Source organism: Amblyomma mixtum, chromosome 4 (genome assembly GCF_055824585.1).
Source record: "Amblyomma mixtum isolate Tamu chromosome 4, ASM5582458v1, whole genome shotgun sequence".
Lineage (NCBI taxonomy): Eukaryota > Metazoa > Arthropoda > Arachnida > Ixodida > Ixodidae > Amblyomma > Amblyomma mixtum.
This window is the reverse complement of record NC_143015.1, coordinates 140,034,584-140,106,672: the sequence shown is the minus strand read 5'-3', so window position 1 is coordinate 140,106,672 and position 72,089 is coordinate 140,034,584. Positions and strand designations below refer to the sequence as shown.

General features: G+C 46.8%; 1 long non-coding RNA gene and 2 other non-coding genes across 3 annotated transcripts; 2 read left to right on the top strand and 1 right to left on the bottom strand.

Annotated features, from left to right (window-relative positions):
• Positions 1-252: 252 nt before the first annotated feature.
• On the top strand, positions 253-326 carry TRNAT-GGU (transfer RNA threonine (anticodon GGU)). Its single transcript has one exon. It is a non-coding gene; the product is annotated as a tRNA-Thr (tRNA).
• A 29,485-nt stretch (positions 327-29,811) lies between these two features.
• LOC149348468 (uncharacterized) lies at positions 29,812-67,163 on the bottom strand. The gene is made up of 3 exons (XR_016292256.1): positions 66,954-67,163; positions 56,201-56,287; positions 29,812-29,910 (listed from the first exon to the last, which is right to left on the bottom strand). It is a non-coding gene; the product is annotated as an uncharacterized LOC149348468 (long non-coding RNA).
• Positions 34,264-34,337, top strand: TRNAT-GGU (transfer RNA threonine (anticodon GGU)). Its single transcript has one exon. It is a non-coding gene; the product is annotated as a tRNA-Thr (tRNA).
• Positions 67,164-72,089: the final 4,926 nt, after the last annotated feature.

The window sequence follows — 72,089 nt, the reverse complement described above, 5'->3', positions numbered from 1 at the left end:
ATTGTATTCCGTCATTATTGCTAGCTGTGGTTCCCCCAGATCTTTATTTTCATCTGATTTCCTCCTGTGCTGTCTGCCGGCAAGTAAAAGCATTGTTGGCCAAATATTTTAGGGGAATCCCCCAATTTGGAGTAGATTTGTAATAAGGGAGTAATTACTCATTGACCACCAGGGTTCAGCCGTGACCACCGCTTCATTGTTCCCACTTCTAGTTATTGATCAATTCGCTCTCGCCCTACCATAAGCTTGCCGTCCTGGTTAGCTCAATTGGTAGAGCGACTGCTCCGGTGAAGCGGTGGTCCCGGGTTCGAACCCCGGACCAGGACGAATTTTTCTTTAACTACGAAGTTTCTGAGAAAGCTATATAGCTTTCCTTTCTAGCCGTATGGCTGCGCTCGGGTGGATGTCAATGAGTAATTACGCCCTTATTATAAAAGCATTCTTGGTCACAGTAGACATCTTAATACGTGTACTGCCGTAGTGAAATAACGAGGGAATCAGTGAAATGGGTGATGAATTTCTTGGTCACCTTTTCAAAAATTTCCCTCACAACAATAAATTCCTTTTTTTCTGCATCCATCAACACCCCATTCAATTCTTCTTGTCTTTCTGGAACATCCTTGCTGCCGTTTAAATAAAACCTGTAGCAGTGTTCTTTTGTGTGACGCATCTATATGACCTACTTATTTCTGTAGCACTCAAAATGGTCGCGCTAGTAGTAATATCCCGGTAGTGTGAGTCTTTCTTTTTCAAGACTTCAACCACACAATCTCACTCACGGGAATGCAGATTAGTCGTAATTACGCTCATCATATGTACGAGTACACTGATCAGTGGCGCTGGTGGTTTTCACCGCAGAAATCCGATACTGAATACCTGTGCCTTCATCTTACTGGCGTTCACATTATATGCGCTGAAACAATGTCGCACTTGAGCTTGATCGACTCGAGTTGGTCGTTCTTGAGGCCATTTTTAGCCCATAAAAAAGCTGCGATGGTAACCTTGGAGTCCCCGCAAAGTAAATAAAGCCTATGTTGCATTGCACGTGGTCAGTCAGAAAAGTGGCTGATTAGACATCCGCTTCACCGGAGCACTCGCTCTGCCAACTAAGCTGACTATGACGGCTAACCAGGAGCTAACGGCACTGGTTAGTGCATCGCCGCATATTCCAAGCACCGTCGATACCAGCCATGCTGCCAGAACACTGCTTAAACTACTCAGCCATTCATGCCGCACTGCAGGTTTCAATGTAAAACTTAGTGGTTAGTGTTTATTTTCTCTTTCTTCTCCGGGTTATCTGAGAACTGCTCAAGCTCCTTAAAGATGCTTAAGATGCAGGTGTTTAATTCTAAAGACGTGAAGTATCATGGTAAAGCGTATCCCGCAGCAACCAAGTTAGCTGCGACAATAAAGAAATATAATCAGTAGAGAATAATTGGTGTCCTGAAGCAAATATTGCAGAATGTTTTCGTCATGTGTACATTAAGAGGTGCTACGCTGCAGCAACCGGAAAGTAAAAGTGGTCTTAATGCTGCTGTAGAGATGTGCCTTTCAGTCGCAGTAAACAGCGATCATCTCCTTCGCTATAAATTTCTTTTTTGGAATAGCGCTTAATATACCTGTCGCCTGTTAGGAAGCCACTGTAGCAGTGTCACCGTTGTATGCTACGGATATATTGTCAACACATTACAGGCAGTGCATCACCCCCTTGGCACTGCTGAAAAAACATAGCTGGCGGCTTCGCATTATTAAGCACAAAGCGCGATTAATACCCCTGTCAAGCGGGCAAGTTAAGTGCACTTACGGGGAGTGCGCTTCGGCATCCCGAGTGACACTTTGGGCTACGCAGTGTTAAACGGGAAAGCAAAGTGCACTCATAGTAAAAAAAAAATGGCGACAGAAAATGAGCGGAATTTCTGAATAGGACGATGGAAAAGAAAAAAAGACTCATTATATTTGATTGCTTAACGAGATAGCGCAAATAAAACGAGGTTCAGCAGTCTTTAACGATGAAAACAAATGAAAATAGAAGAAAAGCCAAGACCAGCCAAGACTATCCAGAATTTTGACAACAAACAAGATGGCGGCGGGCAGCGATGTTGCATCTGATCACGTTTACTTGTTTTGTTGCTTCGCTTGTAGCTATAACCAAGGAACTTTTTTTTCTGAAAACAGTGTCATAGCACGTAAAATAAAGTTGTAAGTACTTTTTATGCACTATACATTTTGTACCATTGGAACCGCTGGCGTCGAGGCTACGCACTCGGCCAGCAAAGTGTGGTCCGTGAACGCACTTTCAGCGGAGTGCACTTTTCCGCGAGTGACACTCCACATGCGTCGTTTAGATGCGGCAGAGTGTACTTACAGCGAAGTACACTCTCCGTAAGTGCACTTAACTTGCCCGCTTGACAGGGGTATAAGGTGTCCACTAACCTAGGAGGCCGGTGAACTACCTTCCTCTTCCTAAAAATCGACGGAGTTTAAACCTTCTGCTGATTCTGACAAAAGGAAAGGCGCCTAACTACCTCAATTTGTGTGTTTACGTCACCGTTAACTCGCAGCGCGATTGGTTTGTCCACTGACACATTGAGCCAGTTACTTTGCTACACAGAAACTTCAGAGACAAACCGCTTAAACCCGCGGAGTGCGGTTAGAAGTGTTTGAGAACTGAAAATACTTTATCTCTATTCGGTTATTTACGGTTGGCTGCGACGCTCACCGTCTACCCTGCACAGTGAGTTAACATGTCACTCCACATACGCTACGACTGTGCTGTATAGGTTTATTGGGGTTTAACGACCCAAAGCGACTCAGGCCATGAGGGACACCGTAGTGAAGGGCTCCGGAAATTTCGACCACCTGGGGTTCTTTAACGTGCACTAAGACCGCACAGTATATAGGCGTCTAGAATTTCACACGCATCGAAATTTGACCGCCGCGGCCGGGGTCGAACCCGCATCTTTCGGGTCAGCAACCAAGTGCCATAACCACTGAGCCACCGCTGAGACAGTTACTGCTCCTTTCCTTTCCTCTAAAATCACAACCACAACAGAGACGCAGAATGGATGGATTGGTGGCCAAACTTTATTTAGCAAGAGAATTCGAGGCCCGCAGGCCTGCTGGGCATCCGCACGACCCCACTCACGGTCTAAACGTTCATGTGGTGTTGGTCCATGACGTATACGGCCCGGCTGACGGCAATCTTGTGCTTGTTTAAGTGCCGTGTCTCTGCTTGTTGTACCCATCTTGCAGGTATTGTTGTTTGGATGGATGCGTCGCTGGACGGGATCTCTCGGCTGTGTGTTGGCTGCTGCGCAGATGCTTCGGAGCAGCTGCTATGGCTGCACGGTTGGTATATACAGCCCTCCTTGTGAGCGGAAAATTACCTTGCAGGCTTGCAGAGGTAGTGGCGCCATCTGTCTGTTGCGGCGCTCAACAATCCTTATGGCGCGCAGCTGTGTTGCGTCGGGTTTGTACGTCGAACGCCACGCGGACGCCGGCAGCTACGCGAGCCCTGCGTTTTCTGCTTGCGCTCCTGATTTTTATGCGAAGCATATTAACGTAGGTTTCGGGCCTTCGCGAGACGCCCGGCGGTGGCCACCATTGACCTTGAAGTGAGATCACATGATTTGACGTCACGTGATGACGTCACACCGGCTGCAGATGGGGCCTCATATCGCGCCGTCGTAGGGTGCCTCGATGCCACGCTGCGCCGTACAGGGTGGAGACACGGCCTTAGTGGGCGCCATCTTGGGGCAAGCGCTGAAATGCGGGGCTACGGAGCGTCGGCCGGTATCCTTCTTTAGAACGCGCTTTCGCTAGCAGGCTGAGCTGTACAAGGTTTATGAGGTGTATAAGGTTTCTGCATATATGCTCACAGTTCTGAGCACTTTTTGCTTAGGGATATAAATGAGAAAGGAGCTAGCGTTTGTTTACAAGCGCAGCTTTTAGAGCAAATGACCACTGTGCAGCTAGGACAGCCCTTACTTTTTGGCCGTCTCAGATGCTCAAAGCGGTTATTTTAACTGCAGTGACCGCTTTATAGAGCAATGCCTTTTGTACTGCCAGAACATGACGGAGTTTATACGGTGCATGACATGCAATAGGCTTTAACTGCGTCCGTTGATGCAGATGAACAACTAGTTGACGTTTTATTCAGCCGTGCATATCAAAAATATTTTGCATCGCAGTCGTCTATTGTAGACAGTAAAATAGACACAGCAGAAAAAGATTATCCGTGATGAGTACACCAAACTTTGACTCCTGCCATACGATGATGTATATAGCATTTTATTTCAAAACAATCATCAACCGCTCGAAGCTGCCTCTGGCTGCATGCCTAGGAGGAGACATCTCGTAAACAGTTTATTCAATGTTTGTGCCAGCGACAGTTTTGCTGCCGTACCTATCATCCGATTCTTCTGGCTGGCTTAGCCAACTCAAGTAAATGCGCAGGCGCATCGTCACAAACCGCTCTAACAGTCTGTTCATAAGATTTGGGTGTTCCGCGCAATCAACCGCTGGAATGGGAACGGTTTGTTCGGTAAGGCATTTAATGTAGGGGTGTGCGAATATCAAATTTTTCGAATACGAATCGAATACGAATACTTGATTCCGAATATCGAATCGAATATCGAATAATCAAGGACAGACGCATTTAACCACTACAAAACATTTATTTGAGCACCCAAGAACATCAAAGTTCAACTATGGATGATTAAATGAACACAAAAGGTGTGTGTGGCTGCACAAAAAGTATAAATGTCTCGAACATTATTCTTAGAGGAGTGGAAATATAAGAGAGGATGGCTAGTACACAGCATTGATTAAGGCTAGCTTGCCATCAGCACAAAAGCGCGTTGCTGGGATGAACATAAAAGGTTGTCGTGAAGGAAAATCAGCTGCTCCACATTTTCAGGCAGAAGTAGTTCCCTTCTGGCTTAAACGACTCCTCCAGCCACAGAAAATGCCCTCTCACTTGGCACTGACCTGGCACGTATTGCGAGGTACTTCGTGCACAGCTCTGACTATAGCAGCTTCGCAGGTAAAGCCACAAAAAAGCTCAGCAGCGCAGTTAGCTACGGCATGGCCCTTGGAGGAAGGAAAAATTCGAAGGAAAAATTTTCCTTCATCCATGCGCATTGTTCTGGGCGCCGCCTTGTTGTTATGTCTCGGTCGATAGTGCTTGCGGACTGAAATGAACGCCGGTGCTCACAATGAATATTCGGCTAGATACGAATATTCGCGTCGGGTCGCATATTCGAAAGAACACGAATACTTGGATTTCGAATCGAATACGAATACTAAAAATATAATATTCGAAATATATTCGAAAATTTCGAATATTCGCACACCCCTAATTTAATGGTCTTCATTGGACTCTTCAAACGACAGATGTCTTTTTGTTCCAATAGGTTTTTAAAGAGACTTTCGCACGAAGAAACAAAGTCAAGAACTTGCTCGTTCACATATACATGGTTACGGGCTCCAGCATTATATTCTTTCAACTGCACTAGGGTACGCTCCTCTCGTACCTCTTCAGAAAGAAGCATTCGTGTGCACGGGGCGCAGGAGCTTGCGGAAAGCGCAAGGGGCCTTACCAAGAACCCGGCCAGGTGAGCGACGATGTCGATTTCAGCCCTTGTCAATGACTCTATTGCTTCAATTTCCAGGACGGCTGACTCGTAGGCAGGTTTTTGCAACAAAAACTCCCTGTTCATAGACTGCATTTTCACTTCCTACTCTGGCCACAAAAGTGGGTAGGTAGCACGTGGGAGGTTCACCCGTCAGCCTCTATTATATTCTTTTTTGAAAAGGAGAGAGGGGAATGCTCCTTAATCTGCGTGAACCGGAAGCCTCGCAAGATCGAGTGTAAAGGGCAGCTGTTGAAAGAGTACAATGGCGCATTCCTTGGACAAATATCGGGCTCCACCTGCTTCACGTGTTTTCACCGCGGCTCTGATGAAAAAAAAAATTTGCGATTGCGAGAGAGTAAAGATCAACGCGAGACACGCCGTGAATGATACGGAAGTTGAGTGTAGCTCAATGAAAGTGAAAAGACGCAATGATTCATATATTTAGCTTGTAAGCCTTCACATAACTGGTAATTCAAAATGTTCCGCCTCAAAAACAAAGCGCGCTACTTCCAATGCCCGGCAGTGCGATGCAACACGTGCTGTACTCACGTTTCTAACTAGGCTTCGAGCTGCAGCTTTGAAGGCACACAAAAATTCTTGTTGCGCACAGTGCGAGATTGGTGAACAAGGCAAAAACATATATTCAAACCGCACAAAGTCAGTGCTTACAAGCGGATGGGCGAAGCGGTGAGGTATAATGATATTCCTACTGAAAGCACATAACTGTGAGCGACATTTAGAAAAAGATTTAAAAGCTTTAGCGCAGACAACGACCACGAAAAAGACGGCACACAAAAACAAGCGCTTGTGTGTGTGTGTGTGTGTGTGTGTGTGTGTGTGTGTGTGTGTGTGTGTGTGTGTGTGTGTGTGTGTGTGTGTGTGTGTGTGTGTGTGTGTGTGCGTCTCATCTTCCTCGTGGTCTGTGTCTGTTCGCGCTAAATATTTTTACATTATCTATATGAACAAACTAGCCAAAAAAAGAAGTTTAAATGATGCATAAAAACAGCAGACATTGTGGCATACCTCGTAGATCTTCGCGTTGTCATTCGCCTTCCAGTCTCACGCTTCACTTTCGCCTTCCATATTTTTCTCCGTCCCTCATCCCGTGGAAAACGAAAACATCGCGCTCCTTTCTTCGCCGAGCCGGCACACAATGGAACCCAACACCCTGGCATGCTATTTTTCGTGAATTAAAGTAGTTCATCAGCTCAGAATCCAGCGCAAAACACAGCTTCGTACCCTCCACAGCAGCGGCACGAAAAGTGACTTGCCCCAAGATGGCGAGCGCGGAGAAGACGGCGGCGCGGCACATGCCAAAGCCTGTCACCACCCTGGACGGCGGCGCTGGCATCGAGGCACCCTACGCCGTCGGACTAGTCGGACGTCGCCCGGCGGAGGCCTCCACGCTTCGGTGACGGCGCGCGACGCGGCGGCGGCGCCACCATCGCTGCATCACGTGATATGTGACGTCACGCCAGGGATGAAGCGGCGCGCGCCCGCCGTCGCGTCAGTCTCTGTGCCCGCAACCGCGCCAGCGTCTTTGTGCCGGGCGTGTATGCGGTCAAGATGCCTCCAAACGCTAAGGACGTTAAACGTGCAAACCAAGAGTCATGCATTTACGGACCATAAGAGTGTGTTTGTCGGGCTGCAAAGAATAAAGTACAACGATTAACCTAAAACCACGTCTCCATTACTTAGCCCCATCCACACTGAGGCAGCTGCTTAACATGCTTCGCATCCACTGGGCTTAACCTTGATAAGCCTCCAATTTTTTTCTTCTTCTCGTAGGTTTCGATGACATTAGTCCACTCGGGAGGATTAAAGTCCGTCGCTTTGAGAGCCTCGCCCTCAACTTGCACATGGGCGCAGTTGTTTTGGAATTTCTTTTGATGGCGCTTTTATCTTGATGGTAAGAAAAAGACGTTAGAGTCGTCCTAGAATCTATCACGCACAACTCTAGCATCTTTTTGCTACCACCGAAGTAAAAGTGTGTTTAAGAGAAATGCGATTACCGGAGCGCCTATGCTCCACTCTGTTCGCGTTTCTTTCCATCCTGGTAGTACGTATTGTTGTGTATAAAAGTCTTTCGGACGCGCGGAAACTGCACTAGGCATACAGGCACTGCACGTTTTCCAGCGATCAACCCATTTGACAAATAAATGAAGTCCGACTCTCACCTCTGCAATTATCATCTCGAGCCACGAGCAGATAAAGGAGCTGTCAGCCTTAGCGCTCACACGTTCTGGACGCTTTTGTCCCTGAAAGTGCATTCTTTACGGGACGAGTGGAACGCAGAACTTTTAATCTCTGAGTTTTCACTCCGTTTCCCTTCTTGTATTTTGTAATTGCGGCACATACCGTGAGAAGCCGGCAAGAAATGTATCAGAGTCCGACCTTTCGGGTTTAAAAGAACAAATGCTCACCATAGTTCTCACGAACAGGATGGGGATTTCTTCTGTTAATGTTTTCATCTCCCAAATTTTCCAATTAAGCAGCTGTGTACATGTGAACTACGTGGACGACACGTAGGCGAATAATCTGTTTTTTGTTTTCTTTCATTTTGGTGCGACCCAAAATAAGGACCAATCCGCGAAAGCGCGAAACGAGGCTAGCAACATACGCTTACGGAGAAGCAGGTCAGGAGTCATCATGTGAAATACCACCTATGACGTCATGCCTGCTTCGGAGCAATTCAGAGAGTTGTCTGATACGCGGAAGGTTTGGGGGACGAAAACTGTAGTGCTGCCGCGTTAATAAATATTTTCAATCCATCCTCTATAAAATTCTTCCGCTTTCTTTAGGGAGCTGGATAGAGCACTGCGAGGGGATATTAAACATATCCGCCTTCACTGAAGCATCATCTTCATTCTCAGACCAAAACGGCGAAAGCGTAAAGTGGCGGAAGGACAGCAAATCTGACAGTAGTGGACATTAGCGCTGGTACCAACGCTTTAAGCATAGCATATGCACTGACTGCGGGTGAACGTGGCGTCGTCGATCACTTGTATACACGGTGTAAGCACGTACACTGTTGCTGTTGACAGGCGCCATGAAAATCAAATTTCTTTCTGAATTTTTAGGTGTTATGAATGCCGTTAAGGCCCACTGAGAGAATTTTATCTTTTGGGGTATTCAGAGTCAAACAATGCACCACTATATCTCACTCTCAGCCCGTATAATAACCGAAATGTACGATTTCAGTGCACGTTAAATAACTCCAGGGGCTCGAAATTTCCGAAGCCCTTCACTACGATGTCCCTCATAGCCTGAGTCGCTTTGGGACGTTAAGCACCATAAAACCAAAACCAAACTTACGAAATTAACATCGCTTAGCTTAGGAACGCGCCCCTCAGTACTGTGATGATTGTGGGACAACTTCAGTTCAGTACATTTAATCTTAGTTTCGACATTTCACAACGTTTACGTCAAGTGTTGAAATTGTCAAACTCCAAACCTAAAAGTGCATCGACTGTTGTGCCTTATTTTTCAAAATGTGCAACTGAAACAAGCAAGCTTTTCATTGACTAGATCACTTCGATTATAACTAAATATTCTCACATACGAAGCCACACCTTTCTCGTCGGGACTTCGCAAAGAGCATAACCACAGCTGTGGTTGAGGTACATTCTGGTAATATTTTTGATTTCATGGCCTTCATATACGCAATTCTAAGCATGATACACTAGATGGATCAATTTTGATGACCTACCTTATTTTTTTTTAGCGAAAACAAAAATGTTGAGGCAAATCACTGCTGCAACAATTTCTGTCTTTTCTGACACGCGGATCAGCGACACTGCAACGTGCCCAATTTCCATTCATGAATGCGGTTAACGCGAGCTACCAAACAGTTTCTGTGGTTGCAACTTCAGTGGTTATCACTAACCAGCAGCTATCACCTGCGAACAAATTGCATTTGGTTGCCAAATACTTGTTCAGTCGTTAGGCGACTAAAATCGAGACAGGATAGACGGCGACATGGGAAAGTTACGGCGACGGTCTGTTGCTGCAGATATGAACTAAAATATACAGGAAAGAAAAACTAATACCACGTATGGAATGCCCTTTCAAGTTATAAAGCAAGGCCTACTTAAGCCCCTGAGGAGGAAACTATATAGCAACTGTGCCCTCACGCATCACACATAATAGAGCTGATCTAAAGCGCAATAAAAAGTATTGTGGAGAAGGTTTAAGCAACTGGGTAGAGAAGCCTGTGGAACCGGGCGCGTACACAAGAAAAGGAATTCATACGAACGCCACTGGAGCGTAGTCCGTGTGAATTCATTTTCTTGTGTACCCGTCCTGTTGAGCTGGTTTCTCCAATGGCACCGTGCACCAACTGGCCCAACAAGCTACGCTTCTACAAGGTCTAAGCTAGCCACGAGAAAAAAGGAACGAAGACCTAAAGAAATAAGAATGAAGGGTAAATCACTTTGAAAATGAATGAAAGTTGATAATGCCCTAGATGAAAATATGCCCCCAGCTACAGGTGCAAAGAGAAACGTCTTCAATAGGAAGGACAGTTGGGCCTGAAGTTTCAGTTAGTGTCATGTCTCAAAAGATAGTCACGACAGGACAATGATTTTTGGGAAATCCGCTACATAAGTATACATACCTCCTACCACATCTACCCCGTCACCAGCGATTGCGCCTCACGCCAATGCAGTAACGCTCCTGAAAGTGAAAATAATAGCTAATGGTAGGACCCTCGGCGTATTGCTGGCGTAGACACCGCATTCACTATACAATTGCGTAATCTAGTTTTTAAGGCGAAAGCCTTTAATACCTCATCGTTGTCGACAGAGGGTTGTCAGCAGAGTTGTTAGGCTTCTCAGTTGGTCGAAATGGTTATGACGTCAGAGTGCGCGTATTCGCAGTAATGAGGTCACCCACGGATGCCTAACGCCCCCTTTTGGAGCAGACAACAACTAATAAAATAATTGTCGTCCGCTCCGACAGGGTGCGTAAGGCGTCCGTGGGTGACTACAATACATACCTCATTACTGCGAACGGAGCCATGGATACAACCGAACTCATCGATGTAGAGAGAGAGTCGTGCTAAAGAAGCAGTCAAAGTCGGCAGTCAAAGTGTGTAGTCAAATAAAACTAGTGCAGCACAAACAGTCTCGCAGTCAATGCCAAACAGTACGCCAGGAAAAGCTTTCGCCTTGGAGCAATTTAGAGAGCCAAATTGCATCCTGAATTTCTTTTACGCCCATTTACTCTGCCGCTGTGGCTGAAACGCGGAACTCTTCGAGAAAACCAATGGCTTTCGGTGTCGGAGCTCTGTGTTAAAAGTGTCATCACCCCGACTGAATTCCAGCAACCAGCAAAAGCAAAAAAAAAAAACTTTATAACACCGACTTTGTTCACGTCGCTTTAATAGCTGTGGTGATACACACTTCTTGGAAAAAGAAGTTGCCTTTAAAAAAATGCATGTCTTAGCCAAGCACCAAATCATTCTCTGCTTTCCCAGGGCTTTTTAGTTTGCATCTATTGCTTCTATATTTACTTGTGACCGTTGCTGACATTAAAGACGAAGTCAACAACGCAGACTTTCAATATATATCTCCAAACCGCAACCTTTAACATATCGCACGCAGCTTTCTTGAACGCATTCCTTAAAGAACCTTTAAAGTGCCTTGCCCCCTGAAAAGCATGACGTAGTGCATTTTTTACTGTCGGCAACGGTAGTAGAAACTCCGAGATAGCACAGATGAGTTTGGTCGTAAACGCGGTAGTCATTGTGCTACAAACAAAAACGGACGCATTAATACAAAAGTTGGGATCACTGATCATGAATGTTTAGGAAAACACAGCATTTGTAGACTTTCTCACAGTGATTCAAGCACGAATTCAAGGAGGCATTAAAAACACTTTCAGGTTTTTGTACTTGCAGAATAGTTTACAGTGACGCTAAACATAGTATAAAGCACTCACCGGAGAGAGAACAACAAACACTGCAATAATCGTTTCAAGTGAATGCCGAGTGTACCTTCCTTCTCTGGAGAACCCATTCATTTCCTGGTAAAGACCAAAGAAAAAAGTTTCAGTGGAAAAAGAAACATGCACACTACAGTTTCAAGCCCGGAATTCCGGAACTCTGCCAGCCTTTAAGTAAAGTGACTTAGTGGCAGAGGTCATAGAATATTTATCAAACCCGGATGTGCAGATTAAGCCAAGGAAGCTCACGCAAACATTCCTTTCCAGCTAGCAATGAATGCTATCAAAACCTTTTCTGATGCAGAACTCCCTGCACATAACATTCTGCGTTTTTAAGAAAACAGTTTTTTATGCGCTCGTTGAAAAGCCGCCTTAATCGATCAGGTCAACATAAACCAGTGAAAAGCGTTTGTGTTGGTCCACACACTAGAAATATTGCAACTATAATGGTCTCTGTATTGCGTGTTTCAGCATTTTCTATTAGTCGTAGAACTTCAGCATGATCGTCACCATCAGGCTGACATCTCGTACTGTAACATATCAGCAGTCTTTCTTTCTTAGAACAGCCAACGACTGGAATGGCCTTCTATCCGAGGTGGCGACCGTCATCAATCCAGTCTTTTCAAATCCGCCATCGAAGATCATCTGTGTCCAAAATAATAGAATTTTGTCAGCCCACCCCTCGCGTAATATCCTTCTGGACCTTTGAGGAATAATAAATAAATAAATAAATAAATAAATAAATAAATAAATAAATAAACATATGCCTCTAGCATATCTCCAATTAACCCTTTCCTCTGCTAGTCGCGGTAGGTTAAATTGGAGAATTATAGGACAGTCCTAATAAAGTACCAAGCTGTATTTTATGTCAGATTACGCATCGCAATACCATACTCACCTTTCGTGCGAAACTTCGGCTTGTGCGTGCTGTAAGGAGAAATATTTCCTGCGTGGCTGAGTACTGAAATCGTGCAACAGTACATCTGAATGAAACAAATGATGGAAGAAATGAACAATGATAGACAGGCATTTATATTAGGACGTCTAAAAACTTCTTTAGGTTACTTTCAGCTGTGATATGCGCTGGCAGATTATATCAGGCGACTACAGTATGAGGTATGAATGTTTTCCCAAAAGAAGTGTGCCACGAATTCCGTTTAACTTTTCAAGGGGGATCGCGGTGTGGAAAAAATGTTTGCGGTGATTAGAATAAATCGTCGTGGAGCAAAACATGACGATAAAGTTCATGGAAGAGCGCCAGGTTTGCTAATTTGTGACGATGTGGTATGTTATCAAGTTCGGCGCGCGTTTTTAATGCGGTGACGCTTGTATGATGAGAATAATCTCAAAAGATGACTCAGACAGCATCGTCTGGCAATGCCTCTAATTTATGAATAAACTGTGCTTGATCCAGGTCCAAATTGGAAGATACGTACTCAATTTCAAGACGTATTGAGGTAATGTTTGCAAGTTTGCTGAGGTTACAAAGGGCTGCAATGATCAGCAATTAGGTTTTCTTACTTAACCGGATTCGCTATAGACTCAATGACGTTACGCACTCCTGAAGGACGTGCGCACGACGCCTTGTTCAAGCCGGAATACATTCGCTGAGGGACGCTGATTATCAGTGTTGTGTATGCATATGCCGGCTAATATGTGCATGGACCCGAACTAGCCTGCTAGCTACGGAGCGAAGAAATGTAGTGGAATGAAACCACTGCACGAATAAAATACATGTACAGCCTTTATCTTTGTTGCGCCAAAGTTTAAGAGGGTCGCCATAGCGTTCTTTGTTATATTTTGTCCTTAAATTGCCTGTTCCATTACAGTCGACTTATGAACTTGAGATTCGTTTCGGTGCGAGCCGTTTTCTGCGCATTATTGTTGCTTAGATGCAGTATGAGTGTTCTGCAATGTTTATGATCACATACAGGCGACTGTACGCCGTATGTTTTTTGTTGCTATACTGCCCTATAGACGGTCGGCGAGGCTGCTCTCTTCTTTTATTGAGTCCTAGCTCTGTATTTTGTTTTTGCTGGCCACTTTCTGCGTTTTGTGCATGCCTAAACGAAAAGCAAGTTTTTAGTCTTACGCGAAATTCCTTTTGCCTGAAATTTAGCCTGCATGCCGTCACCTCCACGCTCAAGGTTACGTAATGAATACCATTTTTGGAGGTTTTCACGTAGTCATCGTGCTGTGTTGAAGTATTGCCACAATGAATTGCCGAGACACGGAGCGAAATGTAACGGTGACTTTGGACAAGTAAAAAATTAAAGGCCCTTTATACCTCTCTGAGACGCTGCGAATAAAAATTTCTCCAGAATATCGCTCAGCGCAATCGCCGGTGCTGAATCCATTCAAGTAGGTTCAGCCCCGTACAATGCAATCTCCCGGCAACTGTCTGAACATGTGCTGCCCGAATGGGATTGCAGTCAAAAGGGCTTCGTTTCCCGCCCTTCTGCCGTAAAAGACGATCGCTCATCGTTGTCTGTCTCGTTCTTTGTCCGTGTTGATTCCAGCGCGACCGCAAATGGCGGCGTTACTTTAGATGGCGCTACACTGATTGCACTTTTAGATCTCTAAACAACAGGTGCTGCACCTGAACACGCTTACTAAAAGGGAAAAGATATATAGTTTTATCACCGTCGTTATCTACCTTTCATATATCTGTTTTGTAAAAGCCAATAGTCCTAACTGCTCGGTCACCCTAAAACACGCAATCCCACAAGCATGTATATACACAGTAGTTGCCCCGTTCGTTTTACAGCCCTCACGGTATTAGCCGAGTTCCCTCTGTTTACACTAAGGGTGCAAAGGTGCTTATAGGCATCGGTCCGAACCCCTGTTGCAAGGTAGCCTCCAGCATGACTAAAACATGTAAAACATGTATGCTGTATGCAAAGAGTCGCACAGCACACGGGCCTCTAGAATTTCGGCTACATCGAAATTCGACCGCCGTGGCAGGAATCGAACCCGCGTCTTTCGGGTGAGCAGCCGATCACCACAACCACTGGGCCACCGCGGCGGCTCTCTTAATTAATTCTTTAATTACCTGCTTAATACACCACGCAAATTAATAACGACAAATTTAAATGGTTCCTTAATTACTAAATTTATTCACAATTAATTCATTTCAGTTCACCTCAATTAATAATTAATTTAATCTAAATACCCTTAATCCATCTTAATGTACCAATAATTCATATTTAAATCACCTAATTCACCTTAATTCATACTTAAATCACCTTTATTCACTCTTGAAACTTTCTATATTCAATACTTATTGATGGAATTTCAATTACTGTACATTTCCCCTCGTTTCTTTCTTTCTGGACTTTAAAATTTGGCGCCACGCATTGGCCCCGCCCACACTTCCGATCACGTGATCCCACACTTCCGGCATTTTCAAATTTGTCGCCACTTTTTCTCTGGCCCCGTCAGCTTTCTGAACATTTTTGGCTCTACTTAATTAACTATTCATCCGATTTCAATTTTTTTTGCGCAGCATTCTCCCATCATCCTCTTTCGATTACAAACACTCGTTTGACGCTACCACTTCTACGTTGCTCACAACTGCTGCCGACATATTTAGCGGACACGACCAAGCCGACATAGTCCAGTAATGCTTTCGCATTAAAAATAAACAGAGACAACTATGTGCATGTGTACAAAGCTCCCGGTTCAGGAGTCATGCAGCTAAACCCTGGTCTCCACTCTCTGGCCACTCGAAGCACCCATCATTAATAGGCTATTTAGCCTTTTTAAATTTGTCCTGTTGGAGCTCGGTGCCAATGGCAGTCATGAGTGGCGACATTACTTCGTAGATCATTTATCGAAACCACTAGCGTTGATCACTTTTCGCACATCACGTGATCATAGGTCCCTTCCTTATCGTTATAAAGCCTGGTAGAGCGTTTAATTCCTTCTTTCATCGAACAGTGATGACGGCGACATGTGCAATCCATACGTGCTGAAAAAGCTTTCCTGGAGCCTCAGGTTCTTTTTTTTTTTCGTTTCTAATATCGCAGCGAAGTTTTTTTCCACTCGACTGACGCTGCCGATTCTAGCCTCACACAAGCGGCCCATTATATTTTGAAATGCCGCTAGAAAAAGATGACCTTTGCTCTGCTTGCTATGAGGCGATTCAAAAAGGACAGATCTCTTTGACCTCTGCAGATTGCTGCCACGAATATCATATCACGAAATGCGCAGGAACTGGGGACCGTTGTATAAAAGCAACAAGTGGTTAAGGAAGCAAAATGCATGCGGATGAAAGGCGTCGCGCACGGCGCTCTACGGCACGCACCACTCTGGCGTCATCTGTGAGCGAGCGGTGGTCCTTTCGTTCGCTCGGCACGGCTGGTCTGGAGAGTAGCTCGCTTCCCCCGCTATCCTCGCCTCTGTCCCCTCTCGCATGGTTACGCCTTCAACATCGACGTGGCTCACCCCACGAACAGGCACCCAACACCTTCGCTCTCAAATTTTTTCTTGGTTTATGGCTATGCAACTCGCGCAACATACATGGCACAAATATGGACAAGTGTTTATAGTTTTCCCCGACCCCCGAAATAGGGTGCATAGAGCTCAGCATCATATATTCTGTTGCATGATGCAGCGCTAAGATGGACAAATTTCTCCAAAGGAGAGAGTGTACGAACACGGAAGTCGCTTACTTAAATTTATCATTTTCTCCAAGGGGCAAAGCCCTACTCATCAAAAGAAGGAAACAAAAGAGGATCCATTAATGTCATCGTCTTTTGTATGTGTCTCGTTCTGTTTAGAGCGGCGCAGTTTGGTTCAAATAACCAGAAAGTTTAAGTGACAATAATTTATCCCCCACTCTCCGGTGTTTCTTGTTGCTTTTTAAATAGGGAGCTGGTAAAGCATACAGCAGCTTAGCTCACTGCAGTTGTATACATTATCCTGTATAATCTCCTTATATGTACATCACGAGATTGAATTCTTCATACTCTAGCTCATTGTTTCATGAAGCCGCCGCGGTGGCTCAGTGGCTATGCTGCTCGGCTGCTGGCCCGAAAGACGCGGGTTCGATCCCGGCCGCGGCGGTTGAATTTCTTTGGAGGAGAAATTCGAGGCCCGTGTACTGTGCGATGTCAGTGCACGTTAAAGAACCCCAGGTGGTCGAAATTTCCGGAGCCCTTCACTACGGCGTCTCTCATAGCCTTAGTCGCTTTGGGACGTTAAACCCCAGAAACCAACCAACCAACCAACCAACCAACCATTGTTTCATGAAAGAAAACATTCATATACGCAAGAATAAAATGAAGATCTTTACCCGCATCATAAGAAAGAATGCGCAAAGTCAAACAATTCGTGATATGCTCTACTTGTCTAGAAAGCCCCCGTAGGCAGCTGTCTGTCCATTTCGGCAAACGAGGCCAAATCTTATATTCGGAGTACTCAACCCTTTCAAATTTCTGCCAAACTTCGCAGAATATACGTAGTGTCATTCATGATAGCGGGAGATAAATTCTTTATTGCTATCTTCAGCATGTGGGCGGAAATTTGACGGCAGTGATGCATAGTCGCCCTCATTGAGCTGGTTGAAAAAAACTGCGTACAGCAACGTGCTTTTAAACTCCTTCTGATAGAACGATGACCAGCACGAAATGATTAACGCATGCCAGATAACTTAAAAAGTGACAGAAAAAAAACATTTAACCAGTCTTTCGCGTTGCAAGGGCGATTTTACAAAGTGATATACTCACCGAAGTCGAGGCGCAGTGGCTTGATCGGCCGGCCCGGCTTCGGGAGGTAGGGGGTTCGACTCCTGCCGCCGGATACCCACCGGGCCCCCTGGAACGGGTACAAGCGTCCCGCGTTTGGTGCACAGCGGGATTCAACGCTTGGGAGAACCTCGCTAACTCGCCACCACACCTGACGCTTTACATCAGGTGTATCCAGGGGGCATGCATTTACACCACAGCACCAGCCGGTCAAATTAAAAAAAAATGTTGGTGCGGCCGATGACTGGCGAGGTTACGGTCTAATCACCACCGAGCTTCTTTTGTTAGACTTTATACCGTAACTTTTTTTAGCCTGGTTGTTGCCGGAAGAAGCAGTTATCATACCTCTTACTGCGTACTTTTTTCTTTTATTTTCAGGAACAGGACGGCGGAGGTGCGCCGTGCTTAAACGGCAATGTGTGGCAAGCTCCTTCGAGGGTGTAATAAAATGGTTGTAAGTGAGGAGCGCCCGCGTTTAAGGTAACCTACCGCAGCTGTAGAAGGGCGATGTTACTGACTTTTTGACCTTTCTAAGTGATAGTAATGGTAGGAGCCGTAGGTGCGCAGTATGAGAACATGGCAAATCTAGCTGAGAAGCCTACAGCTTCAATATTCAAACTACAGTGGGTTAACATCGCGAAATCTTCGTAATGCTAAATAATCTAGAAATGCTTGTTGATTTGACCAAGATCTCGAAAATCAGAGCATTCAGCAATCGTGTCCAGGTTAAAATGGCAACTGTTTAGTGAGGGTATTATGAAGCGACTGAGCTGTACTTTTCGTTTTCATATTTCTATATTTGTTTTCAACACAAATTGCTGATGGGTTTCAAGGAAAGTTCTCGGTTATGCTGAAAATCAGTAGTGATGAAGCTCCGTCTCTTGTTTTATGCAAGTACATGGCCCGCACTACTCCTCGTGGGCATCCGTTATTGAAGTGGATAATATATCACGTAACACACGCACAGTTCGACCTGCTAAACTGCTCTGTGCAGCGGCTCTTTCCGTGTGGCGACAAAAGAAACAAGTACAAAACACTTATATAGCAACACTCTCCAATGCGGAACTTGCAAATGCTGCGGTATACCAACTTTTATGGCGCTTTGTTTGTCGCGATGCGGAAAAATACTCATGCGATAAGCAGGAAGTTGCCTGAATGTTAGGTTAAGGGAACACGAAACTAATATGCTTAATTGTATTGACCACATCCTATAGCTTCATTGCTGAGAATTCACAACCCTCACAATCAGAATATCAAAATCCTATAATAGAAAGTCCTGAACTTTCAGAAGAAGCAAGGACTCGACCACGTGGAAGATCGTTAAAGCACAAAGGATCATCACTCTTGGTGACCTCTGCATCATCATGCCTTGCCTTGCATTATCGGGTAAGAAAACTGCGTATTTGGCATGGAGTGCAAAGGACGATGAGCATTTTTGCTTTCTTCCTTCCACATTGTACTTATTTATCCTCTGTCATGCATAAAGCCCTCTATGTATACATATAAATATCAGCAACAGACACCGTCAAATTTCAGCTCCATGTGTCTACCATCGGTCTTTGTCCGCGTCTTTGCGCTGTCTCAAGATTTCAAAACTTACACATTTTTATTTTTGATGAGAAAATAAGAGCAGGATAAAATGAGCAGCAGCAGCAATAACACCCTTGCTCTCGCTTTTGAGCTGCTTTTTAGAGAAATGCCTTCGCGAACGCAGCATGAGCATATTGTACGACACTTCGGGCCCCACTTTAACAACTACTCTATTTTGGATTCTTGAAAACCTAGGAAAATGGAACAGGCTGTATGTAGAATGTACCAAACCTGATTTCCTGGCTGAAGCTTTTATATTTACTCTAGACGCTCTGTTAGATGCTACCACATCGCTTACTGCGTTTTTTATAAATAACTCAGGCGGCGTCCTTACAAAATACCTTGGGAACCGGGCGCCTGCTGAAGCGTGCTTTTTATAATTTCCTATGTTTATTTTTGGACCTAAAAAGGATGCCTGTATTTTTCGGCAAGGTAATGTTTTCCACTCTACGTTCAGATTTCGAAACAACTTGCCTGAAATACAACACCAGGCGCCCGCTGTGCTTTACAGTGCATATACTACATTTCCTTTGCCTTCCCTCCCGAAAAAACCTCTTGACGTCATGTGCATGGCAAAAAGTGAACAAATGAACAGCGCGCAAACTCTACCCCAGTCTCAGAAAGCCCTGTATCGTCCATCACGGTCAAGCAGTGTTAAAAACAAATTGTTGAAAGCATCTTTCGTGCGAAATCTGCGTCTTGTGCGTGCAGTGACGAGAAACAAGACGCCCTTCCCGGCTGAGTAGTGCAGTGCTGCAACACTTCATTGTCCGAAGCGAAGGCATAGGACGACGAAGCATTGCATTCAACCCCCAAAACAAGGGGTGGGTATGGAAATGTATTTCGCTACGATGACTAAGCAGTCAAGTTTTCGCGCTTTATTCTCATCCGCTCAAGACCCCACGATGTTACGCGCTCCCAAAGGACCTGTGCAATACATCCGGTCCAAGCCCGAATGCATACGTTAAGAGACACTCATTCTCACTGCTCAGTATCCATTTCTTCACTAATACATGCATGTGCCCCAGCTCGATTGCGAGCTTCGGAGTGAAACAAAATCGCAATGGTTTGAAACCACAGATCGGCATTTTTATGTTGTCTAAATTTGAGAGGGTTGCGAGAGCGTTCTTAGCTATATTTTGGACTGAAACTGTCTGGTGCATCACCGTCGGCATACGTCCTTATCTTGCATTTGGTTTCCGTGCGCAGAGTTTTCGGCGCTTTATTGTTGCTTAGACCTTATCTAAGTTTTCTGCAAAGTTTATGTTCTCGTACGGGCGACTGTACGCCATAAAGGTGTTTTTTGCGACACAGCCCTCAGGGTGGTCGGCCAGGCCACTCTGTGCTTTTATCGAGTCCATGCTGCGCTATTTTTTTCGGGCCACTTTCTACGTTTTGTGTGCATAATTTCACCTGAACGAAAGGCTAGTTCTGAGTCTTCGCGAGCTTCCCTGTGCCTTGAAGTTTCATCTGCATGCCGTCACCTCCACGCTTAATGTAACAGTGAATACCGTTGTTTTTTTATTTTTTCGCAGTCACGGTAGTGTGTCGAAGTGTTGTCACAATGATTTGTCCAGACAAGGAGTTAAAGGTTGCAGTGAATTTGTGCAAAAAAAAATAGGTGCACTATATCTCACCTTGAGGCACTGAGAAAAATTCCTCCAAAATATCGCTCACCACAGTCGCCGGTGCTGAATCCAATGAACTAGGTTGGGTCCTGTATTATGCTTTTTCCGGCTACTATCGGAGCATGTGCTGCTAAACATGATTTCAGTGAAAAGGGCTTTGTTTCCCACCTCACAGGGGTAAAAGATGAGCACCCACCCTTGTCTGTCTCGTTCAGTGTCGGTGTTGATTGGAGCGCGACTGCAAAATGACGGTATTACTCCAGATCGCGCTACACTGATTGCGCTTATAGTTGCCCTCTGAAAGAACTGGTGCGGCACCCGAACACGTCGATTAAAAGTGAAGAGGTATATACATTTACTACCACCATCATCTATATCTCATACATTTCATTTGCAAAACTGAATGGTGCTGACTGCTCGCTCTCCCTGGAACACACAATCACACAAGCACACGTGCACACAGAAGTTCCCACGTTCGTATTACAACGCTGGGAGTATAAGCCAAGTTCCATGTCATTAATGCCGTCATCATCCGATCTGCATTGCCTCTCTCCTTGTAAAAAGAGAGACAACTACATGCAAGTGTACAAAGCTCCCGGCTCGGGAGTGAAGCAGCTAAACCCTGGTCTCTACCCTCTGGCCAATCGATGGACCCACCATCCGTAGGCTACTTCGTCTCTTTCTATTTGTCCTGTTGGAGCTCGGTGGCAATGGCAGTCATGAGTGGCGTCATTACTGCGCAGATAAATTACTGAAACAGCTGCCACTGATCACTCTTCGCTCATCACGTGAACATAGGTTCCTGCCTTTTCGTTATAAATCCTGGCAGAGCATTGAATTCCTTCAATCATCGAACAGTGATGACGGCGGCATGCGCAGTCCATACACGATGAAAAAGATTTTCTGAAATGTCAGGTTCTTTTTTCTCGTTTCTAATACCGCTGGGAAATTTTATTCTTCTCTACTGACGCTGCCGCTGCTAGCCGCGCACAAGCGACCCATTGTATTTTGAAAAGCCGCTAGAAAATGCTGACCTCTGCTCTGCTTGCTATGAGGCGATTCAAGGACAGATCTCTTTGACCTATGCAAATTGCTGCCACGAATTTCATATCACCAAATGCGCAGGAATTGGGGACCGTTGTATAAAAGGAACAAATGGTTATGGAAGCAAAATGACCAAGTGCTTGACGTACAGTTTTCAGATGCCTCGTAGTAATGGTGGCGGCACTAATAAGCCTTCAACCGAATTTAGTACAAAGCTTCCTGAGATGTGAGCAACTCTGGCAAACGGCAAAGACAAATTCGACAATCCTTCAAACATTAACAAAACTGTGTCCATTATACAGAGCTCCGTCGAAGACATGAGTCAGATCTACGCATAACTTCTTGAAGCATAGCATAATGGCAAATGAGAAATTTAGCTTCTATGAAAAAAAATTGACGACGTCAAGAAACAGTCATGACTGTCTAGAAATTCGAGGACTGCGCCTTGAACCGAAGACATCGGTTAACCCTGAAGGAGTCAAAATATAAAACTTAACAGAGGGCCTGAAAGACACATGGAGAAAAGGTACTAGAAAAATTAAACAATCTTACAATAGAGGCTTTATCTGCCCTTAACTGTAGCAAGCAATGTTGAAGGATTACGTTGCCGTCACTGGGACCCGGAGAAGGTGCATGTAGTTTTCATCCCTTCTGCTAAAATTCATTCCTTCAGATTCCTTCAGAATAAGCAATTTTATGTAAATATCATTAGCTTTTTTTCTGTCCTGTGCAATCATTTTACAGTATAAGTCTCCATTGTGTCCACTGTGGGAATCCAAATATCCTGATAACGCCTGTCTCCTATGTAAATATTGCTGTTGCTTGGTCTGACGTTCCTATCAACATTTTTGGAGCGCACGGGGAGGCGAGAACGACTACGAAGTTGTTGACGGATTGGTCGTAAACAAGTGTTCAAGAGCAAAGCGCCGTCCTTACAGTGGTCACTATATTTATCGCCGGGTGGAGCAGCTTCGGAGAACGCCCAGAACGGTTCTGTTCATGAGCTCCTCTTACGGAGAGGCCCTCTGGTGGTTCTCACCCAAACCAGTTGCTGCATCTGAAGGAAAGATGTGCAAGACGAGGGATGCATGGCAGTGCACTCACCGAAGACTTATCACAGCGGCTTCTCTGCCCGGTTCGACCTTTCAAGGGGAGGCGTTTAAATACTCCAGCCGGTTAACCACCGCAGAAAAAAAAGAGATAAAAGAGCCACCATGGGGAGAATGTGAATGGTCAGGTATGTCGCGATCCGGCGAAAAAAAAATGGAGAGGCCATTGAAGTTTATACGGAAATCATAAGCAAATTACGAGAAACATAATTAGGCGAAAAAATATTGAAGGGGCTTTACCTGAAGACTGGTTTATTTTTAATGTCTCGCACGTTAAGTGGTCGGTGGCGGAACGAATAACTCTGTGGGACAGCCGTTACGCGTGCAAGCATTGAGAACTCATTCATAAGTTTTGCATCGTCATAGTGAGCTTTACAGGACTACTTCTGATGACTACTTCTCATGAAGAGAGATTAGAGCGTAAGTAAAGCTGAAAATGGGCCTAATTCGTTCATATCTATCTTGCGCCAGTCTGTGTTCGTGGTTTTTGCGTCCAGTATTGTTCGTTCCCATGAGTCGCGCACTAATGAAGTTTAGTTAGGAGATTCACATGACAAATCTTTGTGACGTACAAATAAAAAAATTTTAATAACATTTGCGATACTCCCTAATGTGAAATTCGAGCGATACACTGTGCGATTCGGCGGCGCGAACGGCAGCGTCCTCTAGGCGCCGGCGACGAGATTATGCTTCGGTGGCGCAAGCGAGAGAGAGCTATCGTAGGTGCCGCATAGGAGTCTTCTACGTGGGCGCCTCCGGCCCGTACCCCAGGGGATGGTACACGGCCGCGGTCGTCCACGACGGTAAAACGGTAGATGCCCTTACTTTCAAGGTCCAGTCAGCAATTCACGCAGAAGAGGTTGTCATCGCCCTGGCAGCCTCCGATTCCTCCTCCAAATACATATCACCGACTCACGAGGGGCTCGTCGAAACGTCGTGCAAGAGTGGGTTACTCCCCTGGCTTATCGCATCTACCAAAATTGTAGCCGAGACTAGGATCCCGCGTACAGATCTCTTGTTTGGGCTCCAGGTCACCAAGGCCCACGTCACCCGACGCCGACCAGGACTCCGATTTGAAGGAAATATGCGATTATTACAAATCCACGCACCAAACTCCTCCCACCCCGTGCAAAGGCCTGGGGAAGGCCAACGAACGGGTACTCCTGTGCCTGCTTACTAACAGGATGCTGTGCCCGTTAACTATAAAGCATTTTGATCGCCGATTCGTTGGGCGGTGTTCGCACTTTGGGGCGGTGTCTGACACCTACCACATAGTTTGGGCCTGTCAGCAGAATCCATCCCAAACCCCTATCCCAAACCCCACCCGAGAGGACTGGAAGGCGGTGACCCTATCCGGCTGCTGCATCCTCGAAGCCCAAAAGGCCTTAACGTAGCGCGCCCGGGCTGCGGCAACCCCCAACGGTGTGCCTGACTAGGCATCCCAACTAGTGGTTCCCTTCAGGTCACGACCCCCAACACCATTCCCTATGATTACATAAATATTTTCACCACCACCACCTAGCCACTACTTCAGCACAGAGACCTACTGGGTCCATTGGGGGCATACGTCTATACTAGGCCGACGCGTATAACCTATCTCATGCAGCACATTTCACAGCACCGTGCGCCAACGGAGCGGTGCATGGCGCGACTGTGAGATGGCAGCGCGTAGGCGTGGGAAAAAAAATTAGGGGGACACTTTGTTGACCTTAAGTGCTGTGAGGTGAAAGCCTTAAGCGCAGTGTTGCTGCTTGCGTCACTGATCTGTGGTTAAGATGTTAGGCTTCGCCTCTAAGAGCAGAAAGCGACAGCGTCTTGCAACGCTGCCAAGGAGTCTCCAGAACGCCATCGCCCGTTCGGCTCTACGCCTTGCTCGACGGTAAATTGGTTTTTGAGAAAGGAAATGTGCCTGTCTCGCATATGTCGGTGTACACCTGAACCTCGCTGTAACGGAAGAGAGGGAGATGGGAGTGAACGAAGACGCCGTATTAGCTAGACGCGGCTTTGTTCCCTCCGAACTATTGAGCTTGCATGGCGGAGTGGTTAGCGTGCTGGTCTCGCACTCCTGAAACCCTGATTCGAATCCCCTACTCGACCAATTTCCTACTCGGTTTTATTTATTTGTTTGGTCTGACTAGAAATGTTAATTAGGCTAATTGTGGTATTTCCCATTGTTCTAGCGCCATCCATCATGTCATGTCACCCACCTGTCAAGTGATGGAACTCTCTAGAATGTTCGACACAATGTCTATGAAACGTCTAGAAACGTCTAACCAATAATAATGGTAAATGATAGTTAAGCATGACTTGCACATTTAGTGATACTAAATAATGTATGGTTAGTGATAGTTAACGTGGCATTAACTAGTACATTGATTAATTAGTGATAGTTAAGGTACAAGCGCTGTGCACAGTCCCACATGCCACTTCTTAACTACTATTTATTACCAATTAGTCATTAAGTACAATGATATAATCATAAAATCACTTTATATCGTGTTCCGATGTCTTTCGATTGCACCCGATTGAGTATCGATCGGCTATTGATTGCTATAGGCCCATATAAGGCATGCATCCCAAACGCGGACACATTTGCTAACACGTCTTGGTCACGACAGTATGAGGCATTTAAGGCTTTCGCCTCAATATCCCCTCTCCTAACCACCCTACCACCCCTCATACAATGGGGATAAGCGCACGGCGCGCTACGGCACCCACCACTCTGGCGCCATCTGTGAGCGAGCGGCGGTCCTTTTGTTCACTCGGCTGGGCTGTCCTGGAGAGTATCACGCTTCCCTCGCTATCCTCCCCTTTTATGCGAAGCATACTACTTTAGCCACCACTTCAGCCCTTCACCGTGGTTATGCGCCCCCAAATCACGTGATACATGACGTCACACCACGTGACACGATGACGTCACGGCAGTGGAGAAACGGGGGCCCACCTCGCGCCGTCGCTCTGGTTGTGCGCCTCCAAATCACGTGATACATGACGTCACACCACGTGACACGATGACGTATCGACAGTGCAGAAACGGGGGCCCACCTCGCGCCGTCGCTGTGGTTGTGCGCCTCCAAATCATGTGATACATGACGTCACACCACGTGACACGATGACGTCACGACAGTGGAGAAACGGGGGCCCACCTCGCGCCGTCGCTGTGGTTGTGCGCCTCCAAATTACGCGACACGATGATGCTTCGCATTCTCCAGGCTTAACCAAGTTAAGCCTCAGCCATTTTTTCCCCTCGCGCTTAATTACGCCTTCAACGTCGACGCGGCTCAACCTACGAAAAGGCGCCTATGTGCTGCGCTTTAAATTTTTCTCGCTTTATGGCTATATAACTCGCGCAGTATCCAAAGCAGCCTTTATGGACAACTGTTTCTAGTTTGCGCGACCCCCCCCCCCCCCCAGTGTGTTGCAAGGAGTTCAGCATCATATATTGTGTTCCATGGTACAGCGTTCAGATGGACAAATAGGATAAAGTTTACGAACAGGAGAGCCGCTTACATAAGTCTGTTACCTTCTCCAAGGGGCAAAGGCTTGAAAGGGAAAGAGGTAAGGGCACTAACGATTAATTTTTCTGCCAATATTCACCTGGGTAGAGCATTGTGAATGTTTTCTTCGTAGACCAGGCTGATTCGTTTCAGATGGCAGAATTCGTCGGTTATCTGTGCAAAATATGCAGCATTTACGCAGATATATACCTGCCTGCAACAGCATATAGGTGAGAAGAAAACAAAAAAATAACGCAGGCGCTGTATAGGTACAGGCGCCCAAATCGTTAGCTGGCGTGCGCGAGCGGCGACTTTTCTGTACGTCAGCGCCGTATGACGGAGCGAAGTTGGAAATAGGATGAGGCTAACCGCATGCTCACAAAGCACGCTCAGCTGGGGCCGTCGTCTGCTAAGCTGTTCCTTCTTAAGGACGTCACCCCTTATTATCAAGTTTCGACGAGCAGACAGCGTGAGTAGGCCAACGGTTTTGCTCGCATTTTACGCTGCGAAGAACAGCGTTGTAGCAACCAAGCGACGAAATAAAACTGAAAGATATGCCGAACACGCCCAATCATGCGATAAGCCGGAGAACATGGGTCATTATCGTTATGAAAGGGTTATCACTAGCTGAGGCAACAATCTGCAAATCTTCTTTTGTTTTCCTGATGAGGTAGCGAGGAGCATCTTGGATCCGGCTTTCGTCCCAGTAGGCACGTATGATTCTGCCCACTGAAGTCGCGGCCACTCCAGTTGCTTTAGCATCTCCTTCTGCGATGAGCCGCCCAAGGACATCCCTATAATTCGGAGTCTTGTCGCTTGACATACACGGAGTGGAATCTTGATAACTGTTACGAACTGCTGCGAGCACGGCTGCAGAGCAGCTTCACTTCAGTTTCACAGCGGCCTTTTAGTTTCGTCGCCAAGCTGAAGCATAAAGCACGCTGAGTGTTGATAAGCGCCCTTCGTTCAGATGAAAAAGAGCTTTCGCGTCAGCAAGTAACATATGAACGATCCATGTTCTCCCGCTTATCGCATGATTGGGAGTGTTCGGCCTATCTTTCAGTTTTATTTCCTCGCTTGGTTGCTACAACGCTGTTCTTCGGAACGTAAGATGCGAGCAAAACCATTCTTCTACTCACGCTGCTCGTCGAAACGCGATAATAAGGGGTGACGTCCTTAAGAAGGAACAGCCTGGCAGACGACGGGCCCAGCCCAGCGTGCTTTGTGAGCATGCGCTTAGCCTCATCCTGTTTCCAACTGCGCTCCGTCATATGGCGCTGACGTACAGAAAAGTCGCCGCTCGCGCACGCCAGTTAAAGATTTGGGCGCCTGTACACTTGTGGATCAGTGGCATGGAGCGTGTGGCGCGGCACAATGATGTACTCAAGACAAACTCGCTCAAAAAGTGGCTAAACAGCCAGGACGGGGTTGCAGTCTCCTTTTCGAATTACTGGATTCGCTTTCGAAATGATGTGGCATGCCTACAAACACAAATGGAGAAGATAGGACTCCGCGCCGTGTGCCACTGTGTAATAAGTACATATGACGCGGAAGTGGCTGGATTGCCGGCGCCGATACGTTTCGTGACTGTATGTGGATCGCAGTTGAAGTTGAAGTTTATTTTGTCGCTCTTAGTGGTACAAGTATCACTGGAAGAGAGAGGACACAGGGAAAAAAGCTGCTTGAATGCAGCTTGAGAGGCACCCTGCACTTTCAAAGGCTAAATTTAAGCATGCCGCGCTTGTTCCGGAATGTTGAGAACCTGCCTTTTTGAAATACGTTCTTGATAACGGTAAATGTTCGTTTTTGACTTTATTTTACAGATGTTATTGACGGCAGCTGGACGAGTACAAAGACAAGATATCAAGACGAGCTGCGAAGCGTACTTCTTAGATAATCAACCTACACGGGATTGGCGCCCCGAATTCTTCGGGATGCCGATCTGTTTGGAAGTACACGGTCAATGGTCAACACCCGAAAACCACAGCATGCCAAAATTTTGTGATATATAAAATGTAACAGTTTTTCTGCGGTAAACTGTGGCGCCAGACGGTAGTGTTTTTTCGACCAACGACTCAACGGTAACTTTTGCTTTCTCATTCGTTTAATGAAGCCATATGGAGCTATGGATCTCGAATAAGCACATTTTAACGTTTTGCGTAAACTTCAATTTCATATACGTCTGAAGGAACTCTCAGGCTGACCTGAAATTTCATAGAGGTTAATCGATGGCATTCGTTTCTTGCTAGTATTTGTCCCGCATGACTTCTTCTTCGCTGCATCCAACGTGTTCATGATATTTGCAATCATGGCGATTCCGACCCAGGAGCGCAAAAGAAAACGAACCGGTTTGTCCCTAATCCATTAGACGACCTTTAAAATAAGCAGCACAGTGATTCGTGGCCTCAACCTACTGCATTATTAGGCAACCCTTATAATCCTGCACACACCACTGGCTTAGGCAATAGTCAGCGTGTCTGGGTGGTCCTTCTTGGCTGCTGTGAAAGCAGCACTACTGTGCCCTCCCTCTCCCCCCCCCCCCCCCCCCCAACCCCTCGAAAACCTTGTGTCTGCTGAAGTAAAGCATTCGTTGCAAGCAGCAGGTCCCCCGCGCCTATAGCCTCAACAAGCACCAACCACTTGCCCCCGCTGCACCCCAGTAGCGGGCTGCCCATCTACCAACTCCATCGCCCCGCCGCGGTGGCTCAGTAGTTATGGCGCTCAGCTGCTGGCCCGAAAAACGCGGGTTCGATCCCAGCCGCGGCGGCTGAATTTCGATGGAGGCGAAATTCTAGAGGCCCGTGTACTGTCCTATGTCAGTGCACGTTAAAGAACCCCAGGTGTCGAAATTTCCGGAGGCCTTCACTACGGCGTCCATCATATCCTGAGTCACATTGGGACGTTAAACCCCCATAAACCAAACTACCAACCCCATCTTCGATCCGTCGACCCAATCCACGAACCCCTCCTTCACCTCCAGAACTGACACTCACCTGCCAAACTCTACCTTCCTGATGTACCAGTGGGCAAATAACATACGATAAAAGATGGGTGGATGGTTGGATTGGTCGTACCCCTTGTTAAGAGAAAGGCAGTGTATGGATGAGCAGCACATCCACTACCCCTAGGCCATTGCAGCGGATGAGCCCACTTCTTGGTACCCTCGGGGCATCTGTTATATCTACGGGCGATTTGCACGTGAACACCTACGCTGGCTTCTCTAAACGGCCCTCGCCAGGAAAGCGACACAGAAAAGCACCCATAGGCAGCTGTCGTTTCATTTCGGCAAACGAGGCCAGATCTTATATTCGTAGTACTCACCCCTTTCAAATTTTTGCCAATCTTCGCAGAATATATACGCACTGTCATTCATGACAGCGGGAAATAAATTCTTTCTTGCTATCTTCAGCATGTGGGCGGAAATTTGACGGCAGTGATGCATCGTCGCCCTCATTGAGCTGGTTCAAAAAAACTGCGTGCAGCAACGTGCTCTTAACTCCTTCTGATAGAACGGTGACCAGCACGAAATGATTAACGCGTGCCAGATAACTTAAAAAACGACAGAAAAAAAAAACGTTTCACCCGTCTTTCGCGTTGCAAGGGCGATTTTACAAAGTGGTGTACTCACCGCAGTCGAGGCGTAGTGGCTTGATCGGCCGGCCCGGCTTCGGGAGGTAAGGGGTTCGACTCCTTCCGCCGGATACCCACCGGGCCCCCTGGAACGGGTACAAGCGTCCCGCATTTCGTGCACGGCGGGATTCAACGCTTGGGAGAAGCTCGCTAACTCGCCACCACACCTGACGCTTTACATCAGGTGTATCCAGGGGGCATGCATTTACACCACAGCACCAGCCCGTCGAGTAAAAAAAAATGTTGGTGCGGCCGCTGACTGGCGAGGTTACGGTCTAATCACCACCGAGCTTCTTTTGTTAGAATTTATGCCAGAACTTTTTTCTAGTCTGAACGAAAAAACGTAGCGTTGAAACGGGACACAGAAAGATGAGGACAGGACGGGCTACTTTTTTTCTAGCCCGGTTGTTGCAGGATGAAGCAGTTATCATACCTCTTGCTGCGTATTTCTTTCTCTTTTTTTCAGGAACAGGGCGGCGGAGGTGCGCCGTACGAGTGCTTGAACGGCAATGTGTGGCAAGCTGCTTCGAGGGTGCAATAAAGAGGTTGTAAGTGAGGATCTGTCTCGTTTAAGGTAACGTACAACAGCTGTAGAAGGGCGGTGTTAGGGACTTTTGGAACTTTCTAAGTGATAGTAATGGTAGAAGGCATAGGTGCGCAGTATGAAAGCATGGCAAATCTAGCTGCAAAGCGTGCAGCTTCAATATTCAAACTACAGAGAGGTGACGTCAGAAAGTCTTCGGATTGCTAAATAATCTAGAAATGCTTGTTGATTGACCAAGATCTCGAAAATCAGAGCATTCAGCAATCGTGTCCAAGTTAAAATGGCAACCGTTTAGTCAGACACACTCTGAAGCGACTGAGCTGTACTTTTTGTTTTCATATTTCTATATTTGTTTTCAATACAAATTGCTGATGGGTTTCAAGGAAAGTTCTCGGTTATGCTGAAAATCAGTAGTGATGAATGTCCGTCTCTAATTTTATGCTAGTACATGAACCGCTTTACTCCTCATGAACTTCCCTTATTGAAGTGGATAATATATCACGTAACGCCCGGAAATTTAGCGACCTCCGTCTGAATTCAATTAATCTTTCTCATTTACTTTGGTACATTTAATAGAGTGTGCGAGTGCGCATTTGTTCGCACTAAATCAGGTTCCTAAATGTGTCCTGCCGTTTTGGAACCTTCAAGGACATTTACATTGGTGATTAGGAGCAACTCTCGAATTCTGCGCCGGATCAAGATATCGTGCTGGTCCTACCACAACTTTAGATCTTAGTTCAATTCACCCTTTGAAACATGCTTTTCGGTTTCGCGGAACACAAAACCTTCCTCCCAATGGCTGACTCGAATACGCGCGTAGTTAAAAGCTCCCTAAATGTGTACGCCTGGCATGCTATGCGTAACTGGGAAAACTGCGCTATTGTTCTTCTCTCCACGCGGATACCTGCTGTCCGCTGAAGTGAAGCCTCTGATCCCAGCATATTTAAAAAGTTACATAAGGAACAAAAAGGCGCACACGTATCGGTATCTGAAAAATTCTTACAACTTAGTAACATGTTAGTTGATTCGAGACATCCCAAGCACCAATAAACGCAATCACAAGCTCAAAGCACGTCGTGCTTGTCGACAACAAAATCACAAAACTAATGTACAAATACTGAGAACCCATTTGCCGCAACCACAACAGCCATAAGATGAGGGGAAACGAACTGGAGATAGATCGGAAACAAGCTCGTGCCAACAGATTAAGATGGCAACAAGCAAAATGTCAAATTGAAGCACACTACTACTCTCCATACTCTTATGCGCAATAGTTACCAAGACAGCATCACTAAACCTTGAAACATATTTTGTAATCATTTTTCTCTGGAATTTAAAAAGTGAACACATTTACACTGCTATATAAAATAGTAGGCACCAAAAGTACGAAAAATATTACTGTACCACTGACGTGTAAACAAGGCGAAACTCTGAACAACAAATGAAGAGTCGGTCCAAGAAACACCTCGATCAGTATTTGACCGCAAAGCAAATGCACACAGAGATAAGAACATAACATCGCAGATCAGCCTTCGAAACCTACATAACAAACTTAATACACAACTCATACCCGTGTAAGAATAAGGCATACGGAGTGACACATCATTTATTTAACAAAATGCTGACACACAGTAGTTCATAACCTGAGAGCATATATAACCCAACTCTGCGTCGAAGGCTCAATCCTATTCATTAAAACCTGATAGAGTGAACAAAAACAATTTTTCAAATTAAAATTTTGATGCGCCACCTAATTCCCAACCCCGCGGAATGAATCAAATCTAATTCCTATTCACTAAAAAGGGTTTCATTCTCTTGCAACATTGTCAGACCATTTCCAACCCATTGCACTAAATTTTCCTCCGGACAGATTCTTGGGAGACTTCTCAAAGATGGGCTCTATAATTGCCTATACACTCTTTACATATTTGCGAAAAATCGGTACGGATTCCCTGTGGTCTTATAACACATAAACCAACACATACTAGACGCCAAAACGAGCAATGCGACAAAATTCTAGTTTTCCTTGTTAATAAAATCATTTCAAAATCACTCAACCGAATTAGATAACAGGATTTTTACGCAGTCACGACAGCCCACAAAATCTCACCACACTCACAGCCAGCATACTTCTAAACAGTGTTATAATTTATAGTTAACAAAAAACGAACCTACCGCACAGAACAGCACAGGGCTTCCCCCCAGTGTTAGCAAATTAAAACCTTTACATTTAAATAAAACAACAGGCCTTGTAAACACATAAATGCCAAAGAAAACCTACACCTAAGCTTACGCATAATACACCATAGCGCAGGGCAAAACCTGGGCGAGAATACAGCACAAGACTCCCTAGACTTAACTCAGCACTGCAGAAGTGGCTCATCTGACTGGGCTGAGTCCTCTTGTGAACGAGAAATAATAGTGTAACGTAGCAAATTTGATGTACAGAGCAAGCGGTCGTTGTATTGAAATGAAGTATTCTGCCCTGCTAATGTCATGACTTGCTCAGTTTGTTAAATCCCTTGAATAATTTTTCAACTTTCTGCACTTCTTGTGCAATAACAAGCTTCTTATTGACCAGGCTCGGGTTCTCACCTTTGTATCGCAAAAAAAGACTCGTTGCGATCACGGAAAAATTAAACAATCCTGCCCAGCTGATACCAATGCAATTAAATACTTTCTTTTTCCTCTGTTTCCGAACGAAACATGGTACATCTGAGTGCTGTGATGTCCTCTGCGGAATATATGGCATATGTAAAGAATTTACGTATGTTTGGGGTTTTTATATTTAGTAGCACATTTCTTAGCAGTCCTTTCTGCACTGCTACTGGGTCAATCAATCAGTCAATCAGTCTTTATTTCGTCCGAACAAAAAGCAGAGAACACAGACAAAAAAGTACTGATGGGCTTGACAGGCTTCTGGGCTAAATGTAAAAAGGTAAAATGGTCGTGGCTAAATTATGCAAAGAGCAAAACCAACGAACGTAAAGGCTAAGAATATAAATCACGGCGATCAACAAGACCAATCGGTGGTAATTAGGAAGAATGGCCGACAATAACTGGCCACATGAGTCTTCATTGGTCTTGGACCTTCACTGCTATTCAGCAGCGTTGTTTAACAAAAAAGAATTAGGCAAAGAAATATTTGCTCTTCAGGATCACCCCCGACCACATCATTCCTAAAATGTCGCAACATCTTTGCCCCCTTGGTACGTAACATAGGCTTCTCTCAAACTGGACACACTACTCTTATTTGTGATAACGAAGAATTACTCATTGGCATCCTCTCTATCGCCGCAATATGGCTACAATGGGAAGTTAAACACCATTCTCGGAATCTTCGTAGTTAAAGAAAATATCGTCCTGGTCCGGGGTTCAACCGTGACCACCGCTTCACCGAAGCAGTCGATCTACCAACTGAGCTAACTTTGCTCCTGGTTATCCGTCCTAGTCAGCTGAGTTGGTACAGTGGCTGCTCCGGTGAAGCGGTGGTCGCGGTTGAGCCCCCGACCAGGACGAAATTTTCTTTAACTACGAAGTATCCGAGAATGGTGCTTAGCTTTCCTTTGTTGCCGTATGGCTGCGCTTGGGCATGCTGTACCGCTGCGCAGAGAATGTCAATATCAAGCTTTCAGTATCTTGTATTGTATTCCGTCATTATTGCTAGCTGTGGTTCCCCCAGACCTTTATTTTCATCTGATTTCCTCCTGTGCTGTCTGCCGGCAAGTAAAAGCATTGTTGGCCAAATGTTTTAGGGGAATCCCCCAATTTGGAGTAGATTTGTAATAAGGGAGTAATTACTCATTGACCACCGGGGTTCAGCCGTGACCACCGCTTCATTGTTCCCACTTCTAGTTATTGATCAATTCGCTCTCGCCCTACCATAAGCTTGCCGTCCTGGTTAGCTCAATTGGTAGAGCGACTGCTCCGGTGAAGCGGTGGTCCCGGGTTCGAACCCCGGACCAGGACGAATTTTTCTTTAACTACGAAGTTTCTGAGAAAGCTATATAGCTTTCCTTTCTAGCCGTATGGCTGCGCTCGGGTGGATGTCAATGAGTAATTACGCCCTTATTATAAAAGCATTCTTGGTCACAGTGGACATCTTAATACGTGTACTGCCGTAGTGAAATAACGAGGGAATCAGTGAAATGGGTGATGAATTTCTTGGTCACCTTTTCAAAAATTTCCCTCACAACAATAAATTCCTTTTTTTCTGCATCCATCAACACCCCATTCAATTCTTCATGTCTTTCTGGAACATCCTTGCTGCCGTTTAAATAAAACCTGTAGCAGTGTTCTTTTGTGTGACGCATCTATATGACCTACTTATTTCTGTAGCATTCAAAATGGTCGCGGTAGTAGTAATATCCCGGTAGTGCGAGTCTTTCTTTTTCAAGACTTCAACCACACAATCTCACTCACGGGAATGCAGATTAGTCGTAATTACGCTCATCATATGTACGAGTACACTGATCAGTGGCGCTGGTGGTTTTCACCGCCGAAGTCCTATACTGAATACCTATGCCTTCATCTTACTGGCGTTCACATTATATGCGCTGAAAGAATGTCGCACTTGAGCTTGATCAACTCAAGTTGGTCGTTCTTGAGGCCATTTTTAGCACATAAAAAACCTGCGATGGTAACCTTGGAGTCCCCGCAAAGTAAATAAAGCCTATGTTGCATTGCACGTGGTCAGTCAGAAAAGTGGTTGATTAGACATCCGCTTCACCGGAGCACTCGCTCTGCCAACTAAGCTGACTATGACGAATAACCAGGAGCTAACGGGACTGGTTCATCGCCGCATATTCCAAGCACCGTCGATACCAGCCATGCTGCCAGAACACTGCTTAAACTACTCAACCATTCATGCCGCACTGCAGGTTTCAATGTAAAACTTAGTGGTTAGTGTTTATTTTCTCTTTCTGCTCCGGGTTATCTGAGAACGGCTCAAGCTCCTTAAAGATGCTTAACGTATCGATACGATGCAGGTGTTTAATTCTAAAGACGCGAAGTACCATGGTAAAGCGTATCCCGCAGCAACCAAGTTAGCTGCGACAATAACAAAATATAATCAGTAGAGAATAATTGGTGTCCTGAAGCAAATATTGCAGAATGTTTTCGTCATGTGTACATTAAGAGGTGCTACGCTGCAGCAACCGGAAAGTAAAAGTGGTCTTAATGCTGCTGTAGAGATGTGCCTTTCAGTCGCAGTAAACAGCGATCATCTCCTTCGCTATAAATTTCTTTTTTGGAATAGCGCTTAATATACCTGTCGCCTGTTAAGAAGCCACTGTAGCAGTGTCACCGTTGTATGCTACGGATATATTGTCAACACATTACGGGCAGTGCATCAGCCCCTTGGCACTGCTGAAAAAACACAGCTGGCGGCTTCGCATTGTTAAGCACAAAGCGCGATTAAGGTGTCCACTAACCTAGGAGGCCGGTGAACTACCTTCCTCTTCCTAAAAATCGACGGAGTTTAAACCTTCTGCTGATTCTGACAAAAGGAAAGGCGCCTAACTACCTCAATTTGTGTGTGTACGTCACCGTTAACTCGCAGCGCGATTGGTTTGTCCACTGAGACATTGAGCCAGTTACTTTGCTACACAGAAACTTCAGAGACACACCGCTTAAACCCGCGGAGTGCGGTTAGAAGTGTTTGAGAACTGAAAATACTTTATCTCTATTCGGTTATTTACGGTTGGCTGCGACGCTCACCGTCTACCCTGCACAGTGAGTTAACATGTCACTCCACATACGCTACGACTGTGCTGTATAGGTTTATTGGGGTTTAACGACCCAAAGCGACTCAGGCCATGAGGGACACCGTAGTGAAGGGCTCCGGAAATTTCGACCACCTGGGGTTCTTTAACGTGCACTAAGACCGCACAGTATATAGGCGTCTAGAATTTCACACGCATCGAAATTTGACCGCCGCGGCCGGGGTCGAACCCGCATCTTTCGGGTCAGCAACCAAGTGCCATAACCACTGAGCCACCGCTGAGACAGTTACTGCTCCTTTCCTTTCCTCTAAATTCACAACCACAACAGAGACGCAGAATGGATGGATTGGTGGCACAAACTTTATTTAGCAAGAGAATTCGAGGCCCGCAGGCCTGCTGGGCATCCGCACGACCCCACTCACGGTCTAAACGTTCATGTGGTGTTGGTCCATGACGTATACGGCCCGGCTGACGGCAATCTTGTGCTTGTTTAAGTGCCGTGTCTCTGCTTGTTGTACCCATCTTGCAGGTATTGCTGTTTGGATGGATGCGTCGCTGGACGGGATCTCTCGGCTGTGTGTTGGCTGCTGCGCAGATGCTTCGGAGCAGCTGCTATGGCTGCACGGTTGATATATACAGCCCTCCTTGTGAGCGGAAAATTACCTTGCAGGCTTGCAGAGGTAGTGGCGCCATCTGTCTGTTGCGGCGCTCAACAATCCTTATGGCGCGCAGCTGTGTTGCGTCGGGTTTGTACGTCGAACGCCACGCGGACGCCGGCAGCTACGCGAGCCCTGCGTTTTCTGCTTGCGCTCCTGATTTTTATGCGAAGCATATTAACGTAGGTTTCGGGCCTTCGCGCGACGCCCGGCGGTGGCCACCATTGACCTAGAAGTGAGATCACATGATTTGACGTCACGTGATGACGTCACACCGGCTGCAGATGGGGCCTCATATCGCCGTCGTAGGGTGCCTCGATGCCACGCTGCGCCGTACAGGGCAACGTTACTAGACTAGTCTAGTAACGTTGGTACAGGGTGGAGACACGGCCTTAGTGGGCGCCATCTTGGGGCAAGCGCTGAAATGCGGGGCTACGGAGCGTCGGCCGGTATCCTTCTTTAGAACGCGCTTTCGCTAGCAGGCTGAGCTGTACAAGGTTTATGAGGTGTAAAGGTTTCTGCATATATGCTCACAGTTCTGAGCACTTTTTGCTTAGGGATATAAATGAGAAAGGAGCTAGCGTTTGTTTACAAGCGCAGATTTTAGAGCAAATGACCTCTGTGCAGCTAGGACAGCCCTTACTTTTTGGCCGTCTCAGATGCTCAAAGCGGTTATTTTAACTGCAGTGACCGCTTTATAGAGCAATGCCTTTTGTACTGCCAGAACATGACAGAGTTTATACGGTGCATGACATGCAATAGGCTTTAACTGCGTCTGTTGATGCAGATGAACAACTAGTTGACGTTTTATTCAGCCGTGCATATCAAAAATATTTTGCATCGCAGTCGTCTATTGTAGACAGTAAAATAGACACAGCAGAAAAAGATTATCCGTGATGAGTACACCAAACTTTGACTCCTGCCATACGATGATGTATACAGCATTTTATTTCAAAACAATCATCAACCGCTCGAAGCTGCCTCTGGCTGCATGCCTAGGAGGAGACATCTCGTAAACAGTTTATTCAATGTTTGTGCCAGCGACAGTTTTGCTGCCGTACCTATCATCCGATTCTTCTGGCTGGCTTAGCCAACTCAAGTAAATGCGCAGGCGCATCGTCACAAACCGCTCTAACAGTCTGTTCATAAGATTTGGGTGTTCCGCGCAATCAACCGCTGGAATGGGAACGGTTTGTTCGATAAGGCATTTAATGTAGGGGTGTGCGAATATCAAATTTTTCGAATACGAATCGAATACGAATACTTGATTCCGAATATCGAATCGAATATCGAATAATCAAGGACAGACGCATTTAACCACTACAAAACATTTATTTGAGCACCCAAGAACATCAAAGTTCAACTATCGATGATTAAATGAACACAAAAGGTGTGTGTGGCTGCACAAAAAGTATAAATGTCTCGAACATTATTCTTAGAGGAGTGGAAATATAAGAGAGGATGGCTAGTACACAGCATTGATTAAGGCTAGCTTGCCATCAGCACAAAAGCGCGTTGCTGGGATGAACATAAAAGGTTGTCGTGAAGGAAAATCAGCTGCTCCACTTTTTCAGGCAGAAGTAGTTCCCTTCTGGCTTAAACGACTCCTCCAGCCACAGAGAATGCCCTCTCACTTGGCACTGACCTGGCACGTATGGCGAGGTACTTCGTGCACAGCTCTGAATATAGCAGCTTCGCAGGTAAAGCCACAAAAAAGCTCAGCAGCGCAGTTAGCTACGGCATGGCCCTTGGAGGAAGGAAAAATTTTCCTTCCTCGAAGGAAAAATTCGAAGGAAAAATTTTCCTTCATCCATGCGCATTGTTCTGGGCGCCGCCTTGTTGTTATGTCTCGGTCGATAGTGCTTGCGGACTGAAATGAACGCCGGTGCTCACAATGAATATTCGGCTAGATACGAATATTCGCGTCGGGTCAAATATTCGAAAGAACACGAATACTTGGATTTCGAATCGAATACGAATACTAAAAATATAATATTCGAAATATATTCGAAAATTTCGAATATTCGCACACCCCTAATTTAATGGTCTTCATTGGACTCTTCAAACGACAGATGTCTTTTTGTTCCGATAGGTTTTTAAAGAGACTTTCGCACGAAGAAACAAAGTCAAGAACTTGCTCGTTCACATATACATGGTTACGGGCTCCAGCATTATATTCTTTCAACTGCACTAGGGTATGCTCCTCTCGTACCTCTTCAGAAAGAAGCATTCGTGTGCACGGGGCGCAGGAGCTTGCGGAAAGCGCAAGGGGCCTTACCAAGAACCCGGCCAGGTGAGCGACGATGTCGATTTCAGCTCTTGTCAATGACTCTATTGCTTCAATTTCAAGGACGGCTGACTCGTAGGCAGGTTTTTGCAACAAAACCTCCCTGTTCATAGACTGCATTTTCACTTCCTACTCTGGCCACAAAAGTGGGTAGGTAGCACGTGGGAGGTTCACCCGTCAGCCTCTATTATATTCTTTTTCGAAAAGGAGAGAGGGGAATGCTCCTTAATCTGCGTGAACCGGAAGCCTCGACGGCTGCTACCAACTTTCAAGATCGAGTGTAAAGGGCAGCTGTTGAAAGAGTACAATGGCGCATTCCTTCGACAAATATCGGGCGCCACCTGCTTCACGTGTTTTCACCGCGGCTCTGATAAAAAAAAAATTGCGATCGCGAGAGAGTAAAGATCAACGTGAGACACTCCGTGAATGATACGGAAGTTGAGTGTAGCTCACTGAAAGTGAAAAGACGCAATGATTCATATATTTAGCTTGTAAGCCTTCATATAACTGGTAATTCAAAATGTTCCGCCTCAAAAACAAAGCGCGCTACTTCCAATGCCAGGCAGTGCGATGCAACACGTGCTGTACTCACGTTTCTAACTAGGCTTCGAGCTGCAGCTTTGAAGGCACACAAAAATTCCTGTTGCGCACAGTGCGAGATTGGTGAACAAGGCAAAAACATATATTCAAACCGCACAAAGTCAGTGCTTACAAGCGGATGGGCGAAGCGGTGAGGTGTAATGTTATTCCTACTTAAAGCACATAACTGTGAGCGACATTTAGAAAAAGATCTAAAAGCTTTAGCGCAGACAACGACCACGAAAAAGACGGCACACAAACACAAGCGCTTGTGTGTGTGTGTGTGTGTGTGTGTGTGTGTGTGTGTGTGTGTGTGTGTGTGTGTGTGTGTGTGTGTGTGTGTGTGTGTGTGCGTGTGTCTCATCTTCCTCGTGGTCTGTGTCTGTTCGCGCTAAATATTTTTACATTATCTATATGAACCAACTAGCCAAAAAAAGAAGTTTTAATGATGCATAAAAACAGCAGACATTGTGGCATACCTCGTAGATCTTCGCGTTGTCATTCGCCTTCCAGTTCTCACGCTTCACTTTCGCCTCCCACATTTTCTCCGTCCCTCATCCCGTGGAAAACGAAAACATCGAGCTCCTTTCTTCGCCGAGCCGGCACACAATGGAACACAACACCCTGGCATGCTATTTTTCGTGAATTAAAGCAGTTCATCAGCTCAGAATCCAGCGCAAAACACAGCTTCGTACCCTCCACAGCAGCGGTACGAAAAGCGACTTGCCCCAAGATGGCGAGCGCGGAGAAGACGGCGGCGCGGCGCATGCCAAAGCCTGTCACCACCCTGGACGGCGGCGCTCGAATCGAGGCACCCTACGCCGCCGGACTAGTCGGACGTCGCCCGGCGGAGGCCTCCACGCTTCGGTGACGGCGCGCGACGCGGCGGCAGCGCCACCATCGCTGCATCACGTGATATGTGACGTCACGCAAGGGATGAAGCGGCGCGCGCCCGCCGTCGCGTCAGTCTCTGTGCCCGCAATCGCGCCAGCGTCTTTGCGCCGGGCGTGTATCCGGTCAAGATGCCTCCAAACGCTAAGGACGTTAAACGTGCAAACCAAGAGTCATGCATTTACGGACCATAAGAGTGTTTGTCGGGCTGCAAAGAATAAAGTACAACGATTAACCTAAAACCACGTCTCCGTTACTTAGCCCCATCCACACTGAGGCAGCTGCTTAACATGCTTCGCATCCACTGGGCTTAACCTTGATAAGCCTCCAATTTTTTTCTTCTTCTCGTAGGTTCCGATGACATTAGTCCACTCGGGAGGATTAAAGTCCGTCGCTTTGAGAGCCTCGCCCTCAACTTGCACATGGGCGCAGTTGTTTTGGAATTTCTTTTGATGGCGCTTTTATCTTGGTGGTAAGAAAAAGACGTTAGAGTCGTCCTAGAATGTATCACGCACAACTCTAGCATCTTTTTGCTACCACCGAAGTAAAAGTGTGTTTAAGAGAAATGCGATTACCGGAGCGCATATGCTCCACTCTGTTCGCGTTTCTTTCCATCCTGATAGTACGTATTGTTGTGTATAAAACTCTTTCGGACGCGCGGAAACTCCACTAGGCATACAGGTACTGCACGTTTTCCAGCGATCAACCCATTTGACAAATAAATGAAGTCTGACTCTCACCTCTGCAATTATCGTCTCGAGCCACGAGCAGATAAAGGAGCTGTCAGCCTTAGCGCTCACACGTTCTGGACGCTTTTGTCCCTGAAAGTGCATTCTTTACGGGACGAGTGGAACGCAGAACTTTTAATCTCTGAGTTTTCACTCCGTTTCCTTTCTTGTATTTTGTAATTGCGGCACATACCGTGAGAAGCCGGCAAGAAATGTATCAGAGTCCGACCTTACGGGTTTAAAAGAACAAATGCTCACCATAGTTCTCACGAACAGGATGGGGATTTCTTCTGTTAATGTTTTCATCTCCCAAATTTTCCAATTGAGCAGCTGTGTACATGTGAACATGTGTACATGGACGACACGTAGGCGAATAATCTGTTTTTGTTTTCTTTCATTTTGGTGCGACCCAAAATAAGGACCAATCCGCGAAAGCGCGAAACGAGGCTAGCAACATACGCTTACGGAGAAGCAGGTCAGGAGTCATCATGTGAAATACCACCTATGACGTCATGCCTGCTTCGGAGCAATTCAGAGAGTTGTCTGATACCCGGAAGGTTTCGGGGACGAAAACCGTAGTGCTGCCGCGTTAATAAATATTTTCAATCCATCCTCTATAAAATTCTTCCGCTTTCTTTAGGGAGCTGGGTAGAGCACTGCGAGGGGATATTAAACATATCCGCCTTCACTGGAGCATCATCTTCATTCTTAGACCAAAACGGCGAAAGCGTAAAGTGGCGGAAGGACAGCAAATCTGACAGCAGTGGACATTAGCGCTGGTACCAATGCTTTAAGCATAGCATATGCACTGACTGCGGGTGAACGTGGCGTCGTCGATCACTTGTATACACGGTGTAAGCACGTACACTGTTGCTGTTGACAGGCGCCATGAAAATCAAATTTCCTTCTGAATTTTTAGGTGTTATGAATGCCGTTAAGGCCCACTGAGAGCAATTTATCTTTTGGGGTATTCAGAGTCAAACAATGCACCACTATATCTCACTCTCAGCCCGTATAATAACCGAAATATGCGATTTCAGTGCACGTTAAATAACTCCAGGGGCTCGAAATTTCCGAAGCCCTTCACTACGGCGTCCCTCATAGCCTGAGTCGCTTTGGGACGTTAAACACCATAAAAGCAAAACCTAACTTACAAAATTAACATCGCTTAGCTTAGGAACGCGCCCCTCAGTACTGTAATGATTGTGGGACAACTTCAGTTCAGTACATTTAATCTTAGTTTCGACATTTCACAACGTTTACGTCAAGTGTTGAAATTGTCAAACTCCAAACCTAAAAGTGCATCGACTGTTGTGCCTTATTTTTCAAAATGTGCAACTGAAACAAGCAAGCTTTTCATTGACTAGATCACTTCGATTATAACTAAATATTCTCACATACGAAGCCACAGCTTTCTCGTCGGGACTTCCCAAAGAGCATAACCACAGCTGTGGTTGAGGTACATTCTGGTAATATTCTTGATTTCATGGCCTTCATATACGCAATTCTAAGCATGATACACTAGATGGATCACTTTTGATGACCTACCTTATTTTTCTTTAGCGAAAACAAAAATGTTAAGGCAAATCACTGCTGCAACAATTTCAGTCTTTTCTGACACGCGGATCAGCGACAATGCAACGTGCCCAATTTCCATTCATGAATGCGGTTAAAGCGAGCTACCAAACAGTTTCTGTGGTTGCAACTTCAGTGGTTATCACTAATCAGCAGCTATCACCTGCGAACAAATTGCATTTGGTTGCCAAATACTTGTTCAGTCGTTAGGCGACTAAAATCGAGACAGGATAGACGGCGACATGGGAAAGTTACGGCGACGGTCTGTTGCTGCAGATATGAATCAAAATATACAAGGAATAAAAACTATTGCCACCCATGGAAAGCTTCTACAAGTTATAAACAAGGCCTACTGCTCCTGAGGAGGAAACTATATAGCAATTGTGCCCTCACACATCACACATGATAGAGATGATCTAAAGCGCAATGAAAGTATTGTGGGGAAAAAGGCTTAAGCAACCGGGTAGAGAAACCTGTGGAACCGGACGCGTACACAAGACAAGGAATTCACACGAACGCCGCTGGAGCGTAGTCCGTGTCAATTCCTTTTCTTGTGTACGCGTCCTGTACGGCTGGCTCCTCTAACGATACCATGCACCAACTGGCCCAACAAGCTACGCTTCTACAAGGTCTAAGCTAGCCACGAGAAAAAAGGAACGAAGACCTAAAGAAATAAGAAAGAAGGGTAAATCACTTTGAAAACGAATGAAAATTGATAATGTACTAGATGAAAATATGTCCCCCAGCTACAGGTGCAAAAAGAAACGTCTTCAATAGGAAGGACATTTGGGCTTGAAGTTTCAGTTAGTGTCATGTCTCAACAGATAGTCACGACAGGACAGTTATTTTCGGGAAATCCGCTACATAACTATACACCCTTCCTATCACATCTACCCCCTCACCAACGACTGCGCCTCACGCCAATGCAGTAACGCTCCTGAAAGTGAAAATAATAGCTAATAGTAGGACCCTCGGCGTATTGCTGGCGTAGACACCGCATTCACTATACAATTGCGTAATCTAGTTTTTAAGGCGAAAGCCTTTAATACCTCATCGTTGTCGACAGAGGGTTGTCAGCAGAGTTGTTAGGCTTCTCAGTTGGTCGAAATGGTTATGACGTCAGAGTGCGCGTATTCGCAGTAATGAGGTCACCCACGGATGCCTAACGCCCCCTTTTGGAGCAGACAACAACTAATAAAATAATTGTCGTCCGCTCCGACAGGGGGCGTAAGGCGTCCGTGGGTGACTACAATACATACCTCATTACTGCGAACGGAGCCATGGATACAACCGAACTCATCGATGTAGAGAGAGAGTCGTGCTAAAGAAGCAGTCAAAGTCGGCAGTCAAAGTGTGTAGTCAAATAAAACTAGTGCAGCACAAACAGTCTCGCAGTCAATGCCAAACAGTACGCCAGGAAAAGCTTTCGCCTTGGAGCAATTTAGAGAGCCAAATTGCATCCTGAATTTCTTTTACGCCCATTTCCTCTGCCGCTGTGGCTGAAACGCAGAACTCTTCGAGAAAACCAATGGCTTTCGGTGTCGGAGCTCTGTGTTAAAAGTGTCATCACCCCGACTGAATTCCAGCAACCAGCAAAAGCAAAAAAAAAAACTTTATAACACCGACTTTGTTCACGTCGCTTTAATAGCTGTGGTGATACACACTTCTTGGAAAAAGAAGTTGCCTTTAAAAAAATGCATGTCTTAGCCAAGCACCAAATCATTCTCTGCTTTCCCAGGGCTTTTTAGTTTGCATCTATTGCTTCTATATTTACTTGTGACCGTTGCTGACATTAAAGACGAAGTCAACAACGCAGACTTTCAATATATATCTCCAAACCGCAACCTTTAACATATCGCACGCAGCTTTCTTGAACGCATTCCTTAAAGAACCTTTAAAGTGCCTTGCCCCCTGAAAAGCATGACGTAGTGCATTTTTTACTGTCGGCAACGGTAGTAGAAACTACGAGATAGCACAGATGAGTTTGGTCGTAAACGCGGTAGTCATTGTGCTACAAACAAAAACGGACGCATTAATACAAAAGTTGGGATCACTGATCATGAATGCTTAGGAAAAAACAGCATTTGTAGACTTTCTGACAGTGATTCAAGCACGAATTCAAGGAGGCGATAAAAACACTTTCAGGTTTTTGTACTTGCAGAATAGTTTACAGTGACGCTAAACATAGTATAAAGCACTCACCGGAGAGTGAACAACAAACACTACAATAATCGTTTCAAGTGAATGCCGAGTGTACCTTCCTTCTCTGGAGAACCCATTCATTTCCTAATAAAGACCAAAGAAAGAAGTTCCAGTGGAAAAAGAAACATGCACACTACAGTTTCAAGCCCGGAATTCCGGAACTCTGCCAGCCTTTAAGTAAAGTGACTTAGTGGCAGAGGTCATAGAATATTTATCCAACCCGTATGTGCAGATTAAGCCAAGGAAGCTCACGCAAACATTCATTTCCAGCTAGCAATGAATGCTATCAAAATCTTTTCTAATGCAGAACTCCCTGCACATAACATTCTGCCCTTTTAAGAAAAGACAGCTTTGTATGCGCTGGTTGAAAAGCCGCCTTAATCGATCAGGTCAATATAAACCAGTGAAAAGCGTTCGGGTTGGTCCGCACACTAGAAATGTTGCAGCTATAATGGTGTCTGTATTGCGTGTTTCAGAATTTTCTATCAGCCGTAGAACTTCAGCATGATCGTCACCATCAGCCTGACATATGCCTCTCGCATGTCTCCAATTAACCCTTTCCTCTGCTAGTCGTGGCAGGTTAAATTGGAGCATTATGGGAGAGTCCTACTAAAGTACCAAGCTGTATTTTATGTCAGAATACGCGTCGCAATACCATACTCACCTTTCGTGCGAAACTTCACCTTGTGCGTGCAGTGAGCAGAAATATTTCCTGCGCGGCTGAGTACTGAAATCGTGCAAAAGTACATCTGAATGAAATAAATGATAGAAGCAATGAACAATAATATATTTGCGCTGGAAGATTATACCAGTCGACTACAGTATGCGGTATGAAGAGTTTCGCAGAAGAATTGTGGCATAAATTGCGTTTAACTTTGTACGGGCGGTCGCGGCGTGGAAAAAATGTTTCTGGTGACTGGAAGAAGTCTTCGTGGAGCGAAACAAGTCGATAAAGTTCATGGAAGAGTGCCAGGTTTGCTAATTAGCGACGATGTGATATGTTAAGCCTGGCGCGCGCTTTTAATGCGGTGACGCGAGTATGACGAGAATAATCCGAAAAGAGGAATCTGACAGCACTGTCTGGCAATGCCTCTAACTCATGAACAAAGTATGCTTGGTCCGGGTTCCAGATGACTGATGCGTACTCAATTTTAAGCCATATTGAGGTAATGCTTACAAGTTTTCTGATGTGGCAAAGAGCTGCAGTGACTCAGCAATTAAGTTTTCTTACTTTTCCTGCTCCACTTAAGACTCGACAAAGTTACGCACTCCTGAAGGACGTGCGCACGCCTGGTTCAAGCCGGAATACATACGCTGAGGGACGCTCATTATCAATGTTGTGTATGCATATGCCGGCTAATATGTGCATGGACCCGAACCAACCTGCGAGCTACGGAGCCAAGAAATGCAGTGGAATGAAACCACTGCACGAATAAAATACATGCTCAGCCTTTATCTTTAATGCGTCTAAATTTGAGAGGGTCGCCACAGCGTGCTTTGTCATATTTTGTCCTTAAATTGTGTGTTCCATTACAGTCGGCATATGAACTTGAGATTTGTTTCTGCGCGAACCGTTTTCTGAGCATTATTGTTCCTTAGACCTATTGTGAGGGTTCTGCAATGTTTATGATCACATGCAGACGACTGTACGCCGTAAGGATGTTTTTTTTTGTTGCTATACTGCGCTATAGGAGGTCGGCGAGGCTGCTCCCTTCTTTTATCGAGTCCTAGCTGCGTATTTTTTTTTACTGGCCACTTTCTGTGTTTTGTGCATGCCTAAATGAAAAGCAAGTTTTTAGTCTTACGCGAACTTACTTTTGCCTGAAATTTAGCCTGCATGCCGTCCCGTCACCTCCACGCTCAAAGTTACGTAATGAATACCATTTTGGGCGGTTTTCTCGTGGTCATCGTGGTGCGTTGAAGTATTGCCACAATGAATTGCCGAGACACGGAGCGAAATGTAACGGTGACCTTGTGCAAGAAAAAAATTAAAGGCCCTTTATACCTCTCTGAGACGCTGCGAATAAAAATTTCTCCAGAATATCGCTAAGCGCAGTCGTCGGTGCTGAATCCATTGAAGTAGGTTCAGCCCCGTACAATGCAGTCTCCCGGCAACTGTCAGAACATGTGCTGCCAGAATGTGATTGCAGTCAAAAGGGCTTCGTTTCCCGCCCTTTAGCCGTTAAAGACGATCGCTCATCGTTGTCTGTCTCGTTCTTTGTCCGTGTTGATTCCAGCGCGCCCGCAAATGACGGCGTTACTTCAGATGGCGTTACACTAATTGCACTTCTAGATCTCTAAAGAACAGGTGCTGCACCTGAACACGCTTACTAAAAGTGAAAAGACAGAGTTTTATCACTGTCGTTATCTACCTTTCACATATCTGTTTTGTAAAGGCCAATAGTCCTAACTGCTCGGTCACCCCAAACACGCAATCCCACAAGCATGTATATACACAGTAGTTCCCCCGTTCTTTTCACAGCCCTGACGGTATTAGCCGAGTTCATTCTGTTTGCACTAAAGGCGCAAAGGGGCATATAGGCATCGGTCCGAACCCGTGTTGCAAGGTAGCCTCCAACATGACTAAAACATGTAAGCTGTATGCAAAGAGTCGCACAGCACACGGGCCTCTAGAATTTCGCCTACATCGAAATTCGACCACCGCGGCAGGGATCGAACCCGCGACTTTCGGGTCAGCAGCCGAGCACCACAACCACTGGGCCACCGCGGCGGCTCTCTTCAATGAATTCTTTAATTACCTGCGTAATTCACCACGCTAATTATTAACTACAATTTTAACTGGTTCCTTATATACTAAATTCATTCACAATTAATTCATTTCAGTCCACCTTAATTAACAATAATTTACTCTAATTACCCTTAATCCACCATAATGTACTAATAATTCTTATTTAAATCACATAATTCACCTTAATTCATATTTAAATCACCTTTATTCACTCTTGAAACTTTCTATATTCAATAATTATTGATGGAATTTCAATTACTGCACATTTTCTCTCGTTTCATCTCAGAATTTTTTCCTCACTTTACAATTTGGCGCCACGCAATGGCTCCGCGCACCCTTTCGATCACGTGATCCCACACTTCCGGCATTTTCAAATTTGTCGCCACTTTTTCTCCGGCCCTATCCACTTTTTGAACATTTTTGGCTCTAATTAATTAACTATTCATCCGATTTCAATTTTTTTTGCACAGCATCCTCCCATCACCCTCTTTCGATTACAACCACTCGTTTGACGCTACCTCTTCTGAGTTGCCCAGAACTGTTGCCGACATATTTTGCGGACACGACCAAGCCGACATAGTCTAGTAATGTTTTCGCATTAAAAATAAACAGAGACAACTACATGCATGTGTACAAGCTCCCGGCTCGGGAGCCAGGTCTCCACTCTCTGGCCATTCGACGCACCCATCATTAATAGGCTACTTAGCCTTTTTAAATTTGTCCTGTTGGAGCTCGGTGCCAATGGCAGTCATGAGTGGCGTCATTACTTCGTAGATCATTTATCGAAACAACTAGCGTTGATCACTTTTCGCTCATCACATGAACATAGGTCCCTTCCTTATCGTTTTAAAGCCTGGTAGAGCGTTTAATTCCTTCTTTCATCGAACAGTGATGACGGCGGCATGTGCAATCTAAACGTGCTGAAAAAGCTTTTCTGGAACCTCAGGTTCTTTATTATCAATTATAATATCGCCGCGAAATTGCCTCCGCTCGACTGACGCTGCCGATGCTAGCCTCGCACAAGCGACTCATTCTATATTGAAATGCCGCTAGAAAATGCTGACCTCTGCTCTGCTTGCTATGAGGCGATTAAAAAAAGACAGATCTCTTTGACCTATCCAGATTGCTGCCACGAATGTCATGTAACGAAATGCGCAGGAACTGGGGACCGTTGTATAAAACCAACAAGTGGTTAACGAAGCAAAATGCATGAGGATGAAAGGCGTCGCGCTCGGCGCTCTACGGCACGCACCGCTCTGGCGCCATCTGTGAGCGAGCGGCGGTCCTTACGTTCCCTCGGCCACGGCCGGTCTCGAGGGGGGCGCGCTCGCTCTTTTTCTTACGGCCTTCGCAATGGCACGGCCGGACTCGAGGGGGGAGCGCGCTCTTTCTTACGGCCTTCGCATTCGCCGCGGAAGCAATGCGAGTTTTTCGCCGGGGGTTACGCCGTCCGCCGCCGCCAGGGGCGCGACGACCCCACCGTTCGCGACCGCTCTCTCCTCGCCTGCTTCTGCGGCGGCGGACGGTGATCGCCTGGTTAGAGTGTACTATTCTAGTACACTCTAGCCTGGTTTCGTGCTGTTTTCCGCTGCTTCTCGGTGAACGATTCACCGAAACGAAAGGAAACAGAAAGCAAATGCTTTATCTGCATCATGCACCTGCCACGTAAAAGGAGCCTTTATAGCAAAAGTCGGACGTTAGTATCAAAACGCGTACTCCGCGGCCCGGAATGAACCCGCGTCGTCTGGCTCAGAGCTGAGCCATCGCGGCGCATTCATACAGGCGGCATTAGGTCCAGACAACAGAATCAGCGACGTCCTGCCAGAAACCTACGTGTGTCTGGTGCGTCTGGAGCACAGCATCATCCATCATTCCTGGGCCCATAAACATCGCGTTACGAAAGCGATTGCGGCCAGTTTTATCCCCACGGCCTCAATCATTTTCACGGAGGCGAGGAGAGAGATCCGAACCACTACATTGGCGCCTGGTCGGTCAGTTGCAGTCAACATGCGGTAGATGACGCGCCACCGATAGGCCAGATTCAAAGTGTGAATGATGTCCATGTACGCTGCAGCTACATCTTCCACGCAAAGCCGACTGGGCAAGCGATGCCATGCCGCGTGACTGGCTGGACCAGCGATGCCCACCACATGAATCTAATTGAAACTGCAGATCGCTGCCATTTGTTAATCACAGCCCTAGCTGTCAGTTCACTGTAACAACGCTGCCCTTGCCTCAGGCCCATCACGCTTTTGCTTCTACTTTAGATTACGCTGGCACAAACTAATTGGCATATTGTCTTCTGGCGCGCGATTGTCCTGCGGTTGTCTGCAGTTTCAATGCCGCCGTATTTATTGCTTTCTTTTTGTCGCCAGGTTGTCAGGAATATGGGGTAGCATGGGGCTGGGAGACACTGGCCGTTAAGCAGGCTCGACTAAATTTCTAAAATTTCTAAAACTCAACGAGCCACGCCACCACCCACAAGGTTTTACTCCCGAACATCGAGTGCATTCCGCGAAGCACTGTTAAAGCACGAACACAAGCAAGAAAACAGCGCAATGACAAACACGCAGCCAGGACCGCTGTCCGTCTTCGGGACATCTGATCCTCGTGGTGCGGTTGTCCAGAAGGAATCGACAGCAGCCATGCCATAAGGCCCCTGCATTCTTTAATATCTGAGAAATTTCTCAGAATACTTCTTGTTAACTACGCCAAGACAGTCACCGACAGGAACGAGAAGCCAGCTAATTATATGTGCATAAACCGTCAAGGAAGTTTTTCAGACTGTGAACTTTCCTACCGCCGGTCGTACTTGTATATATTGCGGCTACAGTTTCGAAAGAAAGTGCAGTGTTTGTGGAGAATAATTTTTCTTTCTTTTTGCCGCTCTTGTCACTTCTACAGCGTTGTTCATGCCTGCTTCTTTGATGGGAAGTTGTTGATAAATCTACTAAACCTGTAATAGATGTGCGCAATTCGCGAGACTAGATATGTACAATATTTCAGCCAACTGATATGTATTCAATTTATGGATGAACGCTCTGCATTGGAAAATTTGCATTTAGCTGTGAATAAAATTGTTTTCTTTTCTCTGAACCCGTGCAGCATCGTGATCTCTTGCTAAAGCCGCTTTCCTGCGAAACGAAAACGGCAGCGCTTGAGATTTCATGAGCTATATTTACGCTTCGGAATTCTTAAGAAGCGGTTACACAAACGCTTCAGGTCACGTATAAATCTGCACACTGGTTAATACCTGTCAGTAGATTAACTGATGAAGCTGATAGATTTGTTTTTGCGCAAAATTTATGGGCAAGAAGTGTTGACGCCAATTTAACCGAGAGGCTCATCATGCGACCGTGCAGTCATAATGAAGGAGAGCGCGCGCTGCCGCGCGGTAATTATTCTGTTGCTTTGTGAATCTCAGATGTCAAATCGAAGAGGCTGATTGCACGGTCTTTGAATAATGCATAAGGGGTGAAATATCAGAACCTGACGGTTACCGCCATGGTTACCGCTCACGCGAAACAGACTTGGAGCGGGCGCGCGTTCTCCATTCGCGTGAACGGCGAGCGGCGGAGCGGTAGGGCAGTGGCGACCCCACCGCGGTGCGGTGGGAGGCGGAAACAGACCCCATTGCGAAGGACGTAAGAAAAAGAGCGAGTGCGCCCCCCTCTAGACCGGCCGTGGCAATGGGGGTCTGTTTCCGCCTCCCACCGCATCGCGGTGGGGTCGCCACTGCCCCACCGCTCCGCCGCTGTTTCCGCCGCTCACGCGAAAGGAGAACGCGCGCCAGCTCCAAGTCTGTCCCGCGTGAGCGGTAACCGTCAGGTCCTGATATTTCATCCCTATGCATTATTCAAACACCGTGCAATCAGCCTCTTCGATTGGACAGCTGAGATTTATAAAACAACGGAATAATTACCACGGGGCAGCGCGTTCTCTCCTTCAGTATGACTGCGTGGTCGGTTAAACTGACGTCAACACTTCTTACCCCTAAAGTTTGCACAAAAACAACTCTATCAGCCTCATCAGTTCGCCTACTGACAGGTATTGACCAGTGTGCAGATTTATAAGCGACCTGAAGCCTTTGCGTCACCGGTTCCTAAGGGTTCCGAAGCGTAAATATAGCTCATGAAATATCAAGCGCTGCCGTTTTCGTTTCGCAGGAAAGCGGCTTTAGCAAGAAATCATGATGCTGCACGGGTTCAGAGAAAAGAAAACAATTTTATTCACAGCTAAATGCAAGTTGTCCATTTCAGAGCGTTCATATCCATAACTTCAATATGTTTTACATTCAAAACATATCATTTGGCTGAAATACTGTACATATCTAGTCTCGCGAATTGCGCACAGGTTTAGTTGGTTTATTAGATTGATCAACCACTTCCCATCAAAGAAGCAGGCATGAACAACGCTGGTGAGAAGAGCGGAAAAAAAGAAGCAAAAATTATTCTTCTCAAACACTGCACATTCTTTTGAAACTGCCGCACATAACTAGCCGCACAAGTCGTACATAAGCACGACCGGCGATAGAAAAGTTCACAGTCTGGAAAACTTCCTTGACGGTTTATGCGCATATAATTAGCTGGCTTCTCGTTCCTGTCGGTGACTTCCTTGGTGTAGTTAACAAGAAGTATTCTGAGAAATTTCTCAGATATTAAAGAAGCAGAACTTATGGCACGGCTACTGTCGATTCCTCCTGGATAACCGTGCAACGAGGATCAGATGTCCCGAAGACGGACAGTGAAAGGGCGAGTGTGGCTAGAGCGGTCCTGCATGGTTGCGTGTTTGTCTTTGCGCTGTTTTCTTGCATCTGTTCATGCTTTAACAGTGCGTTAACGGCTTCGCGGAATGCACACGATGCTTGGGAGTAAAACCTTGCGGGCGGCGGCGTGGCTCGTCGAGTTTTAAAGAAATAGTCTGCCTGCTTAACGGCCAGATTGTCTCCCAGCACCATGCTACCCCTTATTCCTGACAGCCTGGCGACAAAAAGAAAGCAATAGATATAGCGGCATTGAAACTGCATATAACCGCAGGACAATCGCGCGCCAGAAGACAACAGTGCCAATTAGTTCGTGCCAGCGGAATCCAAAGTAGATGCAAAAGCGTGATTAGCCTGAGGCAGGGGCAGCGTTGTGACAGGGCTGTGATTAACAAATGGCAGCGATCTGCAGTTTCAATTAAAGTCATGTGGTGGGCCTCGCTGTCCCAGCCAGTCACGCGGCATGGCATCGCTTGCCCAATCGGCTTTTCGTGGAAGATGTAGCTGCAGCGTGCATGGGCATCATTCACACTTTGAATCTGGCCTATCGGCGGCGCGTCATCTACCGCATGTTGATTGCAACTGACCGACCAGGCGCCAATGTACTGGTTCGGATCTCTCCGTTCGCCTCCGTGAAAATGATTGCGGCCGCGCGGATAAAACTGGCCGCAACTGCTTTCATAACGCGTGGTTTATGGGCCCAGGAATGATGGATGATGCTGTGCTCCAGACGCACCAGACGCACGTAGGTTTCTGGCAGGGCGTCGCTGATGCTGATGACTGGACCTAATGACGCCTGTATGAATCCGCCGCGATGGCGCAGTGGTTAGAGTGCTCAACTCTGAGCCAGACGACGCGGGTTCATTCCTGGTCTCGGAGGACGCGCTTTGATACTAACGTCCGAATTTTGCTATAAAAGCTCCTTTTACGTGTGAACTTCTTGGCTGACATGCAGACAAAGCATTTGCTTTCTGTCCGTGAATCGTTCAGCGAGAAGCAGCGGAAAACAGCACGGAACCAGGCGATCACCGGCAGCCGCCGCAGAAGCAGGCGAGGAGAGAGCGGTCGCGAGCGGTGGGGTCGTCGCGCCCCTGGCGGCGGCGGACGGCGTAACTCCTGGAGAAAAACTCGCATTGCTTCCGCGGCGAATGCGAAGGCCGTAGGAAAGAGCGCGCGCCCCCCTCGAGACCGGCCGTGCCTCGGCACGGCTAGTCTGGAGAGTAGCACGCTTCCGCCGCTATCCTCCCGTCTCTCCCCTCTCGCCTGGTTACGCCTTCAACGTCGACGTCACTCACCCCACGAGCGGGCGCCTAACACCTTCGCTCTCAAATTTTTTTAAAGCGAAAACTTTACTACTTCCACTTTCAGCCTTTGCCATGGCGCTGCGGTGCCACCATTGACCTTTAGTTGACCTCTGTGTGATGTCATGTGTGACATCACGCCAAAGAGAAGAGCGACCGACCTGCGCCTCCTCTATACTGCCGTGTAGAAGTTTTACGTTTTACTGCCGTGTAGAACTTAGCCTCCACAATAAATACTCTTTTTTTCGAGTTTGAGTAAGTGTTGACTCACAACGCACTGATATTGAATATATGAACCTCTATATCTCCGCAGCGTTATGTGCAGGCAGATGATGCAGCGTCTCACGTTACATAGCTGGTGGCACTGACAGCAGGGTGCATTTTTCGCGCGTACCATACACGATAAAGTTGAGCGTCAACGATGCGACTCGAGACACCATGCAGTCTTGCACGAAGTGCGGGGCAGATCAAATGATGAACCCAGTTGGCAAAGCTCCACATTTTCTGGCGCCAACTCTGGCTTCGGTGGCGACAATGGTAACTCTCAAAAACTTTACGAAGGAAACGCGGGATCAGGTACCGCTTTGGAAGCAGTCTAACGGCTTTACGTGCTACTTACATGAGTAAACAACAGCACGCGACGGAGCTCTTTCAGAGCCCAAGCTTTCAGTATTAGCTGCTGCCAAGCACTGCTTTCAAATAGAGACTCTCAGACAAGCGAACTTAAAGGTGACAGAACAATTTTCCACGCGGTGGATTTAAGCAGGCGCGCGCTGTCATATCAGCGCAGCAGACGACGCGCGAGCGCATTGCGCAGCAGTAGCCGCGAAAGACACGACTAAAATGGTCCGGTTACCCTTAGCGACAAGTGCTTCTGAGCTCCCTTTTAACAAAAAGTTTTGATTGTACTTGTCTTGTGACGTCACGCCGAAGAGAACGGTGACCGACTCGCGCCGTCGCAAGCCGCGGCGGTGCCACCACCTGCGCCTAACTCCTGCGCTCTCTGCTAGGAGCGCGATTGTGGCGTTACGCTGAAGAGATTAGGTTCGACTCACGTCGCTAGAAAGCAGTAGCTGTGCCAACCCAAGGAGGTTATATTAAAACTTCGACTTAGCATTGCTTCGCGATCTCGCGCCGTCCGTGTGCGACGGCGGTGCAGACTGGATTGTACTGGACTGGATTGGATTGGATTGGATTGGATTAGAATAGAATAGATTAGATTAGATTACATTACATTACATTGGATTGGATTGGATTGGATTGGATTATATAACAGATGCATCGCCACAAGTCTAACCACAAGCACCACCACCAGCTACACTACCAGATGAACCATGGCGTAGGTACGGATATTGCTTTCGCAATTACCGGGCTTAACCAAGCTAAGTCACAGGGAATTTTTTCTTGGTTTATGGCTATGCAACTCGCGCAACATCCCTGACACAAATATGGACAAATGTTTATACATTTCCTCGACCCCCGAAATGGGGTGCATGGAGCTCAGCATCATATATTCTGTTGCATGACGCCGCGCTAAGATGGACAAATTTCACCAAAGCAGAGAGTGTACGAACACGGAAGCCGCTTACTTAAATTTATCATTTTCTACAGGGGGCAAAGCCAGACTCGTGAAAAGAAGGCAACAAAAGAGGATCCAATAATGTCATCGTCTTTGGTATGTGTCTCGTTGTGCTTAGAGCGGCGCAGTTTGGTTCAAATAACCAGAAAGTTGAACTGAGCATAATGTATCCCCCACCACCCGCTGATTCTTGTTTTTTTTTTTAAACGAAGCTGGTAAAGAATATAGCAACATAGCTGACTCCAGTGATATACATTTTGCTGTGGAATCTCCTTATATATACATTTCCAGATTGAATTCTTCATCCTCTAGCTCATTGTTTCACGAAAGGCTACATTCATATATGAAAGTATATGATGAAGTTCCTTACCCGCATCATAAGAGTGTATGCGCAAAACGCGCACATTTCGTGATATGCTCTACTTATCCAGAAAGCGCCCGTAGGCAGCTGCCTGTCCATTTTGGCAAAAGAGGCCAAATCTTATATTCGAAGCCCTTTCAAATTTTCGCCAAATCTTCGCACAGTACGCAATGTCATTCATGACAGCAGGAAATAAATTCTTGCTTGCTATCTTCAGCGTGTCGGTGGAAATGTGACGGCAGTGATGCATCCTTACCTTCACTGAGCTGGTTAAAAAAACTGCATCCAGCAACGTGCTCTTAAACTCCTTCTGATAGATCGATGACAAGCACGAAATGATTGACGCTTGCCAGATAACTTGCAAAACGACAGAAAAAGCCTTCGCCGTGTAACCAGTATTTCGCGTTGAAAGACCGATTTTACAAAGTGTTATACTCACCGCAGTCGAGGCGTAGTGGCTTGATCGCCGGCCCGGCTTCGGGAGGTAAGGGGTTCGACTCCTGCCGCCGGATACCCACCGGGCCCCCTGGAACGGGTACAAGCGTCCCGCATTTGGTGCACGGCGGGATTCAACGCTTGGGAGAAGCTCGCTAACTCGCCACCACACCTGACGCTTTACATCAGGTGTATCCGGGGGGCATGCATTTACACCTAAGCACCAGCCGGTCAAGTTAAAAAAAAAAATGTTGGTGCGGCTGCTGACTGGCGGGGTTACGGTCTAATCACCACCGAGCTTCTTTTGTTAGAATTTATACCGTAACTTTTTTTTAGCCCGGTTGTTGCCAGAAGAAGCAGTTATCATACCTCTTACTGCGTACTTCTTTCTTTTATTTTCAGGAACAGGACGGCGGAGGTGCGCCGTACGAGTGCTTGACCGGAAATGTGCGGTAAGCTGCTTTGAGGGTGTAATAAATAGGTTGTAAGTGAGGATCTGTCTCGTTTAAGGTAACCTACCACAGCTGTAAAAGGGCAATGTTACTCACTTTTGAAACTTTCTGAGTGATAGTAATGGTTGAAGCCGTAGGTGCGCAGTATGACAGCATGGCAAATCTAGCTGCGTAGCCTACTGCTTCAATATTCAAACTACAGGAAGGTAACGTCGCGAAATCTTCCGAATGCAAAATAATCTAGAAATACTTGTTGATTGACCGAGATCTTTAAAATCAGCGCATTCAGCAATCGTGTCCAAGTTAAAATGGGAACTGTTTAGTCAGACACACTCTGAAGCAACTGAACTGTACTTTTTGTTTTCATATTTCTGTATTTGTTTTCAGTACAAATTACTGATGGGTTTCAAGGAAAGTTCTCGGTTATGCTGAAAATCAGTAGTGATGAAGCTCCGTCTCTTGTTTTATGCAAGTACATGACCCGCACTACTCCTCATGGGCATCCGTTATTGAAGTGGATAATATATCACGTAACACACGCACAGTTCGACCTGCTAAACTGCTCTGTGCAGCGGCTCTTTCCGTGTGGCGACAAAAGAAACAAGTACAAAACACTTATACAGCAACACTCTCCAATGCGGAACTTGCAAATGCTGCGGTATGCCAACTTTTATGGCGCTTTGTTTCTCGCGATGCGGAAAAATACTCATGCGATAAGCAGGAAGTTGCCTGAATGTTAGGTTAAGGGAACACGAAACTAATATGCTTAATTGTATTGACCACATCCTATAGCTTCATTGCTCAGAATTCACAATCCTCACAATCAGAATATCAAAATCCTATAATAGAAAGTCCTGAACTTTCAGAAGAAGCAAGGACTCGACCACATGGAAGATCGTTAAAGCACAAAGAATCATCACTCTGGGTGACCTCTGCATCATCATCCCTTGCCTTGCATTATCGGTAAGAAAACTGTGCATTTGGCAAGGAGTGCAAAGGACGATGAGCATTTTTGCTTTCTTCCTTACAATTGCACTTATTTACCATCTGTCATGCATAAAGCCCTCTATGTATACATATAGAGATCAGCAGTAGACAAAGTTGAACGTCAGCTCCAAGTATCTACCATTGGCCTTTGTCCGCGTCTTTGCGCTTTCTTGAGATTTCAAAATTTACAGATTTTTTTTTATGAGCAAATAAGTGCAGAATAACATGAGCAGCGGCAATAACACCCTTGCTCTCGTTTTTGAGCTGCTTTTTCGAGAAATGCCTGCACGAACGCAGCATGAACATATTGTACAATACTTCGGGCGCCACTTTAACAACGACCCAAGTTTAGACTCTTGAAAACCTAGGGAAATAGAACAGGCTGTATGTAGAACGTACGAAGCCTTAGTTCCTGGCTGTAGCTTTTATATTTACTCTAGACGCTCTGTTAGATGCTACCACATCGCTTACTGCGTTTTTTATAAATAACTCAGGCGGCGTCCTTACGAAAGACCTTGGGAACCGGGCGCCTTCTGAAGCGTGCTTTTTATAATTTCCTATGTTTATTTTTGGACCTAAAAAGGCTGCCTGTATTTTTCGGCAAGGTAATGTTTTCCACTCTACGTTCAGAATTCGAAACAACTTGCCTAAAATACAACACCAGGCGCCCGCTGCGCTTTACAGTGCATATACTACATTTCCTTTGCCTTCCCTCCCGAAAAAACCTCTTGACGTCATGTGAATGGCACAAAGTGAACAAATGAACAGCGCGCAAACTCTACCCCAGTCTCAGAAAGCCCTGTATCCTCCATCACGGTCAAGCATTGTTAAAAACAAATTGTTAAAACCATCTTTCGTGCGAAATCTGCGTCTTGTGCGTGCAGTGACGAGAAACAAGGCGCCCTTCCCGGCTGAGTACTGCAGTGCTGCAACACTTCATTGTCCGAAGCGAAGGCATAGGACGACGAAGCATTGCATTCAACCCCCAAAACAAGGGGTGGGTATGGAAATGTATTTCGCTGCGATGACTAAGCAGTCAAGTTTTCGCGCTTTATTCTCATCCGCTCAAGACTCCACGATGTTACGCGCTCCCAAAGGACCTGTGCAATACATCCGCTCCAAGCCCGAATGCATACGTTAAGAGACACTCATTCTCACTGCTCAGTATCGATTTCTTCACTAATACATGCATGTGCCCGAGCTCGATTGCGACCTTCGGAGCGAAACAAAATCGCAATGGTTTGAAACCACAGATCGGCATTTTTATGTTGTCTAAAATTGAGAGGGTTGCCAGAGCGTTCTTAGCAATATTTTGGACTCAAACTGTGTGGTCCATCACCGTCGGCATACGTCCTTATCTTGCATTTGGTTTCCGTGCGCAGAGCTGCGCTTTATTGTTGCATAGACCTTATCTAAGTTTTCTGCAAAGTTTATGTTCTCGTACGGGCGACTGTACGCCGTAAGGGTGTTTTTTGCGACAGAGCCCTCAGGGTGGTTCCATGCCATTAATGTCGTCATCATCCGATCTGAATTGCCTCTCTCCTTGCAAAAAGAGAGACAACTACATGCGTGCCAACAAAGCTCCCGGCTCGGGAGTGAGGCAGCTAAACCATGGTCTCCACCCTCTGGCCAATCGATGGACCCATCATCCATAGGCTACTGTCTCTGTCTATTTGTTCTGTTGGAGCTCGGTGGCAATGGCAGTCATGAGTGGCGTCATTATTGCGCAGATCACTGAGCGAAACAGATAGCGTTTATCAGTATTCGCTCATCACGAGAACATAGGTTCCTTCATTTTCATTATAAATCCTGGCAGAACATTAATTCCTTCATTCATCGAACAGTGATGACGGCGGCATGTGCTGTCCATACGCGCTGAAAAAGATTTTCTGAAATGTCAGGTTCTTTTTTCTCGTTTCTAATACCACTGGGAAGTTGTTTCCTATCGACTGAGGCTGCCGCTGCTAGCCGCGCACATGCGACCCATTGTATTTTGAAATGCCGCTAAAAAATGCTGACCTCAGCTCTGCCTTCTATGAGGCGATTCAAGAAGGACACATCTCTTTGACCTGTGCAGATTGCTGCCATGAATGTCACATCACGAAATGCGCAGGAATTGGGGACCGTTGTATAAAAGCAACAAATGGTTATGGAATCAAAATGCTCAAGTGCTTGATGTACCGTTCTCAGATTACTCTTAGCAATGGTGGCGGCACTAATAAGCCTTAAATCGAATTAAGTATAAAGCTTCCTGAGATGTGAGCAACTCTGGCAAACGGCAAAGACAATTTTGACAACCCTTCAAATGTGAACAAAATCGTGTTCATTATGTAGACCTCCGTCGAAGACATGCTTGAGATCTACGCAGAACTTCTTGAAGCATAGCATAGTGCCAAATGAGAAATTTAGCTTCTCTGCAAAAAAAAAATTGACGACACCAAAAAACAGTCATAACTGTATAGAAATTCGAGGACTGCGCCAGGAGCCGAAGACATCGGTTAACACTGAAGGCGGCAAAATATGAAACTTAACAGAGGGCCTGAAAGACACATGGAGGACATCTACTAGACAAAATAAACAATCTTACTAAAGAGGCTTTATCTGCCCTTCACTGTAGCAAGCGATGTTGAAGGATTACGTTGCCGTCACTGGGACCTGGAGAAGGTCGATGTAGTTTTCATCCCTTCTGCTAAAATTCATTCTTTCAGATTCCTTCACAATAAGGGATTTTATGTAAATATCATTAGCTTTTTTTCTGTGTTATGCAACGTTTCACAGTATAAGTCTCCATTGCGTCCGGTGTGGGAATCCAAATATCCCTTTAACGCCTGTCTCCTATATAAATATTGCTGTTGCTTGGTCTGACGTTCGTATCAACATTTTTGGAGCGCACGGGGAGGAGAGAACGACTACGAAGTTGTTTACGGATTGGTCGTAAACAAGTGTTCAAGAGCAAAGCGCCGTCCTTACAGTGATCACTATATTTATCGCCGGGTGGAGCAGCTTCGGAGACCGCCCAGAACGGTTCTGTTCATGAGCTCCTCTTACGGAGAGGCCCTTTGGTGGTTCTCACCCAAACCAGTTGCTGCATCTGAAGGAAAGATGTGCAAGACGAGGGGTGCATGGCAGTGCACTCACCGAAGACTTATCCCAGCGGCTTCTCTGCCCGGTTCGACTTTTCAAGGGGAGGCGTTTAAATACTCCAGCCGGTTAACCACCGCAGAAAAAAAAAAGAGATAAAAGAGCCACCATGGGGAGAATGTGAATGGTCAGGTATGTCGCGATCGGGCGAAAAAAAAATGGAGAGGCCATTGAAGTTTATACGGAAATCATAAGCAAATTACGAGAAACATAATTAGGCGAAAAAATATTGAAGGGGCTTTACCTGAAGACTGGTTTATTTTTAATGTCTCGCACGTTAAGTGGTCGGTGGCGGAACGAATAACTCTGTGGGACAGCCGTTACGCGTGCAAGCATTGAGAACTCATTCATAAGTTTTGCATCGTCATAGTGAGCTTTACAGGACTACTTCTGATGACTACTTCTGATGAAGAGAGATTAGAGCGTAAGTAAAGCTTAAAATGGGCCTAATTCGTTCATATTTATCTTGCGCCAGTCTGTGTTCGTGGTTTTTGCGTCCAGTATTGTTCGTTCCCATGAGTCGCGCACTAATGAAGTTTAGTTAGGAGATTCACATGACAAATCTTTGTGACGTACAAATAAAAAAATTTTAATAACATTTGCGATACTCCCTAATGTGAAATTCGAGCGATGCACTGTGCGATTCGGCGGCGCGAACGGCAGCGTCCTCTAGGCGCCGGCGACGAGATTATGCTTCGGTGGCGCAAGCGAGAGAGAGCTATCGTAGGTGCCGCATAGGAGTCTTCTACGTGGGCGCCTCCGGCCCGTACCCCATGGGATGGTACACGGCCGCGGTCGTCCACGACGGTAAAACGGTAGATGCCCTCACTTTCAAGGTCCAGTCAGCAATTCACGCAAAAGAGGTTGTCATCGCCCTGGCAGCCTCCGATTCCTCCTCCAAATACATATCACCGACTCACGAGGGGCTTGTCAAAACGTCGTGCAAGAGTGGGTTACTCCCCTGGCTTATCGCATCTACGAAAATTGTAGCCGAGACTCGGATCCCGCGTACAGATCTCTTGTTTGGGCTCCAGGTCACCAAGGCCCACGTCACCCGACGCCGACCAGGACTCCGATTTGAAGGAAATATGCGATTATTACAAATCCACGCACAAAACTCCTCCCACCCCGTGCAAAGGCCTGGGGAAGGCCAACGAACGGGTACTCCTGTGCCTGCTTACTAACCGGATGCTGTGCCCGTTAACTATAAAGCATTTTGATCGCCGATTCGATGGGCGGTGTTCGCACTTTGGGGCGGTGTCTGACACCTACCACATAGTTTGGGCCTGTCAGCAGAATCCATCCCAAACACCTATCCCAAACCCCACCCGAGAGGACTGGAAGGCGGCGACCCTATCCGGCTGCTGCACCCTCGAAGCCCAAAAGGCCTTAACGTAGCGCGCCCGGGCTGCGGCAACCCCCAACGGTGTGGCTGACTAGGCATACCAACTAGTGGTTCCCTTCAGGTCACGACCCCCAACACCATTCCCTATGATTACATAAACATTTTCACCACCACCACCTAGCCACTACTTCAGCACAGAGACCTACTGGGTCCATTGGGGGCATACGTCTATACTAGGCCGACGCGTATAACCTATCTCATGCAGCACATTTCACAGCACCGTGCGCCAACGGAGCGGTGCATGGCGCGACTGTGAGATGGCAGCGCGTGGGCGTGGGAAAAAAAATTCAGGGGGACACTTTGTTGATCTAAAGTGCGGTGAGGTGAAAGCCTTAAGCGCAGTGTTGCTGCTTGCGTCACTGATCTGTGGTTAAGATGTTATGCTTCGCCTCTAAGAGCAGAAAGCGACAGCGTCTTGCAACGCTGCCAAGGAGTCTCCAGAACGCCATCGCCCGTTCGGCTCTACGCCTTGCTCGACGGTAAATTGGTTTTTGAGAAAGGAAATGTGTCTGTCTCGCATATGTCGGTGTACACCTGAACCTCGCTGTAACGGAAGAGAGGGAGATGGGAGTGAACGAAGACGCCGTATTAGCTAGACGCGGCTTTGTTCCCTCCGAACTATTGAGCTTGCATGGCGGAGTGGTTAGCGTGCTGGTCTCGCACTCCTGAAACCCTGATTAGAATCCCCTACTCGACCAATTTCCTACTCGGTTTTATTTATTTATTTGGTCTGACTAGAAATGTTAATTAGGCTAATTGTGGTCTTTCCCATTGTTCTAGCGCCATCCATTATGTCATGTCACCCACCTGTCAAGTGCTGGAACTCTCTAGAATGTTCGACACAATGTCTATGAAACGTCTAGAAACGTCTAACCAATAATGATGGTAAATGATAGTTAAGCATGACTTGCACATTTAGTGCTACTAAATAATGTATGGTTAGTGATACTTAACGTGGCATTAACTAGTACATTTATTAATTAGTGATAGTTAAGGTACAAGCGCAGTGCACAGTCCCACATGCCACTTCTTAACTACTATTTATTACCAATTAGTCATTAAGTACAATGATATAATCATAAAATCACTTTATATCGTGTTCCGATGTCTTTCGATTGCACCCGATTGAGTATCGATCGGCTATTGATTGCTATAGGCCCATATAAGGCATGCATCCCAAACGAGGACACATTTGCTAACACGTCTTGGTCACGACAGTATGAGGCATTTAAGGCTTTCGCCTTAATATCCCGGGGCCCTCTCCTAACCACCCTACCACCCCTCATACAATGGGGATGAGCGCACGGCGCGCTACGGCACCCACCACTCTGGCGCCATCTGTGAGCGAGCGGCGGTCCTTTCGTTCACTCGGCTGGGCTGTCCTGGAGAGTATCACGCTTCCCTCGCTATCCTCCCCCTTTATGCGAAGCATACTACTTTAGCCACTACTTCAGCCCTTCACCGTGGTTATGCGCCTCCAAATCACGTGATACATGACGTCACACCACGTGACACGATGACGTCGCGGCAGTGGAGAAACGGGGGCCCACCTCGCGCCGTCGCTCTGATTGTGCGCCTCCAAATCACGTGATACATGACGTCACACCACGTGACACGATGACGTCACGACAGTGGAGAAACGGGGGCGCACCTCGCGCCGTCGCTGTGGTTGTGCGCCTCCAAATCAAATCACGTGATACATGACGTCAAACCACGTGACACGATGACGTCACGGCAGTGCAGAAACGGGGGCCCACCTCGCGCCGTCGCTGTGGTTGTGCGCCTCCAAATCACGTGATACATGACGTCACACCACGTGACACGATGACGTCACGACAGTGGAGAAACGGGAGCCCACCTCACGCCGTCGCTGTGGTTGTGGGCCTCCAAATTACGCGACACGATGATGCTTCGCATTCTCCAGGCTTAACCAAGTTAAGCCTCAGCCATTTTTTCCCCTCGCGCTTAATTACGCCTTCAACGTCGACGCGGCTCAACCTACGAAAAGGCGCCTATGTGCTGCGCTTTAAATTTTTCTCGCTTTATGGCTATATAACTCGCGCAGTATCCAAAGCAGCATTTATGGACAACTGTTTCTAGTTTGCGCGACCCCCCCCCCCCCAGTGTGTTGCAAGGAGTTCAGGATCATATATTGTGTTCCATGGTACAGCGTTCAGATGGACGAATAGGATAAAGTTTACGAACAGGAGAGCCGCTTACATAAGTTTGTTACCTTCTCCAAGGGGCAAAGTCTTGAAAGGGAAAGAGGTAAGGGCACTCACGATTAATTTTTCTGCCAATATTCACGTGGGTAGAGCATTGGGAATGTTTTGTTCGTAGACCAGGCTGATTCGTTTCAGATAGCAGAATTCGTTGGTTATCTGTGCAAAATATGCAGCATTTACGCAGATACATACCTGCCTGCAACAGCATATAGGTGAGAAGAAAACAAAAAAATAACGCAGGCGCTGTTTAGGTACACTTGTGGATCAGTGGCATGGAGCGTGTGGCGTGGCACAATGATGTACTCAAGACAAACTCGCTCAAAAAATGTCTAAACAGCCAGGACGGGGTTGCAGTCTCCTTTTCGAATTACTGGATTCGCTTTCGAAATGATGTGGCATGCCTACAAACACAAATGGAGAAGATAGGACTCCGTGCCGTGTGCCACTGTGTAATAAGTACATATGACGCGGAAGTGGCTGGATTGCCGGCGCCGATACGTTTCGTGACTGTATGTGGATCGCAGTTGAAGTTGAAGTTTATTTTGTCGCTTTTAGTGGTACAAGTATCACTGGGAGAGAGAGGACGCAGGGAAAAAAGCTGCTTGAATGCAGCTTGAGAGGCACCCTGCACTTTCAAAGGCTAAATTTAAGCATGCCGCGCTTGTTCCGGAATGTTGAGAACCTGCCTTTTTGAAATACGTTCTTGATAACGATAAATGTTAGTTTTTGACTTTATTTTAAAGATTTTATTGACGGCAGCTGGACGAGTACAAAGACAAGATATCAAGACGAGCTGCGAAGCGTACTTCTTAGATAATCAACCTACACGGGATTGACGCCCCGAATTCTTCGGGATGCCGATTTGTTTGGAAGTACACGATCAATGGTCAACACCTGAAAACCACATCATGCCAAAATTTTGTGATATATAAAATGTAAAAGTTATTCTGCGGTAAACTGTGGCGCCAGACGGTAGTATTATTTCGACCAACGACTCAACGGTAACTTTTGCTTTCTCATTCGTTTAATGAAGCCATATGGAGCTCTGGATCTCGAATAAGCACATTTTAACGTTTTGCGTAAACTTCAATTTCATATACGTCTGAAGGAACTCTCAGGCTGACCTGAAATTTCATAGAGGTTAATCGATGGCATTCGTTTCTTGCTAGCATTTGTCCCGCATGACTTCTGCTTCGCTGCATCCAACATGTTCATGATATTTGCAATCATGGCGATTCCGACCCAGGAGCGCAAAAGAAAACGAACCGGTTTGTCCCTGATCCATTACACGACCTTTAAAATAAGCAGCACAGTGATTCGTGGCCTCAACCAACTGCATTATTAGGCAACCCTTATAATCCTGCACACACCACTGGCTTAGGCAATAGTCAGCGTGTCTGGGTGTTCCTTCTTGGCTGCTGTGAAAGCAGCACTACTGTGCCCCCCCTCCCCCCCCCCCCCCCCCCAACCCCTCGAAAACCTTGTGTCTGCTGAAGTAAAGCCTTCGTTGCAAGCAGCAGGTCCCCCACGCCTATAGCCTCAACAAGCACCAACCACTTGCCCCCCGCTGCACCCCAGTAGCGGGCTGCCCATCTACCAACTCCATCGCCCCGTCGCGGTGGCTCAGTGGTTATGGCGCTCAGCTGCTGGCCCGAAAAACGCGGGTTCGATCCCGGCCGCGGCGGCTGAATTTCGATGGAGGCGAAATTCTAGAGGCCCGTGTACTGTCCTATGTCAGTGCACGTTAAAGAACCCCAGGTGGTCGAAATTTCCGGAGGCCTTCACTACGGCGTCCATCATATCCTGAGTCACTTTGGGACGTTAAACCCCCATAAACCAAACTACCAACCCCATCTTCGATCCGTCGACCCAATCCACGAACCCCTCCTTCACCTGCAGAACTGACACTCACCTGCCTAACTCTACCTTCCTGATGTACCAGTGGGCAAATAACATAGCGATAAACGGTGGGTGGATGGTTGGATTGGTCGTATCCCTTGTTAAGAGAAAGGCAGTGTATGGATGAGCAGCACATCCACTACCCCTAGGCCATTGCAGCGGATGAGCCCACTTCTTGGTACCCTCGGGGCATCTGTTATATCTACGGGCGATTTGCACGTGAACACCTACGCTGGCTTCTCTAAACGGCCCTCGCCAGGAAAGCGACACAGAAAAGCGCCCGTAGGCAGCTGTCGTTTCATTTCGGCAAACGAGGCCAGATCTTATATTCGTAGTACTCACCCCTTTCAAATTTTTGCCAATCTTCGCAGAATATATACGCAGTGTCATTCATGACAGCGGGAAATAAATTCTTTTTTGCTATCTTCAGCATGTGGGCGGAAATTTGACGGCAGTGATGCATCGTCGCCCTCATTGAGCTGGTTCAAAAAAACTGCGTACAGCAACGTGCTCTTAACTCCTTCTGATAGAACGGTGACCAGTACGAAATGATTAACGCATGCCAGATAACTTAAAAAACGACAGAAAAAAAAACGTTTAACCTGTCTTTCGCGTTGCAAGGGCGATTTTACAAAGTGGTGTGCTCACCGCAGTCGAGGCGTAGTGGCTTGATCGGCCGGCCCGGCTTCGGGAGGTAAGGGGTTCGACTCCTTCCGCCGGATACCCACCGGGCCCCCTGGAACGGGTACAAGCGTCCCGCATTTCGTGCACGGCGGGATTCAACGCTTGGGAGAAGCTCGCTAACTCGCCACCACACCTGACGCTTTACATCAGGTGTATCCAGGGGGCATGCATTTACACCACAGCACCAGCCCGTCGAGTAAAAAAAAAATGTTGGTGCGGCCGCTGACTGGCGAGGTTACGGTCTAATCACCACCGAGCTTCTTTTGTTAGAATTTATGCCAGAACTTTTTTCTAGTCTGAACGAAAAAACGTAGCGTTGAAACAGGACACAGAAAGATGAGGACAGGACGGGCTACTTTTTTCTAGCCCGGTTGTTGCAGGATGAAGCAGTTATCATACCTTTTGCTGCGTATTTCTTTCTCTTTTTTTCAGGAACAGGGCGGCGGAGGTGCGCCGTACGAGTGCTTGAACGGCAATGTGTGGCAAGCTGCTTCGAGGGTGTAATAAAGAGGTTGTAAGTGAGGATCTGTCTCGTTTAAGGTAACGTACAACAGCTGTAGAAGGGCGGTGTCAGGGTCTTTTGGAACTTTCTAAGTGATAGTAATGGTAGAAGGCGTAGGTGCGCAGTATGAGAGAATGGCAAATCTAGCTGCGAAACGTGGAGCTTCAGTATTCAAACTACAGAGAGGTAACGTCAGAAAGTCTTCGGAATGCTAAATAATCTAGAAATGCTTGTTGATTGACCAAGATCTAGAAAATCAGAGCATTCAGCAATCGTGTCCACGTTAAAATGGCAACTGTTGGTCAGGAGCACTCTGAAGCGACTGAACTGTACTTTTTGTTTTCATATTTCTATATTTATTTTCAATACAAATTTCTGATGGGTTTCAAGGAAAGTTCTCTGCTATGCTGAAATTCAGAAGTGATGAAGCTCCGTCTCCTATTTTATGCTATTACATGACCCGCACTACTCCTCATGGGCATCCGTTATTGAAGAGGATAATACATCACATAACGCACGCAAAGTTAGCGACCTCCCTCTTCACCTCAAATTCAATTAATCTTTCTCGTTACTACGGGGAAATAAGTAACGAGGAACCAGTGAAATGGCTGTTGAATTGTTCAGTCACCTTTTCAAAAATTGCCTTCAGAACAATGAATTCTTTTTTCTCGAAATCCATGAACATCCCATTCAATTCTTCATGCCTTTCTGGAACATTCTTGCTGCCGTTTAAGTAAAACGCTGCAACGGCGCTCTTTTGAGTGAGGGATCTCAATGACTTATTTATTTCTGTAGCACTCAAAACGGTCGCGTTAGTGATAATATCCTAGTATTTTTCTGTGTGGCAGTGTGAGTCTTTCTTTTTTCAGGACTTCAATCATAGGATGTCACCCACGGGCATGCTCATTAGTCGTAATTACGCTCATCATATGCGCGCGTACATTTATCAATGCTGTTGTTGGTTTTAACCAAAAAATCCGATACTAAATACATATGTCGTCTCCTTACATGCCTTCAAACTATATACGCTGAAACAAGGTCGCACTTGTGCTTGATCGACTCGAGTTGGTCGCTCTGGAGGCCATTTTTAGTGACCACACATAAGGTCACAGGGACAAAGCTGAGATGGTAATATCGGAGCCCCCGGAAACGAAATAATGTCTATGCTGCAATGCACGCGGTAAGTGAAAAAGTGGTTATTTAGACATTGGACTTAGGCAAGCTAAAACCGCTTTGGGATTAAATAACTGCAACAGTAACAAACCATTAAAGCAGTTATTTTTCAACAAATTGAAATTGAGGTCACCACAAACAAGTAAAGAGGATTTATTAATTACACGTGACACCACAATGCTGCTCATTACTGAACAGAATTCACTTAGGCAACCTTTAGGTGGGCGGCACGCAAAGTTAATGATGATGCCATACTTCGGTTGTGTAAACAGATTCAACTATTCTTTCGACAGGACGTACGCTTTCACAGCAATAGTAACAGAGCTCATTTAGAAGTAATATCGCAACGCCAGCACCACATGAAGCACTACTGCAGGGTTAAGAAAGGAATTTTTACTCTGCTTTTCAACCTTTTTTTTCCTCGTTTAAGCCCAGTTCTAGTGAACTCAAGAATATAGTATCGATGCGAGTGCTGTGCGTGATAAGCAATGAAGGTACGGAGGTCTTAGCACTCAGAATCTTAGAGTGCGTCGTGGATACCTCTCCCTTATGGGGGTTTATTCTTGTAGTAACGCTCAAAGGGCTAGAAGCAGTTGTCGCTCTCTAGCACCAGCGTGCCAGCCCTAGCAGTCAGAGCTGTGACCCCCAACCCGCGGTGCGGTGAGTCGCAACCACGGCGGGTTCGGGCCAGAGGGGACAAACACGAGTATGCTACTCGGAGGAGCGTTTATTGCTCCCGAGCAATACAATGCAGCAGCAACAATACAACCGCCGTAACGAGCGAGGATGTTCCGCTCGCGTACGGGGGTGGAAAACACAAAGGGCAGAACGCACGCAAAAATGTGGGGGAAGTAGGTTCCGCTCACCTCGCGTGGTTCCTCGCTCACGGCCCGCGGCGGTCAAGTCACACACGGTGGCCGGGCGATAAGGGCAGCGGTCTCCGTGGCAGATCTCCGATCCGTGCGTGTGCACGGCTCCCGCCAGAAGACAAGCGAGCCTCGGGAGAAACGCGTCTCATCCCGGGCTGTGGAGAGGAGGTCTCTCCGTTGTAAGAGGGGAAAGAGGGAAAGTCTCCGCGGCGGGGAGCGAAAGGAAGCGGGGGTGGCGAGAGTGCCCTCCCTCGCAAAACCTCCCGAACGGCGCGCGCATAGCATCGCGTGATAATTACGCGCGGCCGTTACAATGGGGCAGGGGATTCATGTGTATCCCCCCATCCCCCCCTCCTTAAAACTGCCCTACGGCCGAGAAGTGACCGCGTTCACACAAAAGGGTATACCGAGTGGGGCCGGCGAAACGCCGTTTAACTTTAAAAACCAATAAAGAAAAGATTCAGCTCACAGCCAGCAGTGCCGTCGTCGAAGGCCGTGGACGCCAGGGCAGGAAGGTAGTGTAGACGACCACCATGGACGACTGTGGAGCCCAGGGTTGAAGGGGGTCGATGACCGCAGGTCCCGTGAGTCGGCCAGGGAAGCTTTGCCGGGACGCGCGGGCGGCAAGCAGGCTCAGGGCAATTACGCACCGTGTCGTAGCGTACGGCAGGCCCCCACTCAGCTGGATGAACCGCTTGCTCTTGGCTCGCCCTCTTTTCCTCTCGTTGGGGGGCGACAAAGGCACGCCGACCCATTTTCCCTCTGCCGCAGAGGACTTGCGAGGCGGGCCCAGCGGGGCACCAAGCTTCTCTTGCGGGCGAAGCCCGCTGCCGCGGGGACAGGGGGACTCCAAGGCGGCCTCTCTGCTGCAGTTTTCGCCATGGTAGACACAGGCCCCGGTTTCTCCGAATTCTCGTTCACTCGTCCCGCGGCCGACCGGAAGCTGTTCTTCTTCTGCGCAACTTGGTGGCGACAACGGACTCTTGGCTCCGGAATGCGGCTGCCTTCCAAACTGCCTGGCTCTCGGTGTTCGAAGCTGCAACGGTCGTTGCGGCGTCTGCTGGCTCTCCTCCGGGCACGCTGTGAAGGCTGGCCTGCGGCTGCAAAGCTGTCTTTTCTTTTTAGTTACTTTTAACGATTTACAGAATTTTTTTTTTCCTTTCAGTTAGTCTAACCCCGCTCGGCCTTTTCCGAAGATAAAGCGTGTGCTTTCTCCGGAAGCCGTGGTGCGAAATATGGAAGGGGTGTTCCGTCCATATTAAGCAGGAGAAATTACTCCCTGCGCGTTGGTCAGAGTTGTTTCTGCCGTGGGCGCAAGTTGTAACGAGGCGCTGGGCTCTGTTGTCGAGCCTTGCGTCTCGGTGCGGCTGCCTGCTGGCGGGGGAGGGTGTTCTCCACAGGCCACTCGTTCCCTCTGTCAAAGTAGGGTTTGAGATCACAGACATGCACTGGCCCGCCGGTCGGTCTTAGCGTCAAGTCCGCCAGCCTGTAGACGAGAGAGGAAAGTTTCTCCCGAACTACATATGGTCCCGTCCATTTCGGCGCCAGAGAAGCAGAAAACCGCTTACTGGCATCGCTCAGAACGTGACTGCGCCTCAACACCAGGTCGCCCGGTTTGTAGTGAACTTCCCGGTGAGAGCGGTCATACTGCGCTTTCTGCTCGGCCCGAGCAGTGCTCAGATTCCGGCGTGCTTTGTCCAAAGCCTCCGTCATCCTCGCGCGCAGCCCGGTCGCATAGTCAGCGCGTGCCGACCAAGCAATCGGGGTGTTGCTGCGAACCTGTAGAGTAAGTTCTAACGGGTTCGGCAGCTCCCTGCCAAGGTTGAGAGCGGCAGGTGTATGCCCAGTCGAGCGGTTCACGGTCGACCTGAGAGCAAACCCAATCTCGGGGAGACAGGTGTCCCAGTCGATGTGCGTCTCCGCAAATGCAACGAGCATGTGCTTGATGTTGCGGTTCACGCGTTCCGTGGGATTCGCCTGGGCGTGGTACGTGGTTGTTCTCCTGTGCTTAATGCCAAGGGCCGCACAGGAGTCCACGAAAAGTTTGGCAGTGAAGTACGATGCATTGTCCGTTATCAACTGCCCGGGGTAGCCGAATCGTGTGAACACCTCGATCAGCTTCCCCATGATTACGCGTGCCGTCAGCTTTCGAAGTGGGAAAAGTTCCACCCATTTGCTGAAATGGTCTGTGACAACGAGCAGATATTGGTTTCCACTCGGAGTCCTGGGGTAAGGTCCCATGACGTCACAAGCCGCAATTTGCCAAGGACCCTGGCTATTGATCGGCTGCATGAGCCCAGGTGGGCGTCCACCACGTGGCTTGACCCTTTGGCACACGTCGCACGAGCGGGCGTAGCGTATCGCATACCCGCTTCATGCCAGGCCAGGTAGCGAGGCGGCACAACTTGAGGTAAGTCTTAGGGCCACTCGCATGCCCAGCGATGCACGTGTCGTGAAAGTAGCGTAAAAGTGCTCCTCTCAGCGTGCGTGGAATCACCACCTTGAAGGACTCGTGTGTATCCTTCTCGGAGGGGATATATCTCAGCAGGATGCCAT